At 29.2% G+C, this 72,089-nt stretch overlaps 1 protein-coding gene across 2 annotated transcripts; it reads left to right on the top strand.

The window, feature by feature from the left end:
- Positions 1-22,361: 22,361 nt before the first annotated feature.
- Positions 22,362-59,813, top strand: ebo (exportin ellipsoid body open). Of its 2 annotated transcripts, none has more exons than XM_016062290.4 (25): positions 22,362-22,596; positions 25,146-25,233; positions 26,058-26,170; positions 26,270-26,467; positions 26,589-26,748; positions 27,885-28,007; positions 29,823-30,043; positions 35,629-35,858; positions 37,483-37,609; positions 39,160-39,269; positions 40,367-40,475; positions 41,401-41,493; positions 43,938-44,173; positions 45,022-45,114; positions 45,197-45,347; positions 46,049-46,195; positions 47,523-47,712; positions 51,290-51,445; positions 51,839-51,953; positions 52,541-52,600; positions 53,078-53,189; positions 54,065-54,223; positions 55,105-55,203; positions 57,262-57,492; positions 57,850-59,813. In XM_016062290.4, the coding sequence occupies exons 1-25, from the start codon at positions 22,579-22,581 to the stop codon at positions 57,931-57,933; spliced, it is 3,423 nt and encodes a 1,140-aa protein (XP_015917776.2). In that variant the 5' UTR covers positions 22,362-22,578; the 3' UTR covers positions 57,934-59,813. The 2 variants fall into 2 exon arrangements, with proteins under 2 accessions (XP_015917776.2, XP_015917777.2); XM_016062291.4 differs by having other exon boundaries at positions 22,367-22,596; positions 29,823-30,031.
- Positions 59,814-72,089: the final 12,276 nt, after the last annotated feature.

The following is a 72,089-nucleotide window of genomic DNA, read 5'->3' as shown; positions in this document are numbered from 1 at the left end:
TTAGAAAAATAACTACGAAATATCGAAACTTGTAACTTTTTGATTTTAAACTATATAACGACTGTAAATATATAACGACTTTCCATTACGAAAATGTATTCGATGCTGTCAACAAAAATATCCGACATTTGAAAAAGCTTTTCATTTTTGTATGAGTGTTGTAACATGCTATTTCTTTAAGATCGAAGTTTTCTTTCCTTACACTGTCAGCAATTTTCAGAAAATGGTGACTCAGCTCTTGGAACCTATTGAATGATTTTTAAATCATAAAGAAACATATGTCAAACGTAAGTAGCTACCTTTCTGATTTAAAGATTTTTGACAACACTGAAAGTTTACATTTCTGCTAAAACAATATAAAAATCTTTTTATATGTTCTAGAAATATTTCTAAACTAAATTTTATGTATGACAAAAATATACAAGCCGTTCCATTGACAGATCCCTTATTTTATATATATATATATATATATATATATATATATATATATATATATATATATATATATATATATATATATATATATATATATATATATATATATATATATATATATATATATATATATATATATATATATGACTTTCACCGGCGAATGTCGACAAACACCAAATACGTAGGTGAAAGATCGAATATTTCATTACATTCTCGTACATTCGAACCCTCACCGGTGTATGTCAACAATCACATAGTCGCTTTGGTGAATGTCCGAAATATTTGTTATATGCAATTTTATATTAATTTATTCGTTGATATTATTATATTTATTTGATATATTTATATTTATTCTGTATTTTAATACTTACTGACGATAGATTAGAGGAAACATCAATGTTTGGAGTATCGGGCAAATATATACCGTGCAATGACACTTGACCTTAAAAAAACATCAGTGTAGGGTATACCGGGCAGTGGCACTTCACCTTAAAAAAGCATCAGTGTAGGGTATACCGAGCCACTTAAGGTTAAGTGCCATTGCCCGGTATACATTTGCTCGGCATACCCTACACTGATGTTTTTTTTAAGGTCAAGTGCCATTGCCCGGTATATATTTGCCCGATACTTGGTGTATACCGGGCAGTGGCACTTGACCTTAAAAAGACATCAGTGTAGGGTATACCGAGCAAATGCAAATGTATGGCCCGATACTCCAAACACTGATGTTTCTTCTGATCTATCGTCAGTAAGTATTAAAATATCGAATAAACGTAATTGTATCCACGAATAAATTCATATCAAATCGAATGTAATAAATATTTCGGACATTCACCAAAGCGACTATGTGATTGTTGACATTCACCGGTGAAAGTCAGGAATAAGGGTATTTAGCAAATATTTCGGACATACACCAAGCGACTACGTGAATGTTGACATTTTCGAGACTTCGGTCATTCACCGTAACATAAATATATATATATATATATATATATATATATATATATATATATATATATATATATATATATATATCCTTATATATATACCCTTATATATACACCCTTATATATATATAAGGGTATATATATGTTACGGTGAATGACCGAAGTAAGTAACAGTTTACAAAAATAGTTAAATCTGTTTTTGTTTTTTTTCATGTTCACAAGCTTCATTTCATGCGAGAATTCCTTTAAATCCTCTTTCATTAAAAAAAGTAAAATCAATGTTTTCAATTTACAGTATCACTTAAGGAATCATAATTAAAATGCACAAACTTTTAATGATTAGCTTTGAAGAAACTAATTTGAATAATTAACATCTTAGAAATTTTCTTTCAGAATTACTATTTTGATTAATTAATTATCAAGACAAGAAGAAATTAAGAAAAAAGCTTTTTGACGGTATCTAAATTACTCTCTTTTTAAAACTGATAAAACTGGAATTAAGTTACACCTTATTTGAAAATTAGAATAATTTGTAAATGATCAAGCAAGGTAGTTTTGAAATTAGAATTAGATTAGATATAGATATGAGTTTTAATTTTATTTAGATACCAAAAAATTACAATGTTAATTTTAAACTTCGATTATTCCTAAAAAAAAGTGATCCCAACTCTGATTAAACGTTTAAATGGAAAATACGAATCAAATTAATCTTAATTTTTATAATATGGCTGGGAATACATAAAAGGTATTAACTAAGTAATAGTTTCAATTTTTCTCTTTAACAGTAAAAATAAATTAAGTATCTTATTGGTGTTATCTTCCTAACGTCGAACTTAGTTTTTTTTTCACATTGCAGCTAAAAAAAATTTTGAGCTTATTTCTTCTCATTTGGACAGTTAATTGCAATAACTTCGATTAATGTCTGAGGGTTTGAGAAAGAATTTTTTCAAAATATGATTCTAATTACAGGGTTTATAGTGAGATAATGAAAGTCATATTTTTCATGCTTTTGTGTTCATTGAAGAATAATAAATGACAAGATTTACTCTTGTTAATCACTTGCGATCAAAATAAAAATGCATAAAACTTTGAACTGATATATGTAATAGTTTACGCTTTATATAATGTAATTTTTAAAACTGGTGTGATAGATAACACCGAGTAATTATCTTGTATTATTTATAGATTTGATATATTATGTTTTTAATTTATCAATATTCAATTTTTTTGAAATTTTTAACTAAATATTGATATTAATTTATCAATCTTTAATTTTTTTAATTTTTTTAATTATTTAATTTATTAGTGTTTCAGAAAAACACCTTCAATTACTTGAATTCCTGAATTACAGACAATCTGAGGGATAGACTTAAAATTACCAAATTTTCTTTCGTCAGGGATTGTCAAATTTTGCTATTTTCCAGGATGATTTTCTCAAGTGTTAGTGAAGTTATAATTGTAAGCAGAAATGCATTCTTATTGGCCCAGAGTTTTGGTGTTCTTGTTATGAATAAACTCTTGAGAAGTTTCTTTTTAACCTATGTTCTTAAAACAAAAAAAGAGCCATCTTTTACTCACAAATTGAAATTAAAATATAATTTTATCTTTATGAAGTTTTGTTACTCGTTACAACTTTTCAGATGCTATTATATAGAAGCCAAATCAGCATTCAATTATTTTCTACATTTGAAATGTTTAATTGTTCACGGAAATAATAGGTGCGACCAGGTTCGTATCCCAGCGATGGCTGCTCGATACGAATTCCGCATCCGACTCTCATCGACCACAGTGTTGACGTAAAATATCCTCAGTGGTAGACGGATCACGTGTTGGAGGCTAACCGTGGGAAGTTGTAATGGTTTCCCTCTCCATGTAGCACAAATACGGGTTAGTTCCATCAAAAAGTCCTCCACGAAGGCCTATTTCTCCCTATGCTTGATCCAGGAGTTTCCTTGTCTTCTTGATTGGGTTCAAAATTACAAGGCTATGGAGTAGAACATTACTACATTAGTAGTTGTAACATTGAACATTAGTAGTCGTAAACCAAAAATTGGGTCAGCTGTTCAACTACGGTTATAAAATAAAATAAAATTGTTAATGGAAGAGCCGTGGTGCCTCATGAGATAGGGCACTCACCTCCCAATGGGGTGCCCAGGCTGCAAAAAATATTCTCTGTTTTCATGGGTTAAAATCCCCTTGCCGTTAAGCTAACTGTAGGAGGTCATCGGGGTTCTCCTTTTTATGTAACACAAACACACGACTTAGTTCCACCAAAAAATCCTCCCTCGTCTTCAGGATTAGGTTTGTAATTACAAGGTTACGGAGTTGAACTTTGTTAGTCGTAAACGCTGGGTCGGCTGTTCAGCCCCTGTTACAAAATAAAATTTTTAATGGAAGACCGAATAAATATATAATAAATATAATTTTATAATTCCATTCAAAATAAAACTTTTAGTAAAAGTAGAGTAAAAGCACATTCCTTTCCAACTTCTCAACTCTAGCTTCAAATCAAAAATACTAGAATAAGTAAGGAAGAGGTTTGTTATTCAGTGTTTTATCAAAAAATGTTGAGCCAAACTAATAAAAAAGGGTTGTAAAATTTAAAATAATGTGGTGAAAAATAAAACTTAAAGGCTTGAAGCTCTTTCTTCTGTAGGTCGTGAGTCTGTCTTGGAAAAAAAATAGGTTAATGGAATTCCGTCTGAAAATTGTTTTTTGCCCTATAAGAATCTTTAAAAAATATTATTTTTCATGAACATTTTATTAAAAAGAGCTATAAAAATTATTTTTTTTCATGAGAACATAAATTTTCTGATATTACTGCGAAAACAACTATAAAAAACTGGTGTCTCCTTGAGTAATGAAAAGGGGGAATTGAATAAAATGCTGCATCAACGCGTTTTACGAGGATGCACTGGTTATCGAACAGAAGCACAAACTTGCCAACTTTCCCCTTATTTTTTGAGTGACATCCGATTTCTGGCTGCATATCTCGCTGTCGTAAATCGGGTCGTAAATTTCCTAAATTTCAGTCAATCTAGAGAACAAACTAAAATTTACCAAATTTTTCCCCTCGAAGAAACTTTTATTTTCTTAACCGCTGACTCCCAGTTTCAAGTCAAATCCTGACGGGAGCATTGCTGGAAATCCGATGAGGTTAGTCAACTGTTCTGTTTGTAGATATGTAAATCAATCCAAGAATTTAGGAACGTATCGTAAGTCATCATGCATTTATGCGGGTTGTTGTTGTTTCTATTGCCTACTCGTCACGCCAGCAATCTGCTTGGAAACCGAGCAAATTTAAGGCAGAGCTCTCTTGTTTTCCAGTCGCGCCTTCTATAGCCTAGAATATGAATTATGTTACACACACACACGTCGCAGCCCGTTTTACAGGGTACACCCATTCATATCTTCCTTCATTCATCCACAGATCGTAATTTTGACCTAAACCAGAGAACGACCAATCTCCAATTCAGTACCCCTGAGGAACTTGAGAGATTTTGTGACCACGACAGAATTAATGTGCACCAGTCACCATTTAATACACGTGGTTTCTTCCAACTCCCTTTCCCACGAACACGTGTCCAACGTCCAACCAACCAGGCTGTCCCGGCCCACATTTGCGCTTAATTTATTTGTATGTAATAAGAGGTACTGATCCAAGAGTTTCCTTCTCTTCTATATTGGGTTCAAAATTACAAGGCTACGGAGTTGAACATTGGAAGTCGTAAACTCAAATTTGGGTCAACTGTTCAACGTCGGTTATAAAATAAAATCTATGTAGTAGTGGTCCCAATCATTTTAAATTAAATATATAAATCTCATTCAGCATGATTAGGTAAGTTCAGATTTAAATTTACTATAAACATGACATCTACAGATCGTACTTCTGACCTAAACCAGAGAATGATCTCCAAATCAATACCCCCAGAGGAATTGATTTGTGATAAGAACTTAGAGGACTTTGTGACCACAAATTCAATGTCCTCATTTGTGTTTAATTTATTTATAAGTAGTAATGGATACTGATCCAAGAGTTCTCTTGTCTTCTAGATTGGGTTCAAATCTATAAGGTTACAGAATTGAACATTGGTAGTCGCAAACTCAAATTTGGGTCAACTGTTCAACGTCGGTTATAAAATAAAATATATGTAGTAGTGGTCATAATCATTTTAAATTTTATATAAAGATCTGATTCAGAAAGATTAAGTAAATTCAAATTTACAATAAGCATGTTTAGAAGCTTTAATTACTAAAAACTTTAAAACATATTTCATTCATTGTTTTTATAAATCATTTATACAAATATCCCAGTTTAGTCCTGTGCTTTAAATCCAGATAAGAAGTTTGTCAATTACCGTACTCAATTTATTGTCTGAGTAACTTCAATCATTAATGCCATTGAGACTACCAATAGACTTATAATCTTCGTATTTTTCTTTGGCGATATCTTTCAATAACTTGATATCTGTTCTTGAAATATGGGTCCAGAAGGCTTTGCTGCCATTTTCTTTCGCCAAAGTGTCTCCAGATAAACACATTCTTGGCGGACAGGGTCTAATAAAATTTGAAGTACATCAACACGTCGTAAAAGTTAAGCTGACAGGTTCAAGCACTTTGCGCCGGAAAATATGCTTTCCTTGATTAGATTACTGAATCCAGAAGGATCATTTGTTTAGAGATTTATTCATAACATGAAGTCACGAGACAATGCACTATGGAGTTAAAATATTAATATTCTATTCCTAAAACATAATAGAAAAAGAAATAAAAAAGCCGAAACTAGAACAAATCTGGTGTTTACCCCAATAAGTCACAAATTCATATTTTAATCGTTTCCGCATATCATAGTGATTAGAAGAAGGTCTTCTTTTTCAAAAAGGATTAAATAGCCTGAATTCATTATTAATATTTATCATGAACATTATCTTCTCAAAAAAGTTTTGTCCAGTTTAGTATTAATTATAAAATATAAATCTACCATAATATAAAAATATAATATAAAAGGATATTAATGTAAGGAAATTATACTTTCTTTTTTGATTAATCTTAAGTGGTAACTAAAAGTAAAAAAAAAAACATTATTTTCATCCACTAAAGCCCGAATTTTAATGTTGTAATGATATAGAAATTGCAGTTTTAAAACAGTAGAAATTAAATTAATGCTTAAGTAAACTAGATTTTTCTTGGAGATTTGCTTCCATATTTAAATGAAAAAAAGCTAAAACAACGCGTAAAAGCATGAATAAAGTCACATAAAGAAATGTATGATCGTTTCGTTATATCTTCTTCGTATTCAATGAAGCATTTTCTTCAGTATCGAAACACTGAATGTAAAAGAAAAACACAGAGATGTAGAAGAAATTACAAACAAATTAAAACAAGGGGGGAAAGGATTGACTTTAGTCAACAAAAGTTTAGTAGATCAAAAAAGATGTGATAAGAAAGTGTGTAGGTTGAGAACCAATAATGTTACAAGTTGTAGAAATAAGATTCCAAATATCTTTTTTTTCAAATGGCAGGCACTGAACTTTATTCTTCGCCTTAGAAGATGCCGGAATTGTTACTAATTTTACGTTACCCAGTGGGCACCTGTGAACCAAAGTCACGGAGACGAGCAACATTACCCACGCCACACTGCCACAAACCTGTTCATAGGGTGGGCCACATTCACACATCACACACAACAGAGGACAACACATAGAGAGAAACATCCATGCCCAGAGCGGGATTTGAACCAGCAGCCATTGGCTTCGCAGTCAGGAGCGCTAACCGCTCGGCTACCTGACCGGCTAGATTCGAAATATAAAAAAATAGATTTCCAAATAAAGAAAAATGCGATGCTAGAAATATCATTTATTGAATTTTTTTTTTCAAAATATGAAGCAATTTCCAAAAATATAGCTAATTATCTGACTAACTTCTTGACCCTTCTACTATTGGTGGTTTATGTACATGTTCAAATCATTTATAAGCAGTTGTTAGGCAAGATTTTAGACTAATTTATTTAACCAGAAATCAAATTATAAATCATAAGTCCTAGTAACTCAACATACATTATCTCTCAATAAATATTTGAGCACCCATGTACGTCTGCGGAATTGGAATTATAGTCTGGAGTGTTTCTCTTGTTATAGACTTAATGTATCCAAATCTTTAGTGGTATCTTTATTTTAAATTGGTATCTTTACTCCAAGTTCATGATCAGTTTTACACCGATTCCTAGGGCACTATTTTGGATGACAGTACGGCTATTTTGTGACTGTTTCGCGGATTGGACTCACATTACTTCCTGAAAAACAACTCTAGCTGCTATGTCACGAAGTCAATCATGGTATCGTATGATAAGAATGGAATTAACCGAATGGACTAACCGCTTCGGCCGGGATAGTCTGCTTGGCAGGGCGCTGGACTCGAATCCAGCTGGCCGATGGCTCCCCGTGTGTGTAGTAAATGTTGACTAGTGCACGTTAAATCTGTCGAATCACAAAGTCCTCCATGTCCCCATAGCAAATTATACGTCTGGGGTACTGAATTGGAGATTGATCGTTCTCGGCTTCAGGTCAGAATTATGATCTGTGGATGAATGAATGGATGGGTGTGACACATGGGTGTGGCAGAAGTCGAATTCTCGTCCATAGAAGGCACTACTGGAAAACAATAACAATCGCACCCCCCAGTGCCTTAATGGCCTACGACAACAGCAAAAACTAGTCTCTTCGACGCAACATCAAATCTTTGCTTATGGGCATTAATGGCCCGGCCGCTAAATTTAAACTTCCTTAACCGAATGGACTGACTTACACCCAAAATCTAGGACAGGAGGAAATCGAGAACTACTAGGTCAAATTCGATTACCGAATTAAAAGGAGAATCAACCATCACTAACCGTCAATAAGTATTTGAAAAACTGTGGTAGCAAAAAAATATTCGTATTGAATAGTTGGTAGAGCCTCCACAAGAGGCAGTTACAACCTTGAAGCTAGTGGTATTTTATTCCTATCGGTTCAGAAAAAATGTTAAAGCTCCTGACCCGATTTTAAGTTTTTTCTATTTCTAATGGGAGTTTTAAAGACAACTGTAAACATAAAAATACATAATAAAATTACAACAAGAAACAAAGGTAACAGTAACAAACCTGAAACTCCAGTAAGTCTATAAATCATTCATCTTGAGCCGAGTTCTCCAGTATTTCTCCCACAAGTGTCCCGAGTCCAGTGCAAGGCAATGACTCAAATGGTTCGCGTTCATTTCTTCACGAAAGTTGCACAATTGGCAGAAAGAACTTGAAAGAATATTAATGCAATATAAATGCTTGGAGAAACAATCGTGGCCTGTAGCGAAATGAAAAGTAGCAACAGATTTGTCCCTTGGCCATAGCGGAATATTTGTGAATTCCCCTATCTATTTTAAAAAGTTCCCTAATTTAGCAATCCAACTCATCCCATAGAGTTCATGTTTGGGCTCCATTTGGATTGCCCATTTTGGCCATCCCATTTGGATTACCTCGTAATCTCCATACTAGTAGTTCATGGGGAATCTCACTACTTGGCAGCTAGTTTTTGCGTCCTGGGGAAAACCTACAACGTCATTGAAGTACATGTCACCCGAAATAATATAATACGAGCAGACACTTAATTTTGGCCAAGGGTGTCAGTTCATGCCTGATGAAATGCCCTCAAATATTTCGCATGGTTGTTTAAATACTTATTAATAAATTGTGTAATTTCTAACCCGGAAGATGTAGCTACGACGAAATTTAAATTGTTGGTGAAATAATATTTTTTTCTTTTTAGTGTGTCATCAATTTACAAGAACAAGAACCGCTTTCTTTTTCTCACTATACATTATAAGAATGCATTCAAAAAATGGAGAATTAATCGCATTTATTAAAATCAATTATCCGGGTTAATTTTTTTAATCCATTATCCGAAGTTAGAGATCGAAAAGCATTTGTAACGATGTGAAAAATAATTTAAAGAAAAAAAGGAGTCGGACATTTGCATTTCATCCAAGTAAATAGTTTCAAAGTAACTACATAGGAGCCGTGACGGTTCCGGGATAGATCTTTTGGTTCCCAATGAGGTGACCCAGGTTTGAATCCCAGCAGGGGCTGGTTGATACGAATTCTGTTCTCGACTCACACCGACCACAGTGCTGACGCAAATCGTCCTCAGTGGTAGACGGATCATGGGTTAGAATCCTCTTGCCATCAAGCTATCCGTGGAAAGTTTTCACGGTTTTCCTCTCAATGTAACGCAAATGTGGATTAGTTCCATCAATAAGTCCTCCGTGAAGACTAGTTTGTCCCAATGCTTAATTCGGAAGTTCTCTTGGACTCTGGATTAGGTTAAAAAATACATGGTTAAAGAGATGAAAATGCAGTTCAGTCGTAATGCAGTGATAGTCGTAAACTCAGAATTGGATCAGTTGTTCAGCACCGGACATAAAATATGAAATAAAAGATAAAAATAAGTAGCTACTTAAGAGCTGTCGTGGTGGTCAAAAAAAGCAATATATATATATATATATATATATATATATATATATATATATATATATATATATATATATATATATATATATATATATATATATATATATATATATATATATATATATATATATATATATATATATATATATATATATATATATATATATATATATATATATATATATATATATATATATATATAATATATATTTCTCTACTGCTTTATAGTTTTTGCTTTATACTGTTTCTTCCTTTAATTTTATTTTATTTTCTGTTTTTACGCGTTATTTTTACCTATTGTGTACTATTTTATTTGTTGTAATTTTTGTAAAAAATTTTTTGAGTGCTCCTCACACTATTGTATTAATATATTTTGCTTTGGCTATATTGATACAATATCAGAAAGCACTCTTTTTTGCGGATATAATCGTGTGGGCTGATGAAAAGATTATATCTTTTTTTCCGGGTTTTTTTTTTTAATTTTATCCTTTTTTTTAATCAGTTGTATGTTACTTTTTAATTATTATTTTCCCCCTTTTATATATATATATATATACACAGTCCAGTCACATTAATGTGACCACTACCTACTTTCGACGTCAACGTGAAATAACCAATCACAGAAGGCAAGTGGCAGCACATTACAGTGGATTGTATATATAGGATGTCCTAAGGCATCTGAAAGCATTTCAAACGTTGGCGTAATGCAGAAACGTAGCGATTTATCCGTCGTCCAAAAGGGCATGATTATTGGCTTTCGGGCCAAGGGTGGAAGCATTTCGGAAACGGCTGATTTTGTGAACTGTTCGTGTGCCTCCGTGGTAAAAGTATACCGTGTATGGTAAAATGGCACTGTGCAAAGCAAGCGGCGTGGCACATGTGGTGCACCACGGGCCATAGATGACAGAGGCGAACGAAGGCTACGGAGATGCGTTCAGGTGAATAGACGTGCAACTGTTGAGCAACTGACCACCCAGATAAATCAAGAAACTACCAAGAGTGTATACTCAACCACTGTTCAGCGAACGTTGCTGCTCATGGGCCTCCGCAGCAGACGCCTGATTAATGCACCTATGCTGACTGCTGTTCATCAGCGATTAAGGCTGGAATTTGCACGCCAGTACCGCAACTGGACGCCCACAGAGTGGCATCAGGTGGCTTTTTCCGATGAATCACGTTTTATGCTCCATCGCACAGATGGACGTTGGCGTATACGGCGTGAAACGTCTGAAATCAAACATCCTGCAACAATTGTCGGAAGGCTGCAGGCTAGAGGAGGGAGCATTATGGTTTGGGGGATGTTTTCCTAGCATTCACTGGGTGCACTCATCATTGAGGAAGGCACGATGGATCAGCACAAATACGCATATGCCCTTGCGGACCATGTCCACCTCTACATGTGAATGATTTTTCCTCAGAATGATGGCAGCTACCAGCAGGACAATGCGAGGTGTCATACAGCTCGCAGTGTGTGTGCGTGGTTTGAAGAGCACCAGAATGAATTTACCGTACTCCCCTGGCCAGCAAACTCACCGGATTTAAACCCAATCGAGAATCTGTGGGACCACCTCAATCGGGTTGATCGCGCGCCATGGATCCTCAACCGCGTAATCTAGCGCAGCTGGCAACGACACTGGAGTCGGCATGGCTTAACATCTCAGTGAACACCTTCAGAAACCTAATTGACTCTCTTCCTGCACGTCTCGCAGCGGTTCGCTCTGCCAAAGGTGGTTATTCTGGATTTTGACAGGTGGTCCAATAATGTGACTGGACTGTATATATATATATATATATATATATATATATATATATATATATATATATATATATATATATATATATATATATATATATATATATATATATATCCTACTTTTATTTGTATCAATGTTAAATTCTAAAGCCATTTTCTTTATCTACTTGTGATAAATATTTTTATTTTAAATTTAAAAGTAACTTGGTTGAAGACACATAACGAGTGATCAATTAATCAACGACGAATTAATGAATATGTTTTTTTTATTTCCGGTTTATCAACTTTAAAAAAAATCAAATAAAACCCTTTTTACCGAATATTAATATTATTACGATATAATGCCGTACTGTCGTTTTTCTCAAACATAATATATCCCTAAAAACTAAAACGGAAACTTTTTCCTCGTGTTTCCTATTGTCTTTTATTCTGGAAGTCATCTTAACTTCATTGAACAAATTAAATTACTTTATCAAATCACGATTGCTTTTATAAGAATGATATATAGAGAAAAAAATAAAACAAGTTTCAATTTCCCTGAAGCTTCCTTTTTTGAATTAGGATCATTGAAAGAAATGTAGGAAAATATTTAAGAATGTAAACTAATTTTATATCACGTATGATAAGAGTCATGTAGCTTATTTCCTTTTTATTTGAGTTCTGATTAATTTATTAGAATCCTTTCAAACAACAAATAAAAACAAAAATCACATTATCTTTATTCACTAGTTCTTTAAATATCAATTTTAATCAAAACAGTATACCTATTACTATTACAAAAATTAACTCAATCGATTAAGAAACTAGGGAATCAAATATTATTTTGATTCCCTCGTTTATTAGATATCGATTTTAATGATAACAGCACGCACCAATTATTATTTTAAAAATTAGCTATATGGATATTTAAAGAACTAGCGAATCAACTATTATTTTAATGCACTAGTTCCTTAAATATCAATTTTAACCAAAACAGCATCGATTACTATATTGAAAATTAGCTCTATCTATGAAACAACCAATGATATAACAATTAATTTGTTATAGTGACATTTCGATAAATATATATATATATATATATATATATATATACTTCTTATTTGTATACTTCAGTAAATAACTTGAATTTTTAAAACATGTTAAAAGTTTTGAGTGAAAAAATAAAATGTTCCCTCATTAACACGCTGTAGACGAAGGAAGGCTTCATTGAGATTAGAGCCCTGCTATTTCGCATCAAATGAATGGTAATAGCAATGTGATCTGAATTGCGGATCAACCGCCTTTACTTCTCAGACAAGCTGATACCCACTGATCTGACGCTGGGTGGGGTTCCGCCACTAGTGGGATGGAAGTTCAGTGCTTCACAATGACAATTCAGTGCCTTAGCAACTGAGCCAAAGCGGTTCAGAATTTTTGAGTGTTTCCTTTTTAAATTTTATAAACTTTTGCATATAGTAATGTATAAAAAAAATTAGTAGCACACTTGAGGAAAAATGGTATTAGAATTAAGTTTAAATAAACTATTCAAGTTAAACTTTAGTATGACCATTTAATTGATGCCATTTTGTTTAATAGAAATCAAAATAATTTATTTTAAAATTCTATTATACTATTCCTCCAGTCAACGGTACTCCATTGCTATTTTTTTCAATAAACCATCTAATTCATCTAATTCTGGATTGTTATGTGATTTCATTGAATTTCGAAGTTAATTTGCCTGATTTATATTGTTTACAAGTTAAGTAAAGCTTCCTTTCCCCGATACTGTCATTACGATATTTATTCTTTTTATACAGATAACCGCAGCTTCCTTTTATACTATTTGTAAATTAAATAGTCGTCTCAGGCTAGCGCGATTTTCTCACTCTCCACATTTAACCTCTCTCGGTCACCATGGTTTCGACAAATCTTGCTTTTTCTCCATGTAGTATATTCCAACTTCTTAATAAAACGTACTGCCGTAAGGAGGTAGCAAGAGTTTCTAAATTCATGGTTATAGAGAGGGAAAAGTGTCGAGAATGGGAATAATACGTAACCTTCAAACACCTATTCGGTTCGCTAAGAGTATAGCCAAAGTAGAAGCCGTGATGATCAAACTAAAATATACTTATCATAATGAAATAATGGATGAAAAAGAGACATTGGATTTTTTTACCAAAACCATAGCAACCAATTTCACCAGTAAACAAACAGTTTATCTCATTCTTATATACACTCATGTCCATAAATTAAGGATAATTCAGAATCACACGGAAATCAAACTCTAAAATTAAAATTTCACCTGTAGAATTATCACACACATCCTGAAGCAGAGTATGCAAATTACAGGAAACCACTAGATGACGCTGGTAGTACGTCACAATGACGAACGTGTAAGAGAGGGGTATATCAGGAATGGTGGCAAAGAAGTAAAATTGTTCACAAGCGCTTTAAAAGACTTTCAGTGCAATAACCGCATAGTTATGGCACAAAGGAAGCATTTGGTTGATTTTTTACGTGGCAGAATCATCGGACGACTGGATCGTACCCAGCTGGTAGTATCCGAGGAACTTTGAATCACCCAGAGTGTCATCTCCAGGCTTTGGCAACGATTCCAAGATGATGGTAATGTGAGTAGACATTACAGCACAGGTCGCCCCCGAGTTACAACGCCGAATGAAGACCGGTATTTGGCAGTTCTGCCAAAAGAAACAGACAGAGCTCAGCATCAGACCTGTCTCGTCAGCTCTCTTCAGCTACCAGTACGACAGTTTCAAGGCAGACTGTGTACAGACGCTTAGGGCACATTGGTCTATATGCTCGTAGGCCTGTCAGATGTGTTCCACTTACCGCAACTCACTGTCGCCTACGATTAGCTTGGAGTAGAGAGCATGCATTGTGGACACCGCAACAGTGATCTTGCGACGAGTTCAGGTTTAGTTTGCAGTCTGATTCTCGCCGGACTTTCATATGGAGAGCGCCAGGTACCCGTTACCACCAAGACAACACCATTGAACGACACCGTTACGGTGGTGCAGGATGGCTCGTTTGGGGAGGAATTATTCTTAGTTCCAGAACTGACCTGCATGTTCAGGGTGTAGCGATGACAGGCCACATCTATAGGGATGTCATTCTGGAACAACATGTATGTTTGTTTCGGGGCGCCATGGGTGCTGAATTTCTGTTTATGGAGGACAACGCCCGTCCTCACCGTGCAAACATTGTAGACGATTGCCTTCAATCGGAAGATATCACCCGTATGGATTGGCCAGCATACTCACTGGACTTGAATCCAATAGAGCATGTGTGGGATATGCTTGGCCGACGAATTGCAGCCCGTCAACCCCCTCCCACCTGTCTACCGGACTTTCGGAGGGCATTGCTTGATGAGTGGTGTAATATTCCCCATGATCAGATTGATAATTTGATACTCAGCATGCCTAGACGTTGTACGGCCGGTATTGTATCGTCCGGGAGACATACTCCGTATTAACCATCATACTAACCATGTTATACTGTTTTTTGTAAATAGGTTCTTCTTTGAAATTTGCTCCAGAGAGTAAAAATCGCAATTTTTTTTAATTATGTCAAACATATAGCATCTTTTTTGCTCTTTACCTTTTGTTTAATACACAGACTTTACAAATAAGTCAAATTTGTTTGGCTTCTGTCTCTTTCTGTGCCTGAACTTCATTATCCTTAATTTATGGACATGAGTGTAAAATGATCAATTCTGCGTAAATATGCAGTGGAATGAGTTTTCGTTATTAAGAAAGCCTTTTCCAAATTCAATAATGTAATATTGGGACAGTATATTATTGAAATTAGAAAAAAAAAACCTAAGAGCTCTCTCGAAAAAACCAATTGAACTCGAATTAGATAAACAAAGATATTCGAACTAATGGGTGATTGACAAAACAGGAAATCCGGAATTATATTACTTGCTTGGGTTACATACGTGTAACATGTGGTTACATACGTGTTGTGTTACATGCGTGTTGCATCTTGAATTGTGTTACATGCCCCGTTTTCAGCATTGTATTGCATATTATGCTGAAAACGGAGCAATAGGAACGGAGTTTAGAATCCCAAATGACAACACCGCGAAGTATAAATTATAATTATTTTATACTTTTCATTAGTCTGATTCAGTATTAGTTAAAACTAAATTCTTAGTAAATCCAGTAAGTTCATATTTTATTTTTTATTTTATGTAATAAATTCTTTTTTTTAATTGGGTATTAATTTTTAGTAATCAACTTGTATTATTCATAATAATATTTCAAATTAGTAATTACTTAAGTAAAAATGAAAGGTTATTAATTTTTAGTAATCGACATGTTATTAATAATAATCAGACTAACCGGGATAATAATTCGGCAAGGAAATTCAGGATTGTTCTCCCCAACATGATGTTTTATCTAATCGGATATTATATTAATGACAACCAAATGAGCGGGCCTAAAAAAATTCGTTTTATAAAAGAATGGTTTATTGAATAACAAAATTGTTATTTTTCTGGTCAAAAATATTATTTTTCTGATTTTGATTGCCAGCTCACTAAGCTGTCCGTTGTCGCAGTCGGTTAAGGCGTCGCTCTCACCGCTGGTTAAGACTCAGGGGTAATGAGTTCAATCAACACCTCCTAGAAGTAGAAAGGCCTCAGCACGGATCAATTTAGTAGTCCGATGTGACGAAGTTAACTGCGCAGTAGACGAAAAAAAAAGAAAGATGTCATTACGTTAGGAGTACTAAGCTGCGCAGTGGTTGAAAATACAAAATATGTCATTACGTTTGGACTACTAAAGGATATTTATGGTAACCCGTGCTGAGGCCTGTTCTTTCTAGGAGGTGTTGGTTCAATCCTGGTGGCAGATAAAAATAAATTTAAGAAGCAACTAGGTGTATCTGTTGTAAAATTACACATTGAATTCATCGTGGCTGTTGGTTATGATGTGGAAGTTTGAAGAGAGGGGAACTAGGTCAGGCGCTGTCCACGTCGTCTGACGATAGTCAAATTATGAAACATTCCTACCATAGCAGTTAAAAGATTAAGTGCTTGGCAATAGTTGGAGGACGATGATGAATAGTCAACTCAGTAATACTTTTTAAAATAAGGAAACAAAAAAAATAAGGCAATGTGTATCTTTTTTTAAGATTTTTAAATCTTTCACTTTGCCTTAAGAACGTTTATTATGTACAATGTTTAAGCATTCAATATAATGACAAAGATCCTATACTTTTTAATATCAAATTACTAATTTGACAGAACTTAAGAAAATTTACAAGAATGACTGACTAATGCTGAGAAAAGTCGTTCAGACATGCATGTGCTTAGTAAAGAATAAAGTTGCGAGTTATCTGAAAAAAATCGTTTTCATAAAAAGTGGGACAAATTTCCTAAAACCTGGTCAACTATATCTAAAATGTCACCAGAGTTAATGACAGTGCCGTAAAATATTAGTAAGACTAACTTCCTTTGCTCTTTTATGGAATCTAAAACCCCGAAAGTTATAAATCACCTACTTTTAGAGTTTCTAATTAAGACTAATAACAAAATCGATACCAGAAACTTTAATTTGCAAATATATCTTCGAGCCTAGAATTACAAAATTTCTCGGCATTTAATAGGTATTCCTTTTGGTCTGAAATTACGAAGATTCTGAGCAATTAAGAAAATTTGTATAAGAATTACGAACTTTTTGTTAATTATCTTTTTCTTTTTAGTATATTTTATTTACAGGGAGTTCAAAATTAGACTGACGGTTTTTAAAACTTTATTCTAGAAAAGGATTAAAAACTTTACAAACAAATATATGGGACAAGACATGAAGTTTCCTCTCAATCTATTTTAGTTCGAAAAGTTTTCAACAGATGGCTCTGCATCTAGTAAACCTGTAAATCAAAGAAACACAAATGAAAATCTTCAATTTTTCGAATTCTTCCAATATATAAAAAACTTATCACGATATTTTTGAAATGTCCACTATCTGCGTCAGCCATAATCCTATTCCGTAATCGGAGTGTCAAGTTTTTTACATCAAAACACAACGAAGGAAATGATATAAGGAACTTAAAGCGCCATCTGTTAGAAAATTTTAACTGAATTAAGGAACACTGAGGGAAAAAATTATGATTTTGTCATACGAGTCTTATAACAAAGTTGTTTTTTAATCTTAACTGTTATTAATAGCCGCCAATATAACTTAAGACACCTCATGAAAAAAAAACTACATTATACTAACATAATTATAAAATATTATAACTGCAAGAGCTTTATTTTATTTATATTTTAGCACATTAAATAATATATAACACACATATGAAAGAGTTCATTCTTTGGCTAGTCGACATAAGTTTCTATGATGCGTTTTGCCAAAAATGTCGTCAAACATAAAAAATTATTAACACCATACTAGCGAAATTTAGCACTGAATTTTTATATCAACTCAACCGTTCATTGATCAAAAGACTGTTGAAGTTTAGCAAGTAAGTCTTGATGATACCTAAGAATAAAAGCTTTTAATCTAGATATTTATATAGATTTTTGGTCCTTAAGCAGCACATTAAATGTATAATTAAATTTGTATAAGTCACAAATCCCGTCCTTCAAGCAGTTAATTCGAAACATATATAAAGTTGCTATATTCAATCTCAATCTATTTTCAATCTCAATCTATTTTCAATCTCAATCTATTTTCAATCTCAATCTCAAAGCTCCATAATCTCAAGGCACAGTAGTGATCATTCCTGAAATACTCTTTCCTTCTGCTTAGGAACTGAGTTATTTATTCCAAATGAGTTTTAATATCTGTTACAAAGAAATCAACTCACTAAAAATGATTGCACTACCATATAAAAAATTATAAAACAAAGCTTTTAGAATGACCAGTTGCGCAAACAGCGGGCTGCTCTGTAAAAACAAAAGAAACAGACGCCTGTACAGCAAAAATTTCAACTAAAATAGTCTGAAGGCAGCAGAGAGAAATCTTTATATTTTCTAGTCAGTCGCGACATCTGTTGATGAACTTTTAAAGTACTTTTTAAAATGTACTTTCAAAATCAGCTCATTAAAGCAGGAAGCATCAGGTTGTACATTTCTATCTTCTTACTTTTTTCTTAAACAGATTTTTAAAATCATCTGTTATTTTAAGAACAACCAATATCTTTAAGAATATCTAACTTGAACCTTGTCTGGTAGACATGAATTTTATAAAATAGAGGCACCCTAGTGATCTTTCATCAGTTTTTATTTTGTTTTATGAATAACAGACTTAATTTTAAAAAACATGAGTTGATTCCATGCTTGACGCTATCTAGTCGATTCCATTTCTTATTTATTATTCAATCCATTCGAAAATTATCTGTAAACGTAGTGGTTTATCATTCTTCCCCTTCCCTGAAACGAAAATTTTTTTTTCTACGTCTAAAACCGTTGTATCTATAGACAGGGAGCCACAAAATCTATTTTATTTCCTAAAATATTCCGAAATGGCATCGATTGTATATACCTCTTATGTGTTATGCAAATTTAAATTTTTCCGAATTGCTACTAGCCTATATTGCGATCACTTAAAAAACAAAACTAAAAGATAAGGCATTTTATAGCATTTTCAAACATCATCTGTAGCTGAAAGTATTTTTATGGCTTGTCTGAGGATGCGAATCTGTTGTTATTTTAGAGAAATTGAAAACAAAACGAGAAAAAATTGTTTCCTACAATATGTTGAAGATATGCAGATAAATATTTTTCTTTTCTTTTTTTTTCCCTCTTCTCAATTCCCTTTAAGCTTAATATATTTTTTAATTTTGTGCTGTACTTACTTGTTTTGAAGTTTATTTCAGTTTATATTCAATTTAAATACTTTTATTTTAATTTTCTTTTCATGCATTTAAAAAAAAACTTACAACTTCAAGCAAGGTACTATTATAAAAGTCTATCTCGTAAAAAATAATAATTATAAAAATTATATATTTTTTGTCCCGTAGTGGACTGATCGTTAAGACACGGTTCCCAGCAGATCACCGAAGTCAAGCATCAATGGCTGCGGTCAGTGTGCGGGTGGGTGACCACTTAGATCAGCCTGCGTAGGAACCGAGGGTGTGCGGTTTTGGTCCTCGTTAAACTGTTCTACAGTAAAGTGCTCGACTTCGCGTGCAGGTCGTCGGGCTACCGAAGCGGGGGTGCCATCCCCTCCGCAGAGGATCAAAATTGTGATGGCATGTCTTCGGATCATCCTCAGGGATGTTTCCCAGACCGTCGCCAATAGCCCATTGTGCAGCTCTAGTGCGACGTAAATGAACAACAACTATATATTTCCTTCTTTTGAAGCAAACAGAAACTATATTTTCATCTGTAACTTTAACAAATTTCTCGTAGTTTTGGATAAATCAAAAAACAAAAAAACAAAAAGAAGTTCTTTGTAATATGACGCTTATAAAAATGGCGGCCTATCTGACAAATGTTTTTGTCATTCAAACCTCTTGGAACTTTTTTTTTTTTTAGTTTCTATTATGAATTAATTTAGTAGTAATCTAATAGCATGCTGTGCTCAGAATGTTTGGAAGTTTATTTCATTCTTTACCTTTTAAGAAACTGTTTCAGAGATGTCTAAATAAGATTAGAAGCTGGCATCTAACGTCATTTATCTGTCCACTAGCAATCTGTCTATGATTAATGAGTTACAGATGTCAAGCAATAGAAATAACTTAACGTTTTGATTGTGGTGTGAATATGAATAGCTTAACAGAAATTGTGCAAATGACAATTGATTGATTTATTCTGCTCAGTGATCTAGTTCAGCTTCTGACTTGGACATCTATTCATTAGATAGCTGTGCCTTCTGCTCGCTGCAACAACTGCTATGTAATTATGTTTTTGTTTTGCTTCGCAGCAAAATATAATACACCAAGCACTCAAAACAAAATTCATTACGCTGCATTCACTTGCATTGGTTTTAATTATATTGTGAAAACATTAAAATGAGCTGATTAAAAATTTTGTCAAGCCCTTAAACTCAAACAAAGAACTTTCATTTTAATAAAAAGCAAGCATTAGTATGGATGGGTGGTCTAATGTAAACAATAACAAGCGTCCTTAAAGCGGAAGAAATTTAGAAAATTTCCGGTGTATCCCTCCGCTTATGTTATGACTACGAGGTGATGTGTGAACAAGCCTAATATTCTATGCAGTTTTGTTATTGTAATTTGGGTTCAAATCTAAACATAATTGTACCATTCATAAGAGCTTTCAGAAATGTATTGATTCTCAGAGGTCGTAAGGCCAAAAAAATTTTTGGAAAGTTAATATCTCATTGTGAATAATTCCTAAGATTTGCCATGTTTTGTATTCCATCCCTTATTTGGCTACATTTGAATAAAATGTCGCCAAAAATAGCTTAAAAATATCTTTTTAAGTTAGCCCAATTAGAAAATATTCTAATGATTATAATATTAATATGATAATGCTGAAGTTTAAAGGCTGAAAGAAAGAACTCGGTACATGTGAAATACTGCAAAAAATATGATGCAATAATATGATGGCGCGCTTTTTCAATCTGTGGAGTAAAAATATATCGGAAGCAGTAACCCCGAAGTCTTGAAAGAGTAATTTTACCACTAGCGCCACCACCCTTAGCTTTACACGATCACCCATCCATATAGAACACTAATAATAACACATTTTACCTAGTGCTATCATTTAAGTTAAGATCAAAATTTACACTGGAGCACTAAATGGGGATTATCCTCTGTTTTCATTGTAAATTGTGCAGAAACATTGACACTTTTGATACTTATAGCAACACAAAAACAAATCAAATCAGAAAAAAATACGGTTTATAAAACCCTTAATCTGTTTAATTTTAATTAACAAGGACAAATTTTTTTTTCAAATATATCATGAAAAAACGTCGGTCTGCTTTATGAATCTTTCTTCATTTTTTTTATTTTGTTGAGTATTTTATTAACTTAACACAAGGTGGTAGTAATCAAATTAAAAATGAAGCCAAATAATTTTGTTATCAATTTATTTTGGAACGGAGCTACAATATGTAGGCTTATATTTTACTCGCCTGTGTTTATTTCACACTAAAAATATATATTGATGTGCTAAGGACTTATTTAGGGAACTCTTCCGCTGAACCTTCCAGGCATCTGCGGACTTGTCGGAATAGAAGGAGCGGGTTGGAATGAAGTTCTCCTGCTTTTGGTGCCAAATCACCTTGGCGTCAATAAAGTTTCATGGTCTTCTCTTTTTTTCGAGCTCGTGTTTTTTTCTCCCAACTTTCTAACGATTCTAATTACGGCTACTTTTACATATTTGTTTCACCTATTCATTCGCCAGAAGAAATGCACTCATTATTCGCACACTGTAACGTTCCTCATCTATGAAAAAGTGAACCCTTCCGCTGAAATTTCCAACGGGATGGAATGAAGCTTGGCCAAACAACCTTGGCTCTTTGTTTGCAAGGAATGAAGTTGCTTGTTTTTTGTGCCAAGGATGCTTCACCTTAAACTCATTTTAAGGACCATTCTCACTGCCTGTAAACTACATTAGAGGAAAATATTTACCCTGGATTCAGGCTCTCGCTCATGAGGGAGGAAAGTCGCAAACAGTGAGAATGGGCCTTTAGATATAACGCATATGAATAATCCGCTCACGCGGAAAATATTTCCGCAGTAGTAAAAAGGAAATGAACTGAAGAAAAATACAATTTCTGAAGTCTATTTTCTATTAAACGTTTTATTTCATTTGTATTGAAAAAACTCAACTAGTTTGACTTTCTAAACATAGATACGAGAAAAGTATAACTTTTTGAACGAAACCTGAAGCAAGCGTGTCAATCTAACAAATCGTTTCAACGGTATAAAAATCAACCCTGCCTAAAGTGTTTGTCATCTGCTTTGATTTTCGGTCAATTTTCGGTGTAGAATTTATATCAAGACTTGTCATGTTAATTCGATAAATGAAATTTTTTACAATGGTTAGTAATGTCTTATACTTGATTGTGGTATCTACGATTTCTGTTCTTTTAATCATACTCAGTATATTTGTATCTTACTGTCACTTGATTTTTCACACCCTGAGCTGTTCCTTACAATAATTCTAATTACAACTTCATAGCAAAAAGAAAGTAATTGGTACACACTCTAGTTTTTAGCTTTTAATTATGTATCATTACATTAGCTAATGTCAAGTTAATTATCAAATTGCTGTTTTTGTCCAAATGCTGCTACTTTTACTGAGATAATACCTGAGCCATTTCTGAATCTGGAAAGATTTTCATTTTGGTATCTGTGCAAAGATAAACTCTTAATTTTGGCTACAATCAGGCAGATGCATGCGAGAAACTAAACAAAAAATGTCAAAGTATGAGGTATACTTAAAATATGACACTCTTAGCCACCCTTTAATTTACTGTATGTATTAATTTTAAAATTATTCTTAGTATAGCTATCAGACATTTTCATTTTGTGATTTAGAAATTTCGGTTGGCGTGTACAGGTATCAGTATATAACAATCCCCTAGGAATATATTGTGTATTATTCTATATTAGTCATTAACTGGGTTTGGCTGGGAGTAGCTACAAGTTGGTCCCTTTCTGTAATGCGTTTTTTTAGTTTCCTGATGGCTGCTGCCCAGAAGTTGCCAAGATATGGCTCCAAAACAGTTGTCTTTCCTGCATTCTCAAAATGTCAAGGCAGATTTTTACAATACATAGATTATTTCGTGTAGATTAATTATTAAGCAACTTATGACCAAAAATGTATAGGTGTTGCCCTGCATTCCACTATTTTACATTGATAAATCATAGTTACCAATCTTGTCAGCAACAGCACAATTTATTTTGATAATATATTTAAAATTTACTGCACACTGACAACACTTAACAATTATAGTTAACCCTTTATGTATCAGATTCTTAAAAAAAATGCTCATCTTTTTAAGTTCGTCACTTTAAACACTAATTAATACAAAAAAATTACATATAATTAAAAATTTATTGAAAAAAAAAATAGTTGCATTTCGCTAACAATGTTAAAAATGGCCCAACAGTGATAGTTTCATTTATGCTCTTTGAAAAATGACATAAAGATTAAAAAATTTCAGTTTTAATAATAATCCTGAAACAAAAATGTGCTATTTTGTTAGCAACAAATTGAACTTCAATTCTAAAAATCGAGTAATGCTACAGGATTGCAGAAATTGTCCTTCAAAAGTGTTAGGAAAATTCTATATGTTTTTCTTTGTCTCTATTGCAAATATGTAATACAGTGACATAAGGGGTAAATTGTTGATTTTTTAATAATAAAAAAAAATGCTTAAACTGGTTATAATATTTTATTTATAATTTACAGGAAAATATATATTTGAATTATAATTTAAGGAAATTTATCTTGGAAGTGTGTACTCACATGCAATAGATATCTGTCATATTTGTTGCTTTAGAAGTAAAAATTAATATTTCAAAACTATAATATATTTGTATAATAATCGGTTAGGTAATGACCAAATTAGTTATAACACCTTTCTTGGAAGATGGCTATGGTTGAGGCTCAAAGAGCTTAAAATAGTTTTAAAAAAATTAAACTCTGTAAAAAAAGTTTGTTTTTCATTTCCCCCCCCCCCTATTTTTTAAGCTGAAGGTAGAGATAACCTCGACCTCTCCCCCCATCCTAAACAATACTTTTGTTGGATCTAGGTCTTGAAAGTCACAAGGAAATGGTGACAAGTATAACATAAAATTTAGTTTTTGACCAACTTTTTTATTGTTTTTTAGATGTTGAATTTAAATAATGTCATTCATTTTAAGGCGGCTCATATGCAAAGCTTAAAGTAATGGTGGTCGATGAGTCGAGAATTTCTAAAATTGGACTTAAATTAAATAAATAAACAGTGGTTTAACAAAATGTTTTATTTGATATAAAAAAAATTTAATGTTTTGTATAACCTCAAATTTAAGAACTTTTTTTTCTAATTTTGCTCAGACACTTTGTAAAGGAAGCATTATAGGCGTGGAAACTAAAAAGTCACTGACAATTTTGGTAACCACAGATTTAAGACATTTTTTTTTTTTCTTATTTTGCTAAGACACTTTGTAAATGAAGCATTGTAGGGGTTAGAATTAAGATGTCACTGACCAGTGACTAAAATATTTTGCCTGTCCATATGCATTTCCATTGGCATGTTTATGTGTCTCTTTTTTTTATGGAAAAAAAGAATGCAAAATATGTTAATTGCTCAAGATTATGAGGAAATATGTTATTCTGCAACAAAAACATGAAGCCTAAAATCAATTAACTAAAATAGCCTTTATAATCCCTTTACTGAACTAGGAGTTACTGGTACTGACTTCTGAAAATTATTTTATGGATGTCCCTTTCAAATTGTAGTCATTTTTAATCCTGTATTGCATGAGCATACTTCGTTTTAATTTCTTATCTTTTTTAAAAAAATAACTCTGATGTTCTTAAGCAAAGAATTATGTAGTCTTTTTGTTTTTATTAATTACTTGTATCTTAATTTTTCAGTCTTCTGAAGAGCTTTTAACGTCACTAGAAGTCCTTATTCATGAATTTTATAACATTTCTACAACAAATGAAAGGAAAAGACAAATAGGTACTATTCTAACATTTAAAAATGTATTATTGCAAAATATTTATTATTTGTATTTAATAAATTAATATTAATCTATAAACTAATAATAGTAACAATTAATAAAGTTGTTGCTAATATAGTTTTCTTTTACTGAGTTACCATTTTGTCAAAAATAATTTTTCTTTATTGTCCATGCAAGAGAAAATTTATCAATAACATAATATGCTGTTATATTTTTATGTAAATCGAATTTTAATTAAAGATTTATCAGCAAACAATTACCCTTATAAAGTGTATCTCTTGAAAAGGGACATTTGTTAAAATGTGCTTTTTTTAAATTTATTTAAAAACATGTACAGTACAGAACCCGTTATCCGGAAATCAGAAAACCAAAAAACCGGAATGAAATTCAATAAATTCTGCGGTCATTTTTTTTTTTTTTTAATGTTTTTTTCCTCATAAGATTTTAAGATTTTTCTTTCTTTTTTAAAAGATGTTTACCTTACCATCATTTTGGAAATAATCATTAGTGTATTACTTCATCGTTTTTTCTTCTTTTTAAGATTATTTCCAAATTTTTTTTTTTTTAGTTGGGTTTAACAATAAAAACGGCTTTTTGTAGCAATTCAGAAAACCGGAAAAATCACTTATCTGGAATAGTGATGGTCCCGATCGTTCCGGATAATCAGTTCCCTACTGTAGTATAACATAATAGTAATTCTGTATTAAACTAAACTCACCGTTTGGGTCATTGTTTATCTGAACATGTTTTGCTTTAAAGATTTGCTTGTTTTAATGAAGTAATTTTTCATAACTATAAACTTACTGATTTCTTTGGTTTGCAGAAGAAATTTTAGAAAATTTTAAAAATCAACCAGAATGTTGGAAACACTGCTTAAGTTTCTTGTCTAATACTTCCAATGAATTTGTGATGATGTATTGTTTGACTGTTTTGGAGGTATGCAACAAAGCTTCATATAATATGAATTCAACTTACAAGTATTTTAATTATAATTTTTATCTATATGTTTATTAATACAATAATTTTATATTTCAGTATGTTATAAATAAGTTGTGGATTAGGATGCCAGGACCAGATAAGGCAGAGTTAAGAACAAAACTCAATAGCTTTATGATTAACCATCACCTGAAAGTACCGAATTATATCACTAATAAATTAGGAAAATTGATTGTAGATATTGGTAGGCATGATTGGCCTCATTTCTATCCTGATTTTTATATGAATATTCATCAGGTAAGATTAAATCAACGTTATTTTATGCAATGTAATATTTTTAATGAAGAAAATTTTGATTGTTGTAGGTAATAAAATCAATATTGTTATTTGCCTCTTCAATATTTATTTTTACTTACAGCTTGCACAGTCAAGTGAAACTGCACCTCTAGGTTTAATGTTAATAATAACATCTTTTGAAGAATTTACAAGTCCTCGTGAAGATGTTGCTGTTACACGTAAAGCAGAATTACACAGATTGATGTTAGACCAAGTTCCTGTAGTATTAAATATTTTAGCAGGTTATTGCTTATCTTTAAATTTGTTTTTGTTTTTTTGTTTTTTTTCCTTATTTTCTTGTGACTGAAACCAAACCTCTATTTGATATATGTGTTTGATTTAATTATGTGTAATTGTTGTCTACACCATATTAAATCAGGGTGGCCACCCACCTGGAAAACCTGGAATTATCAGGGAATTTTTTTTATACTGGAAAAAACCTGGAAATATCAGGGAAATTTGGATAAAAACCTGGAAAAATCAGGGAATTTTAAAGAAAAGCTGGAAATTTTTTCTTTGATAATTTTTTTAATTTCACTAATTTAAATTATTTACTAATTTTCTTAATTTAAATTATTTCATCCATTATAGCCACTTTTTTTTAATGGAAATGTATCGCCAAACAGTTGAAATATCATAAACTTAGCGATACTTTGCTTGCATCAAAATTTGCTCTATTACGGCTCTGTTAAACTAGAATGCCACATAAAATTCTCCCACGGTTGCTAAAGGAATGCAGAAACCTTTGACCGCTATGGAAATGTACAATTTAGTAAAGATTCTGGTGGAGGTGGAAAAAGGGATTAGGATATTAGCTTCTGTTTTTAAATTCTGTCCTTGGACTTATTTTTAAAAAATGTTTTTTTAAGAACCAACTATATATTAATATTTCATTTTACTCTTTTGTAGATCAATATATGATCTTTGATTCAAAATTTTGTACCAAAACATTTGAAAAAGAAATAAAAAATCTTACCAAATTGTCAAAATAAATTATTTTTTTCAAGATATGTTAAAAAAAATAACATTTTGAATAAAATATTTTATAATGTAGACACTTTTCTAGTACACATCCTACACTTTATAAGAAAAAAGAAACAAAAACCTGGAAATTTTAAGATTTTTATCTGGAAAAATCAGGGAAATTTGAAATCTGATTTGAGTGGTCACCCTGTAAATTAAACTTATAAATCAATGAAATGAATAGAAAAATCATAAATTTTGCGGCCACTTTAATTAAAAATATAAAATTTAATTTGACAATTGCGCTACTAAAAAGTTTAAAAGCGTGCTATTTAAACTCCTTGAAGCAGCTGTTAAACAACAAAAGTGGTTAGTTTATAATTTTTTATACACAAAATATTATTCTTATTTTCAGGACATCTAGATGCAGTGTTAGAAAAGCACAGTCATTTGGTAACTGCTACACCACCTCCATCGCCAACTCACTACCAAAATAATAGTCATGAAAGTCTTTTCAGCACATCACCATTGCATACTGGTATGGTAACACTCTTTAATATTTACTGACCAAATAAAATTTATTATTGTGTAGATTTCTAAACCGTGTACTTATTTAAATTCTTATAATATTCTATCAGGTTATAAACAAAACTTTTTTGGAAATACAGTAAGAGACTCCTTTTCTATCAGTTACTCATTTCTTAAATAATTCTCTAATTTAAAAATTTTCTACTAAATGATTTAGTTGTATAGCGTTTGTATTTTGATTGAAAAGTTATTAATTTATTTAAATACTATATTTTCCATAAGTGAACTGTATGATCGCTAAAGGGAAAAGATTAGGCTAGTGAAATTTCTCAAAATTTTCAGGCATTTTTGAGCCATAAGTTTGATCAAGTATAGAAGTGTTCACATTTCAGTCATGAGACCTATTGCAATTTTTATCCTTATTGTTGAGTTATAATATTAGGGCGAGAAAAAATTAAAATAAACCATTCCTACAATGAAAGTTTTAAAGTTAGATTGTATCAATAGAAACATCATAAGCTGGGTAAATTATATTGCTGTGGTAGGAAAAAAAACTATTGAGTTTTCGGTCATTACAAACATTATGGTGAAAGATTACTATTTGTACAGTAGGCTCCTGACTATCCAATCTAATGTGGAGGAATAGGCAGAATAACAAAATAGTTGAATATGGTGAAGTTCTACCTCCTACCACCTCTTCCATAGAATTAAAAACAAATGTTACATATTTTAAGTAATTGATTAATACGAAAATACTCAATCTTTTTTATTTATTTATTTTTTAAATGAACTGCATAAATGGGAAAAGTTATGACCAGAAAGAGTCAATGTGTACTGATAAATGGTGCCATTCTTCAGTCTTGAGAACTGAAAACGATCTTGTAAAAAACTCAGTTGACTTAATTCCCTTAAACCTTTTCCAATTATTTTTATTAATTAAATTTATTTTTTCCCATAAAATTGTGCCAAACCTTTTCTGTTAAAAATGAAAATAAATAATTTTAATAAAAACATTATTTTTTATATTTATTGTGAAATGATCAAGTAGTGATGTCACATCACAATGAAAGAATGGAATTAATCGAACTTCAACATCTTCTTGTGTAATCAAAATATGTACTATTGTTAAATATAAATACGTCCTAACATTTTGAAATACTAACCAAAGTTAAATTACGATTATTTAAACAAAATACATAGAGTGCTAGGACAAATAAATAGTGGTCTGCTGAAAAATAAATGGAGAAATGATAGGCTTTAGAAAAAAGTTTGGTTTATATCAGCGATTAGTGTGAAAAGGTATTCAAAGCTATCTGCTGTTTTTATTTTGTTTGTTGTATAAAATAAGGAAAAATATTGTTTTATTTTTTTTAAGAAAAATAAAAAAAATCATTGGTTTAATTATATATATGAGCCATTATGATGGAAAGATATATTTTGGAGTAAGATAGCTATAAAATTCTAGTGAACAATGTTAGACTGTGTTAATTGGTAGAAAAAATAAGTTCGGTCTTTAAATTCTTTTAAGAGTGACACCCATACAGTCTATCTCTTTAACATTCTTGTTTCTTCCACCTTCCTCAATGAGTTTTAACGAAAAGCTGATTCCATTATTCCCTACTTTTACTAGGCTGGATAATATAGAGATCATAAGCCTGCTGTATATTTAAAAAATATTGTAACTAAGTTATGTTTTTTCTGATACCTAAATAAATGTTTCTGTTTATATGTGTCTGTCATGGATCTCCCTAATTTGATTTTTTTTAAAATTTCAATTATTCAGTCTTACTAATTATCAACTGTCTTTTTATTTGAACCCATTTAGGTAGCATATTGAGTGGAATGTTTAAGTCTACAAGCAAAAATCCATTCCAGTCCATGCCTCCGTTAGACGATGAATCTCACCAGCTCAGTGTATTAGCCTTGAAATGTCTTGCCCAGTTGTTGAGTTGGATACCGCTTTCTTCTTACATTACTTCATCACTGCTAACAACGGTTTTTCATTTTGCTAGTTTCGGCTGTCACCCTGAACCTGTAAGCATTGATGTATGTTTTTGGTTCCTCTTGGCGGACATGTTCTGGGATCTATCCTATATTTTTTTTTCACTCTCATAATTTAACACTTTCATTTTCTAGCTAAACTTTTCATGCATGTTTACTCTTGTATGCAATTGCATGGTCAAACATTGTCCTGAAACACTTTCACTAATTTAAAAAATTTATTAAATAAGCATGTGTGTTTATTAATTGTAAGATGTCACAAAAATAATGTCAGAACTTGACAGTTCGGAGATAGTTTATTAGTTATCAGTAAATTATTATTGTTGAAGCTATTTTTATATTGATTGTTTTTGCTTGTGTGTTGCTATTTGAATCTAAAAAGTATGTTAATATCTAATGTACGATAATTTTAAATATATTAAGGAAATTATACATTAGGGGAAATGCTTTAATTGCTTAAATGGGAATTTAAACATATCAGCATCATTCAGCTGCAATTCATTAATTATTTTATTTTTTGCATCCTTATTATTATAATAAAAGCTCAGAAGGGCAATTTTTACTTCTTGGATTTTTAACATTTACTGTAAAATAGAGATTATATTGGGCAACTACAAATTCTAAACAACTTTAATGTTACACGAATTCTTGATAAAAATTTGGTCAATTTACCCCTTAAAAGTAAAAGCTGTTTTTTTTATTTGTTTTTGAAATTGATAGTTTAAAGTAGCGGTGCGGTTCCCAAATGGTTTTCGGCGGAATCCCAGGATTCCGTGGAATAGTTAAGTTATAAATAGGTTCCAAGAGTTTTGGCATTTGTTTTAACCAGTAAACTTTAATTATAGTTAGATCTAATCAATAATTGATTATTTATTTGATATTTTGGTTGCCCTTGTGAAATTATTTCAAGTAAAATGTCATTGAAAAAGAAATGGGTGTTTTTTTTAATAAATATTATTTTTCTATTAGCAATATATTGATTAAATTATGAAAAGATCATGCATTTATAAAACTTTTGTTATTTCCCATTTGCAATTTTTTTTATTTACCTTATCCGTGAAGTTGAGGCTCCATCGAAAGAAGATTAATAATTACGAGTTCAATTTCCGAAAAATATTGGGAACATCTGATGTAAAATAAGATAAAGGTTTGACAGGCTTTTTTGTTCTAAAAACAAATGACCAAATAATATAAATTTTTTTTCCTAATGAGTTTTAAAGTATAAATGCAAAAGAAGTGGAACATTTAGTATAAATTAAAACTTTATTAAATGAGAAAATATAATACATGTTGCATTGATAAATGAGGAAAAAAATTGTAAACTTAACTATTGTAAACTTAAATTTTCTTACAAGTGATTTTTGCTCCTGTGGGCTTGAATAGGTTTTTTTGCCCTATTTCTATGAAAATATAATGGCATATACTTGAATTTGTTTATTGGTTTTATATGAGGTTTTTTAAAGTTTTGATTGATTAAATGACAACTTTTAGTAAAAATAATAAGGTAAAAAGGTGTTTTCATATCAATATTACTATTTTATCAAAAACTAAAGAGGAAAATTTAATTTACCCAACCTGTTCAACTGACAAATATATTCAAAAAAGAGTTTTAAGTTATGAACCATGCATCTGCAACTTACTATTCTATGTATACAGTAAAACCTGTTTGAGAATTTTGACAGAAAGGACAGATAAAACTTCTTAGACAGTAAAACTGTTTTAGCTGATAGGCTTAAGTTATAAATATGTATAAGATTAAATCTCATAAGTTCTTATTTTTCAAATAATAATATGTACACATAGAATTACTTCATAAAATTTAACTTAGATATTTTCAGACTGAAACATTGATAAAAAAATTAAAAAAAGTATATATTAAGACTAACTTTCCTAAATGTTTTTGATTTTTTCATGCAATTGCAGGATGTTCTTCTTCAAAAGTTACATCAATATGTTTAGAGTATTAGATTTTTACTGAAATTAAAATATATTTGATCATAGACAAACTTTACATTGGGATATACAGTCAATTCGCTATAACTCGAAGTACGATAACTCGATTATTACTATAACTCGATTTTTTTATGAGGTCCCGACCCTTTTATCTTCAATTTCATGTTAATTATTCTCGATTACTCGAATTTTACTCCCTTTAACTCGATTTTTTTTTTTTTATCTTTTAAAGCAAGAAAAAAAACCTAGAAGCTGATATCTTGCCCCTTCCTTTGCAACGCACACACAATGTCTTTCGCACTCTTCATGGAGAAGATAAAGCTGTCTCTCTTGAAGTATGTGAACAGTGGTTAAGTGAAACGTTACCAAATTTACTTCAAGGATACAGTTAAAATTATGTTTTCAATATTGATGAAATGGGTTTATTTTTTAAATGTCTTCCAAATAAGACTATGATGTTTAAGGATGAAAGCTGCTCAGGGGGTAAAATGAGCAAGGAACGTTTGACTGTCCTAGTTGGAGGAAATGCGTCTGGGACAGAGAAATTGACCTTACTTGTTATCGAAAAAAAAAGCGAAATCCCTGATGTTTCAAGAATGTTAAAACGTATCCTTTGGATTACAAGTCTAACAAAAAGTTTTGGATGACATCAGTTTTATTCGAAGACTATGTAAGAAAATTGGATCGGAAATTATTCGCTAAAAAAAGAAAAGTGATACTCTTATGGATAAATGCACAGCACATAGTGATCAACCTAATTTGAAAGCAGTAAACTTGCAGTTTCTCCCGCCAAACACAACAGCAAAGTTGCAGCCGATGGACCAGGGTATCATAAAGTGCTTCAAACAGTCTTATCGTAAATGGCTTGTCAGAAAAATGATTAATAAGCATTAATGAAATAATCCGACAATATTTTGAAAGTCCAAAACCGAAACTAACGGTAAGTCGAACTTCCGATATGGCGAAGTTTTTCGTCAGTCCTATCAGATTCGAGTTATCGCGAATTCACTGTATATTATGTTATTAATATTATAGAATTTACATTCGTGTGAAAATTAAAATTTTTATATAATTTACTATAATTGAAAAGTAAATCTTCGATATATATGATGCATACATCAAGCTGCCCACTTGAATTCATATTCAGCTTTTGAACAACTGCAGCAATAGTTATGAAAGGGGTTATCTAGATGAAGTAACTATGCACTACAAGATAAGAAGATCAACTACACAACCCTGTGGAAAATTAGATATTATTAGTTCTTAGATTAGTAAAAGATATTAGATATTAATTCTTAGAAAAGAATGTTTAAAACCTGCTTTTTACAAATTCCTACATATTATCATGACTAAGCAATCTTAGAAGGAAGAAAAAAAAAGCACTACTATTTATCTCAGAATTTGTTCATTTTCGATGTTCGAAGTGCAAGAGAAATTTATACTCCGAAAGTAAATGTATATTATGAAAAATAGTTTTTTGATAATGGTTTCATCACAGAAGGGATGTTTCCTAGACCAATGCCAATAGCCTTTTGTACAGCTCTAGTGTGACATAAATAAGTATTCATCACGAGGAATGAGATTGTAAACACACAAATGTGCTCTTTCTAAATCTTAATGTACACAAGTTATATATTTGCAATAAATTAATGGTGCTCTTCTACTTAGTCTATTGAACTTTTTCCTTCTTTCTTGCTGCTTTGAAGGAAGGTATAATTACTCCACAGTTTACCTATCACCAGGTGACTCACTAAATAGTGCAGCAAAAGTTGAAGAGGTTTTGCTACAAGCTTAAGTGGGTATTGACATTGTGTGTTAAAAGTAAAATTTGCATGTGTCAATACTAGAGAAATAAATGTGACTTGGAGAAAAGAAAAATTTTATCAGTGTCAACTGAGTTCAATACACAGTTTTAGCTACACAAAAAAAATTTTATTAAAACTTAACTTTCATTCAGAATCAAAAATCTAACTAAAAAGCTTTAGCAAAAAGAAATGTGCAGTTAATTATTTCGTAACTTTTTTTGCTAATAAGATAGACAAACATAAAGATAATTTAACAAGTTTAAAAGAGTAATCTTGTAACTGTGATGTAACTTCACAGTCAGAACTCTTTTTTTTTTCCCCTTTGCATTTTGGGTTTACTTTTTAACAAAAAGCACTCAAAGAACTGCAGGCAAAGAAAAACCTGTAACGCAAAACTTTTCATTGTGTATTCCGTATTTCTTTTTTTATTATTATTATTAAATTGCAGACTCTAATTAATTGAATTAAAACTGAGATTTTAAATGAAATTTCTGAAAATCTGAGTTTTTGAATCATTAAATGATTCAATAGCAAAATTTCAAAAAATGCAATTTGTGAGATGTCAAAACATTTAAGTCACCTGAACTATTTATTTTTACCTCTTTTTAGTTTGTTATTGATATTGATGGTGAAAAAAAAAAGATAACTTTCATCAATGTTTTCTATATTTTTACTTACTTATCATTGTTTTCTGCAATTGCGGGTTTTCAAGTGCATGAAAAATATTTCAAGTAGGAGACAAAATTAGATTCAAAATGCAAAAAGGAAATTGATTGATTTAATATTGTAACGAATATTAAATGTCATCATTAAAACTATAAGAAATCATTAAATATTTTTATCTTGGAAAAATTAAATAATAAAATACATGGCCAAACCATTTATTTGTAATATTCAATTCAACCAAAAATATTTGATTAACAAAAGCAAACCTTACTCTTTTGCAAGAGTTATCTTAATTGAATGGACCAAATACTTTTCATAAGTTAGGCGTGTAATGTGTCAAATAAGTTTGATGTAATAATAGGACTATAATTTGATTATGAGTTCACAGAAATGATTTTAGAAGAGAGACAAAGGAAATGTGTGCTAAATTTATGGTGTTACTTTTTTTTTTCTTAAAAAAACATTAATGAAGTTTTGTTTTACTATATGAAATATGCCAATTGGAAATACACATTTTAATTCTATCTTGGAAAGTTGATTAGTTGAACCTCCTAATATTTAAATAATGTTTTTTGTGGGATTGTTAAGACTATCTTTAAAATATTACTTAATTTTTCTGTTATTTTATGTTAAAATTATTTTTCCCTTTTTTTTTCAGTTGGTATGAAAAAAAAATTCTTTTTGGTTTTTAGGGACGACAAGTTCTAGCAACAAGTTCTGACCATTTCGCACATTTGACTTACCTCTACATTTTCATTTAATTTTCTTTAATAATAATACCGAAGTTAAACTGAATTCATATTAATATACACCTATATCTACTAATATTCCTCTTTCTATGCTGTTGTAGATTGATTCGGTGGCGAATGGGTGCATTGAATAAAGAAACCAGTTTGTTATCAAATATCGATACCAAGCAATTTCAATAATAGTTAAGTAAAACAAAAAATATGATGGTATGATTTTTTAGGGCTTTCTAAAAAGCCATTCATTCCGATCCATTGCCTGTCACACAAGTGATTCAGAATTATTATGAGTGATTACAATGCATTCTGTTGATCAGACAGAAATTCATAACATAGACATATATATCTACTAATTTTCCTCTTTCTATGCATGTGTCTGAATGCTAGTAAAATCCGTACATAAGGGGAGGAAATTAGAAACAAACTGAATCTTAAAATTTATTTTGCTTTTTAATTTTAGGTTATGCATGTCGGAATGCAACAATACCAGCCTCTAAGGAAAAATACAGATCTTGGCATTCAAGCAATGGGATGCATTAATGAAATTATGTCTAAACAGTGTATACCTGCAGATTATGAAGGGTTCTTGCTTCAAGTATTCCAAGACACTTTTCATTTACTGCAAAATCTTACCAAGGATAACTCAAAAAGTGCTTCTAACAGAAATACTTTAGCCGATATTGATGATGTGTAATAACTTTTTTCTTTCTTATTTTATAGTTTAAAATTTGAAGGGGGTTGCATAATAGCTTTTTTTTATTTTATTTAAGTACAGCTATGTAAAAGAATATGTATAAATATATTTTATATGTCATGGCTCTCAGAAAATTGTGAACATAAATATTTGCTGACTTTTTACAAAATAAAATCCTTCGAGTTGGAACAACGGTAAAAAACTGCAAAAATATTAAAAAATTGCAAAGAAGTTTTAATGTACAAACGTGCTTTGGTTGTGTTCATTTTATGATAAAGCCAAACTTTATTTAATTTTCGTGCAATAGATACATTTTTATCTTTTTTTAAATTATTTTTTAGTACCAAGTATGAGTTACAACTAAAAATAAAAAAAAACTAGATTTTACAAACAGATAATGTTTTGATTATGTTTTTTTTTTTTTTTTTTAATTATATCAGGTTTGAGTTTTAACTTTGAAAATGATAAAAAGAACTGTAAAAATGTTATAAAGTTTTAATGTACGAATATGCCTAAGTAATATTCTTTTATGATGAGGCAATACTTTCTTTAATTTTAGTGCAATAGATACATATTTATCTCTTTTTTTTATTCAATTATTTTTTTAGAACCAAGTTTGAGTTGTAACTAAAAATAAAAGAACTAGATTTTACAAATAGATAATTTTCAGATTACTTTTTATATCGGGTTTGAGTTTTCACTAGAAAAAGGATTAAGGGGATATTTTCAGATAAACAAAAAATTGTGCACACCAGTCTATACTATGCATGTTTGTGTTAGTGTAATATAAGTAATATAATATACATGGCTGACCATTCATTCTATATTGAAAATTTGTCACCATTTATGTTTAGAAACATTTATAATTGTGCACAACTAAACCATGTGAAAATTTGATTGGAAATAATAATGCATTTTTATATGTACTGAAACATTATGCTAAGATGTTTGAATCACACAATGTTTCTAAAATTGGTAATATTACCCTAATTTTAGAAGCAGTGCCTGCAATTATTGCATTGGAAGTTAAAATCAATATCTTTTTATGATAACTCTGTTGAGGTATTTATATCTTCTGTTTTATTAGAAACAATCTTATTCTCTGTTTTGAAAGTCATTGCTGTTATTCATTTTTAAAAAAAAAAAAAAAAAAAAAAAAAAAAAAAAAACATCTAAATATTCTTAATAAGATGTTGCACACTATTAACTGTTTCTAAGCAGATTTTAAATAATATCAGAGACTGTAGTTATTAAAGGTTAACCAAAGATAATGCATATTTCAGAATTGTTGCAAAAATCTTTCTCATCGTATTTTACATAGTAGTACATTTAAGCTTGCAATAAGATCATTTGTCTATGCTATCAGGCTATCATCAAACAGGCCTGCTGACCAGGAACGATCCACTAATTTAAAAATGATGGTAAATAATAAAAACACAACAAGGGAAATTTATAAAGATTTCATAAAATTCCCCGTTAATTAACTACTATTTTTTACTCTTTTCTAGGCCTGCAATTTAAGACATTTTATCTCTCCCTTTTTGCTATACATTACACATAAATTAAGTTTAAATAAAATTGTTTTTCTGCCAATTTATTTTGATTTTTTTTTTCTAATAGATACATTGAGAAGTTCACATATTTTCTTCAACTCTTTGTAACTAATCATCTAAAAAGATTTGAAAGCAGTGCTCAGTTTCCAATTTTAGAATTTCTCGCGCTCCTCTTCAAGTATACTTTTCAACAGGTAAGTAAATTATTACATTTTGTTTCTTAAAAAAAACATTTATGATGACTGTAAATCTAGTTCAACTATGTTCTTGCCTTTTTCAAAGTCACAGAACAATTGTAATTTTATTAGATTTTTGTGGAATACTGTCTTTAAATAAAAATGTAATTTTTTTAAAAAATAAAATTAGATATATTTCATAGTAAAATTTGGGTTTTTTTTAGTACAATAGTTACATAGAATGCTTTATTCTCGTTAAATAGTATGATTTTTTTATTAGAAATCAGGAAATTTTTATTTCGATTTGTAAATAACCCCATCTCTTTTATTGTTTTTTAAAATTTTATTAGAACTTATTTTTAACGTATGAGCAAACTCATTTATTATTTACAGGGGTCTGTCCAGACATTTTGTGAAAGGTCCGTTTATCGTTAAATTGTGAAAAAATTACATTCTTTCAACCAGGGTCCGCTTTTATGAATTTGTGCAAATAGAGTCCGGTTATTGCAAAAAACTCTTTCAAGGAGTTTTTAAATTGTAAATAGATACAAGATTATGCTCGGCACTGTAAAATTATAATTAAAAAAATTTAATTTTCAAAAATAAACAACAATTGCTGCTTCTAAATTAGAGATGCAACATACAAATATTTGGTATTTAGCCTATACTCCTGAACGCAGAATATTCATTTCGGACGAATAATGGAAGAATCGTCTGCCGAAGACATAACTTAATTTGTTCACATCCATCTTTCTTGTTTCCTGCCCTGGGAAGGGTTTATTCGATCAACAAAATTATAATGAAGATAAGTAAATTTGAGAAGGGTCCGATTAAAAGAAAAATCATTCTGTGAAGGGTCCGTTTTTATGAAAAGATATTTTGTGAAGGATCCGTTAACGGACCCAAATTTCTTCTAAACAGACCCCTGATTTAGCAGTCAGATTTTAAACACTCTTGCCAAAACTTATATAACTTAGTTGCTAAATGTTTATAAGTTATATATATTAATGTTTTTTTTTTATTGTTTGAAAATTCAGTTGTTAAATTTCAGTTAAATGTTTCATTATCTCAGCATCCATTTTGTGATTAAATGTGGCTTTTTAATCATTACACTTAACAAATTTTTGGAAAGAGAATCAGTTTTATCTTTATATTATATATTTACATATGAATAATTCAAACTAATTAAAATTCTCTAAAGGTTAACGTTTTAAATAGTTCACAAAAAAATCAAGTATCTTATTCTTAATTTACAGAACAATTGTAGTAGAAATTGAGTATATTTCTCAGGCTGTGACTCCTAAGAAATTAACTTCGTCTATATCTCTTGTTGCAGGTCCTTTTTTATGCTTGTTGAATAACATTAACAGATTTTGTATCAATACTACTTAATTATATATATATTTTTTTAACACTTGATTCTTACTATGCTACTTAATTTTATGTTTAATTTCTAAACTATTGTTTAATAAAATATTTTAATTACAATTTTTTATATATTTATTTACCATAATAATTTTTTTTTCCTGTGTATCATGTCTCTCACATGTTACTTTATTTGATTACAGCCTTCCCACGATGGTTTTTATGCTTGTTTAGAAATCTGGAACACATTTTTAGACTATTTAAATTTCAAGTTAAAAAATGAAGAGAACAATTATGACGTGACTTTCAATAAGTAAGTTTTTCATTTTGAAGATTTTCAATTGATTATTATTGTTATAATAGTTTTAATTTGAATATTATTCATATTTCATTATAAAAATGTCTTTTGTATTAAAATTTTATTTTCTCTTACTAACTCATTTGCTTGAAGAGTTTAATAATAATTATTTGTATGAGTTTAAATTTGCTTTTTAAAATATTAAACAGTTTATTAAACAAATAAAATTCAGTTCATATCACAAAAAAAAATTTGTTTTAGTTCTTCCTCCATTTTAATACTGTTTAACTTAACAGTTTTAGTATTCACTAAGTACTCTCATGTTATTGCCAATTTTAACAACATTCTGTGTGTAACATTTTTTCTATTTTTAATATATGACCTGAATTAATCAAAACTCTTCAATCTGAAAACTTAAATAACAAAAATACATTTTTTTTCTTCTCTTTTTTACTGAATATGTCTTTTATTTACTGAGTTATTACAACTATTTTCTGAGGCATTGCATATCAGATACTAACACTAAAGAAAAAATGACTATAAAAAAATATGCTATTGTCACTTATTTCAAAGCAGTTGCAACTCGGAAAGTGATTTAGCTCACAGTGTTATTATTTTTTTCATTGAATCATCTGTAGCTCATTTGAACAACAAATATATTGTGATTCCACTGGATAGGTGTGGTCAGAAAAAAAAATGAAACTGCATTTTAGCAAAAAATGAACTATTACATGCATGTCAATCTGTGTTTAATATATATATATATATATATATATATATAATAAATTCAAATATTGTGTGATATTTTATCATCTTTTTCAGAGAAGGTGGGAAGAAAGTCTCCTGCTTATTTTTCACAATAATATAAACTACTGAAGTTGTAATAGTTTTTTTTTTTATTTCTTAAACTACTCAGGCTTTAATCGACCACCTTAAACTGTGTAAAATATAAAGATAAAGTAGATTGCTTCCTTTTGGACATGCATTCAATGATCACAATTCTTATGGTTCTTGATTTAAATTGTTTAGAATTCCTAAAATTGTTAAATAATTATGTGAATTGTAATTGTAACTAATTGTGACTTAATTATTTGCAATGATTTTCTTTCTAGGTATAGAGAAGCCTTATTAGCTTTAGTTCAAGAAATTTTAAGGAAGTTACAATTTCGCTTTAATCAGTCAAGCTTAGAGGAACTGGACGATGAAGATTTGGATGATGATGTATATATGTTTTCCTTATATCACACTAAATAAACTAAAGAACTTTAACGGGTATAAACATTTTAAAAACTGTCAGTTGGTATACAATTGCTATCATGAGAATGTTTGCTTGAATTTGACCCAAGTGGTTGTAATATTTCAAATAGTATTTAGCTTGGGAGGTGAGTGTGGTATGTGTTTAGTTAGCTGAGTTTTACTCCGAACTTACAACATTCAAACTAGATATATAGTTCCGGACAACATTCAAACTAGATATATAGTTCCGGAACCCTTGATTATTTACTACCATGTCTAATATGAGTTCCAAAATAAAATTGTTTATACTAAAATTTATTTTATTTTGATAAAATGTTTAAAAATATTTATTGTACCTGTTTGTGTATTTCTTTTCTTTAAAATCATCCCGTTTAGTTCAACAGAGTTTATATATATATACAGAAATATTTATTTGTTTTTGTTTTTTTTTTTTTTTTTTTGTAGTATATAGTTTCTATGAACAATATGAAATGTAAAAGCATGATTTCAATATTTTTCTAACCAGAAAACACTTTTAAAAATAATACTGATAAAAGACTATGACTTGATTAATAAATTGTGGTAGCAAAAATAATTATAAATTGAGGTAATAAAAATACTGCAAGTTACATTAAATTAATTTAATAATAATGTAGAAAATCTCTTTTTAGAACTTAATTTAAAAATAGCAATGGGAATTAGTATCATTCTATATTGCCACTATGTTTTAATGAATGTAATACAATCATGTAATCCAGAATAACTATATTTTTCCTTGAAGCCACGTTAAAATCAATTTAAATCTGTATTTTAAGTTTAACTACTTATTTAATAATTTTTTATAAAGACTGGTTTGATCTATGTTATGGAACATCGCACTATTATCTAATATTTCCATTTTGTTTTTTAGTCCTTTACTGAGTGGCAATCTTTTTTGTGCCAATGTCTTGAAATTGCATCCAAAGTGTCTGATTTGATGCCAAATGAAATTTTTAATTTAGTTGTAAGTACTTTTTGACAGTATCTTATTCTTCTTTTATGTGCAAACGGGAAACAATGTTTATTAATTGTAAAATAATTTTTTACTAATAAATAGAATTTTAGAAGATAGCAATAGTCCCTGTCAAAGAATTGCACCAGTTTGTTAGACCCATGGAATGTGCACATTGTGCACTACACATCCTTAATGCTTTCAAACAAATATACAAAATCTGTTTGGTTTAACTATTAGCCATAAAAAAAAAAATTTAAATAAGTAGCATTACATCTCTTGATCTATACATAAGTATTCTTTTTAATATATTTCTGGAAAATTTTTCAACTTTTTATAAGTTAAGGCATTATATCCTTATGAATTTTGGTCTGTAACTGGGATGATAAATCTTGAACAACAAAATTTCCTATTAGGTTCAAGTGAGCTCGGATTTAAGGTCTCCTGGCTTAGGTCACAAAATGTAGATATGAACTATTGTCTACTGTGTGCAGAAAGTCGCCATGTTTTGCAGAAAATTTTCAGTTTTGAAAAATATTTTGATTCCATTTTATAGAAACCCGCTAATCTCATTTTCACACTTTTTTAAATTCTCTTTTGATTTTTGGAATAGTGTCATTATTTTAATGTAACAAATAATGTTTTTTGTTGCTACTTAAATATCGTTTCCTTGTTGCAAAAATGTTTTATGTGCAGAAAGCTTTTGGTTTTATACTCTGCCTTTAACCAGCTTACAAACGTTTCAGTTTTTGTTGATAACTTTTGCTTCTTATGCTATTCTAATTCAGTGTTATTCTTTGTTCTTTTCTTTTTTTTTAATTTCATTATGTAATGACTTTCTGCTGATTAAAAGAATCAAAATACTTACTATCAGATTTATGGTAATTCTTAAAGCTTTTACTTTTTGTCTTTCTAACTTTGCATTGTTGAGTCAATATCATTTTTTTTTCTCTTTGTACTTATTTCACGCTCTATGGTGACTTTCATTTGATGTGTATATAATATACTAGGGTGTTAAACCCCTGTTCGCTGCTGTTCACCAACCCTGATGATTCCTTCACAATAATTGTTTCTTAGCAGAAAACAGTTTTTCTGCTAAAATTAAAATTATTCATTTAACATATATGAACTAACATATACTAAAAGGAATTCTGTTTGCTTACTCTTGTGCCTCCACTCCCTATGTCCAAATATTATTATCTATTCTTCTTCTTTGTCAGCACAACAGCCCCTTGCAGGCCTTCGCTGCCTCAACAGCTGACAAACACCAGCACCGCCTATAAATGGCAACTCCCTTCCAATTTCTAATCTTTAGAGTTTTCAAATCATTTTCGATGTTGTTGAGCCATCTAGTATGGGGTCTGCCTCTAGGACGTGACCCCTCGGGGCTCTTAAAGGTGACCATTCTCATGGTGCTGTTTTCAGGGCTTCTCCATAGGTGTCCCAGCCATCTCTTATTAACTATTAGTATTATAAATATTTATATCTATTGATGTGACATTCATATTGCTATAACATTATATTGTTTAAACAAATTTGTTGAGTTCACAACCTTAATTTGATATTTTCACTTCATCACGTATCTCATTGTGCCGGAAGCTGCAGTCTAAATCATTTAACAGATCTCTTTAACTGTAATTTATAACAGTATATTAATGTTATTTGCAGAAAGGGAATAATTGTAAAACAGTTAATAAGATTAGACCACCTTAATAAATTTTATAATAATAATAAATAAATAACTAAAACAAATCTCTTAATTTTAAACTCTTGAATGAAAAGCGTAATAATAGCAGTACAGGAAAATAACTTTAAATTAGGGATACAAAAACATTTATAGAAGAACAATACCTTCATGACTTTTATTAATTTTATGCCGATGACAACCAAAACAATATGAAAATGAATGAGGAAAAACTGGATCCTACCACTTGATTTTACAATAAAAATGAGCAGACTACAATGGAAAACTGCGACACAATCATTAGATTTTTATGTATAGTAAAATATATAAATACTTAACACTCTTGATAATTCACAAAACTGCTTTCATATACTCTTTTTATTTCCTATCCTGCATTAAGTAAACCATGCAGCTCTTTGCCAATGAGTTTTTTGCTGATATTTATGAGACATTTAGTTTCAAAACTAGTTTTATTCATTTTCTGAAACTTCATTGGTGTAATAAATGATCTCTCACTCTACATATGAAATTAAGAACATATATTTGGAAAGAACTGAAATTCTTTACCTTTCATCAACTTTAATATAACTGTTTTATATTAATTTGATTTTGTTACAATATAAGAATTCACTAGTGCTTTTTAGATTGATTTAGTAAGAAAAAAATTTGGAAATGTAATGATTAGAATATATAAATACTCTATGTGAAGTGTTGTATTAATTTCAGTGAAATTATTATTATTTTCAAATTTAATTTGCATATTTTTTAACAGTATTCAATATTTGAAGAGAATTTGCGAATTTACTTGGAGCTTGAAAGATTTGTTAAAACTGATGCCAATCACTCGCCAATTGAGCTTAGCATCTGTGCTGAAAATGAATGTCGTAGATTGCATTGCAGTCTCAGAGATTTGTCTTCAATGCTACAAGCTTTAGGACGTTTAGTTGTGAATTTCTGTGGTGACAATTTTGTAAATCGAAAGTTAGAGGCACAAAAAATCTTAGAAAAGTAAGTCTATTGTTTAAGTTTTACCAGAAAATGCTGTTTACATATTTTATGTTGACAAATATATTAAGTCTAGTTTTCATGTTTAACTGTGTATCATAGTTTTCTATTGTTGTTATGCATATTAATTTTGTTGTGAAGCCTATGTATATTTATTCTACTGTATATGTTTCACTATGTTATCCTACATGAAGGATACTTGTTATAAACAGGGTGCATAGCGTTTTTAAAAAATGCTTAAATGGACTTATTTTCGTTTTTTAAAAGCTCTTAAAGGTGCTTTTTTTCATTGGGTGTTTTTAAAAAGTGCTTAATTTTCCCTTTTTCAATATGAGATTTTTCCTTTACCATGTTGATTTTCGCTACAAATTATGCTTAAAGACACAGTTCACATTGTTCTATTCTGCTTTTTCATAATAAATTCAGCCCCAATTTATTTCAGAGTATTGTCAGTCTGTAGCTTATGAAAACGCCATGTGTTTTACATGTTTCAAAATTTTATGAATTTTGACAATTGTCAAAAACAATGCCAAAAGTTTTTTTTTTGACATGACGGTTAAAATAAGATAAAACCGTCAATTGTCAAAAGCTTTTCAACCCTGCCTAATTATGATATTTTTTTAAAGTGCTTACAAATGTTTTTTGAGTTCTTGAAAAGTGCTTATTTTTTGTTGAATAATTTGGCTACGCTCCCTGATACACTGATACTTCATTACTTTTGGAAAGTGTAACTTTTTAACCTTACCTGTTTTTTTTATTTGGTATCTATCTCCCCTTCAATTTAAATAAAGTTTTCAGGGAAAATAGAAATGTTTTTTTAATTAATTTATAATTTTTTAATACTATTTTAGATTATGCCATGCTGCTACTTACAGTAATCGTCTTAAATTTTATGAAATGAAAACAGAAGCTCCATCTGTTTTAAAAGGAGACTTTATTGAAGTGTTAGTATTTTTTCTTTCTTTTCTCTGAAGCTTATTAAAATTTTCTTTTCCAAAATTAATTTAATTAACTTATGTATTGCAGTCATGCTCAAATTTTAGCTACATTGAAGGCTTTTTGTTACTGGTTAACAGAATACAGCAAAGAAAACATTCACGTACCAGAAGAAAATTCCGATGGTGGATCTATTGAAAAAGTGTTTGCTAATATTGCAATTGTAAATATAAAAAAAGAGGTAAAATGTTCACTTTTAAATATTCCTTCCGAAGCTATAACCAAAATTTTCTTCATTTTAGAAATATTTCAGGAAAATTATAAGTAATCTAAAAGATAAACTGAAACTAAATAAAGTATAAAAACTAAACCATGAATTTTTTTTTTTTTGTTTTTGTAAATTCTCTTGTTCCTCAAGTTTTAACTATGAATGTTATGAACAGACCTTACACTTGATGGGCTGTATAGTTTTACATTAAATGCTATAACCAGATTTATTTTTTCTATTTATCTAAGTTTTTATAAGTTAAAAAAAAGTTTTGCATTGCAATATTTTTATTTGATTGATGTAGCAGTAATTTTGTTTATGTCTTGAAAAGTATAATTTTTCCACTTTTTTACATCACATAACATTTACATCTTATGATTGGATTGTTATTAATTGTTTTAAACAATATAATTTTAAAAATATTTTGATGCAATACTGTAAATATAACTGTATTGTAATGTTTTCCTAATATTGAAAAAAATTCCATTTTTCTCAAAAATATTATACAATTCATTTTGGTCTATAATTTTATTGATACTATTAGTTTGATTAAAAATTATCTTATAACTAGTCTTTATATCAGCAGTACCTGTTATAATTTTTTGAAAGGAGTTATTTCTGTTTTACTGCAAAAGGATTTAAAAATGGCCTCTTAATGCATACTTTTCTTTCAGGTGCCAGAAAAAGTTACACATAGCGCTGCTCACTTATTAATTTCACTTACTTATACTGTGAGACCAGCTCTTTTATTTCAGTTTATTCCCGTGCAAGAATTATTTTCTTTGGTTGCCAAATTAGCGCTCAGAACTTTGCCAATAGAAGTAAGATATTTTTAAATGTGTTTCTTGTAAACAATTTAACACTTTATATTTATTAAATCTGTTTGAAGTTTTAATAGGTCAATCTAATATAAGGTATAATATCTGAATAACATGTGCTAATCCTATTTAGATATTAGACCTGAAATTTAAAAAGTAACCAGGTTAATAAATTAATTGAAGACAAAAAAATAAAGTGTGAAAGGCTATTTTTATAACATTTGTACCAGCTAATAAACGATGTATTAAAGTTATAACTCAGAGACCCATTTGACTCAGAGCCCCATTTTAAACAAAAGCAACTCTTAAAATGTATTCATATCTTTTAAGGAAAAAAACACATAATTGTGTATTGTTCTTTTTCCACTGAATATATGAGCGAGTTCGCATATTAATAAGAATATGCTCTTGTATGATGTTTATTAATATCTAATAGTAAATATTGTTTAAATTACATTTATTTAATGAGAAAAGAACTATCTATTAATGCCCAATTAATAATTTTTTAGTAATATTTTGTATATTTATATTAGAAAATTTGAAATCAACTGAAAAATCGCTAAATAAATTAGAAGCTCAGTGTCAAACTGTCAAAATCTGTATGTAAAATTCAATGATAAAAATTTAAATTTGACAATTGTATTTACTTAGATACTGTAAGTAATTAATACTAACTTTAAAAAACTTTTTTTTTCCTTTTTATCTGAGAATGGTGACAAACAACTTTTGTACTACATTAATTAAAGGAAGTGGTCCTCATTATCAGCTGAACTCTTCATATAGGCTGTCGTTTATAAAATGTATATAAAACTTACTTATAATTAATTCATGTAGATTAAAAGATTCATTATAACAACTGAATAATATGTCCTGCCATTGCTAGAATTCAAAAATCTGCACTATCTACTGACCATGTGTTGTGTGTGCCCATTAATAAAATATAAATGGAATAGAATACTGAAAAGTAATGTATGTCAAAGAAAAATAATTTTAAAAAAGCAATTTTAAGTTCATGTACTTGTGATACATTTTTAAAACATCCAGACTGGAAACTGTGGACACTAATAGATTAAAGTTCCTGTCCTTATAGTTGCAATGGATCCCTATTTTACATGGTTAAGAATAATTTCATATTCTTTTAAAACATGGTTACAGTTTTGGGCATATAGAACTCTCCAGTACATTTCCTATAAGAATGAACGTTCTCATAAAACTTAAGCATTTGAAATGTACGTATAATATATCCTTAAAAAAACCTTGATACTTATTTAAATATTGCCTATTTCTTGAATAATGTGTGTAAATATGTATTATTTTTTTTTAATTTCAGACTCAACTAGTAGTTTACAGATCTATGTCTAACCTTTTAATTTTACCCTGGCCAAAAATGCAGGACTCTCAGCAGCTCTGGCCTGCTCGATCTACACAGCATGATGCTTTTTTAATATCACTTAGTGAGCCACTAAAATCTGCCTGTACTAACCCAGCTTTCCTAGAAGATAAATCTCTTCAAGAAAGAGGTAACATTTATTTTTCTATGTTTGCTGTATAAAGCCTGATTATTTATACATGCAGTTGTTTTATGGTAGATGTTTTCTAGTACTATGTTATAAAATGTGTTTGTCATCAATGTGCTATAATGAAAGAAATATTTTGCATGATGTAATGCCTAATACTTTTAAAATACTGTTTTTCTTTCAGTAAAATAATTTAACACATTCAAAGAGTATTTTGTGTTATGAATATTTAACCGTTCCCTTTTTTTTTAAACAATTGCATAAAAACTTAATTTAAATTCTGTGACTTTTTTCTAAATTATTATCTGATGTTTACATATACAACTCAAACAATAACTGTTAAAAATAAGAAGGATCATATTTTATTATGTGAATCTATATTATTAATTTATGTGAAGTTTGAACAGTGACTTATCTTTTTAGTTTCAATTACATTTTTCATATGATATTACCTGCTTTAACCTAATTGTGTAAAGGATTTAAAATTTGTGAAATTATTTAATGTGATCTTCAAGCTGATCAGTTTTTCTATGGAACTTAATGCTTACTATGAATAATGCAGAGTTCTTCTTAAGAAAAAAAAAGGGCAGAGCACTTCCTCTCAGAAAAGGGCACTAACACCGTAGAAATTTATTAAAATGTATAATATTATGTAATAACTGAATTTTATCTTCAATTTTAAATTACCTACTATTTTATGTGTATGTTTAAAAGTAATTCTCTCGCATTATCAAAATAAGAGAAAAATTTGTAATTTATAAAAATAATTAAAGGGATGGTAAAAGACAAATCTGTGCATAATTTTTTTTTTTTTTTTTTCAAAAAAAGTAAACTAAAAAAAGATTAATTGATAAACAATTTGAAAGCTTCTTTCTATATTTCAAACTGAAAATTATGAGAAAATTAACATTGAAAGGTGCATTTTTTTTTAAAAAAAAAGAAGTTCTTATTTAAAAAATAATTTTGATTTTATAATCACTTAAAAGAATTTATTAACGAAGTAAATATTTGTAATAGTAATCAGAATCAAACCTAGAAATGCAGATAATTTTTCCTGAGTGTAATTATTATTTAATACAGTGAATGAATCTTTTTAAGATGAATAAAAAGACAGTGTTTTTAAGAGATTGTGGCTTATTTTTATAAAAAGGAAAAAGGTGCATTTATTGGGATCAAAGGACAAGCAGGGCAGGCTGCCCTTCCAAAAATGCTTAGTCAGAACGCTGAATGATATTTGAATGCTTCTTTTGTTAGTTTGTTTTTTAGTTTCTTATTTAAGAATTTTACAAATCGTTTGTTCTTGTTTTAAAAATATATAGATAGATAGATAGATTTTTTAAAGATTTGCAGTACAATTGAATTAAACTTTAAATATGTGATGAAGAAAGAAACTTTTTTCATTAGAGTTATAATGTATTGTTATCATTTTTACTTTCATTTAATATTAAAGAAGCAGAGTCAGTATTCACTGCCACATGTTAGACTCTTACTATTGATATACAATGTCTTTTTACTGAATATAAAATAATAAAAATATCCTCTGTTTCCTCAATATTAACCGCTTCCTTGGTTATAAAGTTATCTCAAATTTTATATATTGCAATTAGTAATTATCTCTAGAAAACATGGAATAGCAGTGCTTGTTATATTGATTTGTTTTATCCAGTTTTAAAACACCAAAAGGAAATAATTCTGTCTTTATTGGCAGTTTGCCACATTTTGTTTGAGAGCTATCATTTCATTTGGTAACAGGACTGGGTTTTTTTTTTTTTTTACTCAGTTATATGTGTGATAGCTAAATTGAAATAAAAAATTATGTTAATAATGAATTAGATTAAAGAAGAGATAAAAATTATTAGTGTATACGAAGATAATGCAAATAATTTGTCCTGTAAGTAGCTTTATAAGAGATTATATTCGGCCGTCAAAACTACCCTAGCCCCTTAGCTAACTCAGGTCACTAAACTAAATATCAAACTAAATGTTGTTGTTTTTTTCACTTGTAAAAAAAATAAAGACATGTGAAATTTTAGATAAAGACATTAGACAAGCATCACATTAGCTACTGCAGTCAGTGATAGTATATTCTAAGTGAAGAAATATACTTCAGCTCTATCTTGCTTAAAGAATAGTGGTTGCTAAAGTGAGATGAAACATTTAGAAGCATATTATTCTTCATTTTATATCTATTAGACAAGCATCACATTAGCTACTTCAGTCACTGATAGTATATTCTAAGTAAAGAAATAAACTTCAGCTTATCTTGCTTAAAGAATAGTGGTTGCTAAAAAGAGATGCAACATTTAGAAGCATATTACTGTACATTTCTAGTAGTTTGTAATATTTTTTGAATAAATGTTTCCGTATTGGGCACAGCATCATAAAAGTTTAAAATAATTTTATTATCCTTTGTTGCAGTTTCTTTTATTTAATAATTTAAAGTCTTTTTCTTTTTACACTAAAAGATTGGCAGTGGAACTGATTTCATAATTATTTTATCACTTCACTGTATTAGTAAAGAAAATCATACTTGAGCAATTTAGTATAGTGTCATTTTTGGGTAAAACAATTGATAACAATAAAATATTTTTTTTAAAAAAGCGATGTGCAGGAATTTAGCCATCCTAAGTTAGTGGGTGACATATCTAACTTAGCCCTTTTTTAAGGTTTTAGGTTTTTTAGTACTTATGTTATAGTTTTACAATACAGTTATACAGTACAAGAATGTTTTCATGTTTACTCAAATCTGTTTACCAAAATTTACATTGACTTGAAACTATTATTTGTGAACATATGGTCATCGTTCTTAAGATAGTGCTATTGTATTTAATTGTTTAGAAATTAGTGTTTTTATCTTGTGATGTATCAATATGTTTTATATTGACACCCATGATGTTTAGTATGTATTTCATTGTATGAAATGTAATTTTCTCGCTGATAAATCTTTTTATTCTATTATAAAAATATAAAAATCAAAAATGATAAGTCCCACACTAAACAATAAAGTAAAAAATACAGCACATGTAAAAATGGGGAATTTTGTCTGACATTTTTCTGAGCAACTGAATCAATTTTCATACTTATTTCTTCTTACAACTTATTTCTTCTGAATACTCTAGAAATACTAAAGAGATTTTTGTTTAGAACATTTTTTTAAGGGAGGAATCAATTGCTTATAAATCATGGTGTTAAATAGTTGAAGTATTTAATAAGAAAAAAGTTTTTTATAGATAGGTTTAGTTCTAACAGATGCTGGGAAAATGCATTTAAAGTTTTGTATAGATTGCTATCTTAATGCGGAAAAATCATTTTAGATGACAAACCACCCTACTTAAATCAGTTAAGTTTAGTCTCAGGCAAGTATAACAGAAAAGAAACTATTCTTACAAATAATGTATTTTCATTTGAATTTGACTCTGCTTAAGGGCATATTTCCATTGTGATAGTATAATTGTTTGATGCTTTTTTCCTGGCTTTGCATATGTCGCAATAAATTAAGCTAAGTTATATTCTTTTTTAATGACTACTTATTATTTTTAAAACATTCTTAAAATATTAATTAAAACACTTTCTGTTCTAGCGAAACCAGATGTTATATGGGTGATTAAAGTTATATGTGGCTTAATAGAAAATTTGTCTGATGCTCCCACTAGAACAAAACAAATATTTTCGAAATCCATTTTGCCTTTAATTCCATTTATAGAATCCTTGTTCCATCTTTATCTTCAGCATTCAGGTGAGCCTCGCCTTCTTTCTTATATTAAATGCTATGTGTTATATAATAATACATATTTGTTCATATGTCTGATATAATGTTTTCATTTTGAAATTTCATGTTTTGATTTGTGTGGCTATGCTTTGGATATTTCCTTTTCATGTTAAATTGAACGTAATATTTAAGTTTAATAACAGAAAATTAAACTATACTTGGTGGATTGCTTTAAATGGTTTTCAACATTTTGATGTTCGACTCTCTAGATAAAATTATTCGTTTTCATTTTAAATTTCTGATAATTGAAATCTTGAATATCTAAATTCGCTTCCTTAGAAAAAAGTTTCTTTCAATTTACTATAAGTCACTTTGTTGCTTGTGTCATTTTTTTAATGAAATTATACTTTTCTTTTTCAGACATCACCGAAAACATTTTGGAGTTTTATTTGTGTCTTTTCTCAGTTTTTAGAGTGCAAATTGGATTGCCATTTGTTGAAAAAACTATTCAGACCTTATTAACCCTTTTTTCATCGTAAGTATGCGGATTTTACGCAAAGCATTCATGATTGTTTTAAATTCATGTTATATTGAATCACTTGTAAAATTATATTGCAAAAAATTTATTTTATAACACTTATAAGATTCTCATCTAGCTTTGGCTGCCAATCTCAAATTTTATCGTAATTAAATATTTTTATCTAAGAGCTTTTCAACTTGGAAAGGCAATTTACGTATTTCTGGTGCTTAACTGAAGAAATTTAAAACTTAAGAAACCAAACGTATGCAGTTTTTATAAATATCCAATATATAATTCTTATGACCACAAAATTATACATTTTTAACCAGCACATTAGTGAACTAAAACTTTGATTTTTGAATATTTATAAAAAGTTAGTATTTTATATAAAACAATAAATCTTAAGTTCTGAAAGCCTCTGAGAATTTTGATTCTGAATTTTCTTAAGACTTTCTCATAGAATATTTTAGAAACCAAATGATGTGTTGTAAGAAAGCCAAAAATTCACATTAAAATTTCATATCTTTATATTTTTCTTACATTTCAAATTTAAATGCATATAATCTGCTCTTTGTTTAAAATAATTTATTATCTGTACTTAGAAACCAGCTGATGCACTTTACATTGAATGAATCATCATCTGGTTGCAAAGTAATTGAAAAGTAAGTGCTCTTATAACTATTGTTTATTATTTTGAAATATTTATTTATGTCATAAAAATTAGAAGGCAAAGGCAGCATATTAAAACTTTTGGAAATATTCAGAAAAAAGCTTTGTCTGGCAGAGGATTGATAATGGTTTGATATGTCAATAAAATAATATACACAATCATAAAAATACCATAAGATTCACACTTGTCCTGTTATGTTTTGCTTATCCCTCCTTCTAACATGCATATATATATATATATATATATATATTAGATTTTCAAAATCCTAATCTTTAAAAAGTTCTTAATTAAGCTCTTAAAAAATATTTTCTTGAAATGTTTCTTTAATGATCCTTAATTTTTCTAATGAACTTTCAGAATTTGAAAATTTGCCTTCATATGAAAAAAACTTTAGATTGTATGCTTTTTTTAATTGCATAGTTGTGAAAAATTTACGAACATTTATTTAATGCCTATGTATAATTTCTAGACTTCTACAGTTGCTGCAGCAAATTGTACAGGAACCTAATTCTCAATTCAAAGCATTCCTTCCTAGCACAATTAACCTTTGTTTATCCCAAATATATCCATTAATAGCAGAAGTAAGTAAAATCTCCAAAATTTATTATTTTTTATTTGTGTTAATCGTTGTGCTTTCTTACACTATTTCTGGGATGTATATTAAAAATTCTAAACCAATGTATTAAAAAATGGTGTGTATTTCTACCTTGAGTTTTATTTGAATTGAGCTCGTAATGTATTGCTTTTATTATATCATGTTCCTAGCAACAAAATAACCTGGGCCCTCATTGGACCCAATATTTATGAATCTTGGAAAAATATACTCAATAAGTATAAAAAGAATAAGAATTTAAAGGGCCATTATTTTCTGATATTGGCCATTATTATTCCAGTTCAAAAGATATTTTACAACTAATATCAGCCCTATATAGAGTTGTCATATACACCCAATATTTTATAGTCATTATTCAGCCAATATTGGCTGTATATAGGCCCTATATGAGATTGTTGCAAGTGTTATAATTTGTTAAAACTTTGATAGTTAAATTCTTGTTATTCTTGATAGTTTTTTTTTTCTCTTGTATTTAATATTCTATTTATTTTTCTTGTGCATCCTGTTTTCAAGTAAACTTAATGTTACTGAGAAGACAGTTTCTATCTTATCTTTCGAAGAATCGACTAATAAAGTGCACCTCCAATACAAATATTTTCATTATTTAGGCTCTTAACCCGTTGATGGTTTTGCACCAAAAAAGTCCTGTAATCTTTTCTGCTTAGCAAAACGTTTTTCCATGTCGTTAGAAAGGGTAATAGTGTGTTGGGGAAAAACATTCTCCAAATTTTACCCATTTGCTAAGCTGCCAGTGGATTAAATGCTTATTTTCTTAAATTAAAACCAAACTTACAATATTTCTGAAACTTGTTGAGTTAAGCATTCATCAATTACATTTTCCAGAGACCATCATCTGAAGTAAAACCACCACTGTTTGAATTACTTCACAAGATCCTTCTTCATAACTGCCGTTATTTTTTTAAAGTGAATGTTATCAGTAGTCTTGGGGAATCAGGAAATGAAAAAATAGAAAATGAACAGCATTTCACAAAAATAATGGAGGTAAGATTATGCTATTTGTGTTACTATCTTTTACATTCACTTAAATTTTATTGTAATTTTCTAAAACTTATGAGAATATTCTCTGTGTTTTATATTTTCTTATAAAGAATTTCCATCCCATTAGTTTTCAAGGGCTGCAATGAATTTAGTTTTTATATCCTTAGTGTAAGAAAAACATGAATTTGTCTAATTGAAAAACAAAGTAATTATGTATATTGTACATGTATAATATTTTCAACGTAAAAAAATTTAAAAATCATCACCTTTCTTTTTCTAATTGAATTATAGCAGATTTTTATCTTCCTCTGTAAAAAAATTTTTTTTACTATGTTTTAATTTTAAATTAATATTCTGAACTATTTTTGATTTCAACTTGGTTTTGTCTTTAAAAAAAAAAAAATATTTTTAATGTTTCTAAATATTTACTTTTTTTGACACCTACATTTTTTAATTTTAGTCTTTAAATTTGAGAATTTTTTTCTCATAAAAGCAGTTATAAAATTTCTTACGCTAATCAAGTATATTTTTCCAACTAAGCAGTTTTAATAAAGCTGATTTAAAATTAGTTAGATTACAAAAACTAGTTTATTTAAAATAATTCTGCAATATAGCTTTGGTATTAAAAAATTCTTTGATCTGTTAACTGTTTACATTTTAATTATTATTATTTTAGTTTTTATGTTTTTTAATATTTGCTATGATTGTCTGAGTTATAGTTGCAATGTCTTAAAGTTTTTAATAATTAAGTCTTTATTTTGTTTGTTTTATAAAAATGTTTAAAATAAAGTTTCATGTATAATTTTAAACATAAAGATTTCATTTTATTCTTGAAAACTTGTTTTAATAAAATTACTTTACTAATGTTGATTATTTTTTCTTAGGCTTATGGTCAATCATTTTTGCAACCAGATATAAACCTTTTCAAGCAGAATTTAATATCTTTGGAAACCTTAAATAATAAATGGAAGTTATATTACAAGGTAAAATTTGTCTTTCAATTTCATCTTTTTATATCATTTTTTAAAATAAAGAAATTATTAAATTGAATGAAAGATATATATGATTAATTTTTTTTTTTAAACTGATGCTGAAATGCTAATTGTTTTAGACTCATTGTCTCAAATGAACTTATTTCTTAATTTGTTAATCTTAATTATTTATTATTATTTGATCTTAATTATTTGTTAATCTTAATTATTAATCTTAATTATTTATTTCTTAATTTGTATTTATTATAAACTTCACAAGGTGAATAAAAAAAGTCATAAAATTCTTATAAGACCCTCATAAAGACTTTAGAGCGTGACCATTTCTCTAATTAACCTTTAATTTACTGTATTTACTATGAAACTGTATAAGAGAAAAAAGTTGTTTTAATTCTAAGTCATTAAAATATTATCACCTTGCATGAGGGCAATTTTTACAATAAATGTATTACAGCTGTTATATTAATTTTAAAAATAATAGTAGGCCAGCTTTCATAAAAGTTAAAGCAAACTTGTCACTGTAATTTCAACTTTAATATATATATATATATATATATATATATATATATATATATATATATATATATATATATATATATATATATATATATATATATATATATATATATATATATATATATATATATATATATATATATTGTATATATATATACTATATATATATATATTTAAATATATATATATATATTATTAAATATATATATATAATGATTTTAGTACTGATTACATATATACTGAATCATTTATGTTTGTGGTAATCAGGAATGGATGATTTCTTTGAAAAACAGTGAAAACAAAGTGGTTTTGCTATCACTTTTTAAACTTTTGTATGGATTGCAGATAATTTAACAACTTATTTTTACGTGACACACTTGCAATGTTTGAGTACACTATATTTTTGCTACTACTGGCAAAAATATTTACTAAAACTGTGGAAAACCACCTTTTGTAAAATTCTTATTAAAACTGCACGAATTACCATAATACCAATTGTTCGTATTATCAAAGTTTATTGAACCACATCTGCATATGGCGATTTCTTATGGCTCCTTTAAACAAATTTACCATTAACGTTTTCTCCATTAACTTAGCATTTTAACGCACGGCTTAATTTTCTTATTCTAATGCACATACCAATATTAATTGAAAATTGATATCAATAATATAGGTGAATATAATAAAATCCTCAAGACGAGTATCTTTTCTCCATAAACTTTGCTTTTTTAGTAGATTGGTTGTTTTTTTATTTCAATTAATATATGTTATCAACATTGTCATCAATAATAGTATGGCCATTTTTTTTTTTACATTTCTTCTAAGCAAATTAGTAACACTTTTCCATTAATTTTGCCTTTTGAATACATAACTGATTTTTTTTTCAAATTTTAATTACTGTTAATTTTTAATTATTTACTTTCTTTTATAGAAACGCATTTTAAAAGAATTACTATAAACAAAATAAGCATGTGGTATCGACAACTTAATTTGCTGACATACTCCACGAATATAGCTTATGTTATGTTGTTCATTGAATTTATCTGATATAAATAAAAAATAATTAAATATTCTGTATAATAAACTTTTCTGATGAAATAGAGCTATAAGCTTGAAAATATCACTGATGCTGTCTTTAGAAGTTTTTAGGAAGCTGAATCGCTTATAGTAAAATTTAAAACGATGACTAACGCTTAACAAATCAGAAAACTCCATTTTGTTTTTCGTTGATCCCGCTCGAGCAGTTCGCCGCAAAATGTTCTAATATTGACAGTGACATTCCTTGTGCTTCCTGCTATCTAATGGCCAAATTTCATCGCTTTTGGTTGTGTGGTTTAGGAGTCAGTAAAGGACACACGGATATTTTTTTATAGAGAGAGAAGAAATATTATTTATCTTTTTACATTCTAAATTTTTATCTCTTAAACTTTTTATATTTATTTTTGTAATTCTCGTTGAAAATATTAAGAACAATTAATATTTAAATATTTTTTATACATTCCGAAAATAATCTGATCAATTTTCATTTTATTTTAGGGTTACTTTAAAAGTATTATGCTGTTTCAATTCATTAGTGTTTTCTTGCAAACCTTAATCTATAAAACACATAATTTACTGAGGGATGAAATAGTTAGCACAATTTATAGCATGGCACTTGTTGACATCCAATCATTCTACTCCACTTTCTTGCCTCAATTTCTTCAAAGTATGGAAAACTTAGACTCCAATCAAAAGACAACATTGTTGAGGAACTTCAAACATGAAACAGTAAGTAAAAGTTCAATCAGTTTGACATTGTTTAAATATATGATAATACGTGTGTGTTAGATATGTATGGAAAGTAAAAAGACAACAATTGTTGAAGAACTTCAAACATGAAACAGTAAGTAAAAGTTCAATCAGTTTGACATTGTTTAAATATATGATAATACATAAAAAGTTTTAACCAACTGGAAATTGATTTACACAAACATCAGGTTGTCCACAGTTTCACCTATCTTGGTTCTATAGCTACTTCTTATAATAGCATATTTAAAGATGCTTAATAATAATTGTTAAAGATGCTTAATTTAATACATATTTAATTAATTTTTCTGTATTTTTATTGATTATCTTTTCTTTCAGGATTCTCATACCTTTGGGGAAAATATACAAAGATTTGTGAGTGACATTAGATACTACTGTCTTTGTTCTGAAACATCAATTTGAAATGTTGTAAATTATATTCTTTGTTGCTCTTTCATTTCATTTGTGATATTTTTTTTCATTGATTGTGATATCATTTTCATTTGCCTTCACCAAGATATGAAGAAAAACTTTATTTTGTAACAATGACAAAGCTTCTAGAAAATGTCCAGTTATAATGTTTTAGAACATGGAAAAAATTCTGTTAAATTTGATACATTTTCATGATATGTGATATTTAATATAATATTTTATAGTACTAAGAAATGTATTAAAATTTTAAAAATAAATCTTCATACGTATTTATTAAATGCATTTATATTGGCAGTAATTTGTTTCATGTTGCTCAAAAGAAACAAAAATATATATTTTTTATTTAAATATAAAGCTTCCTTTTTTTTAATTATTACAAAAATTAGTTTTTTTTTTTTTTTTTTAAAGAACATTTTGAACAATACTACCCAGTAATAATACAATATTTTAGCTCATTTTAAAATGACCTTACACTGTTTATTTAATTCAAGTAAAGTGAAATTCCTTACTTCTATTTGTGTTTTGTTTATTGTATATACTATTAAATTCAAGGAATTTGTACTGATTAAATTAATTAATCGGTAATCAAATCAGTAGTTATATTATACTATTAAAATCAAGGAATTAATAAATTTTATAATTGTACCCCCTTAAGACTTTTTGGATTGTTTTAAGTATTGAATTCTAAGATATGCATGAAACATAAGTCAATGCGTTATAGGTTTCACAATTTTGAAATTAGTTATTATATTCTTTTCATGACATTTGACAATTGATTTTGCATAATCCCTCATTTATTTTTACAAATAATTATTAAATTCTATTAAAACTTGTATTTAAGTTAGGCTTCAAGAATATGTTATTTCTATATTAAGGTATTATTCTATCTAGTTTCTAATATTATTATTTTTTTTTTTTTTTTTTTTAATTTTGACTGGAATTCTAATAAGATTTCTATTTACATTTAAGTGTATAAACAATTTTATTCATACAAACAGAATTCTAATCTATTTGAGAGTGTTTTTCAAATCATGAAGTATTTGATTTTAACCTGCCTAATATTCAACAAATGAGTCTTGAAGAAATTATATGTATTAAGAAAATTATGTGGTATTAAGAAAATATAAGTTGTTGTTTTTTTTTTTTTTTTTTGTGATATGTTGATTACCTACTCATGTTCCTTCCCTTTTATATATATTTATGTAAGTTCAAAATGTAGAGAAAACAGAAAAATTACAGAACAATGTTGTTTTTCTTAATTTTCTCCGTTTTCTCTTTCTTTTTGTATTTTTTTTATTATTATTGTGCTATATATATTTTTTAAGAAAGTCTAGAAATTGGGGGAAATATTAAATATATTTTGCAATTTCATTTTTTCTAAGCATAGTAATTTATCAGAAAATGTTATTAAATTTTGTGTTACTGTCTGTCAGCTTCTCAGTATCCATCAAATTAACATAAATTAAATGTTAAGTTCAATTTAAATGACTAATATTCTCTTTTGTTGGTATTGTTTAACTACATGTTTGTTTTCACATACTTTCTACAATAATTTCATACACTACTCTACAATAATGGAAGAGACTTTAAGTTTTTGACATGTTTTTTTAAATTTCTCAAGAAATATAAGAGGATTGTTTTATAACGTTGGAGATGTGTGGATCAGACGATTTATCTTGGGTATCGCTCAATTTTAAAGCTTTACAAAGCTCTAAAAGACTGGCAATAAATTACGAACGAAAACAAGTATTTTTGAACACCCTATGCCTGAAAATAAAGCAACAAGCTTATAACTTGCATAGATTTCTTTGGTTGTTATTTTCAATAATTGCATGAAATTTCTGAAACTTCGCTTAAATATTCATGAAGATATGGATATTTTTATAAACTTATTTTTTTCCTATAACTTTAAAAATATTCATCAAAATTAAAAAAAAATTTTAGAACATTTTTCAAAAAGCACCTAATAAAAAATAAAAAAAAAATGAGGCGTTTTCACAAGATTTATTTTGTACTATTAAAAATGATGTCTGCATTGTGGGGATCATCTCCCATAAAAGTTTGTTTTCTTTCACATTTTATTTTTTTTCTCATACCTTCACATTGGATGTTTGGACGATTGTTGTAAATTACTTTCATTTGTTATTATATTTTATTTTATGATAAAAAATTAAATTCAGGGAAAAACCCTTATCATTTAGAGCTTTCTTTCAAAAAGTACAAAAATTACTTAGAAATTTTCCAGAAATATTTTTATTTTATTTCGTTTGTTATTTTTTGCCGGCCTCTTCAAGCTCTGAAAGCTTTAAAATTTGTTGTTAAGTATGAAAAATCGCATGATCTAAAGTTATAAAAAAAAAATAAAAAAAATTTCATTATTTTAGAAGCATTTATTTTAAAGAAATTTTAAAAAATTTTTGAAAACTGAAAGTATCTCTTTTTTTCCCAATTTCCAATTTATTTTTTTTTTTTTTTCAAATATTTAATTATATGATTTTAAAAAAAACTGTTATGTTCATTGTATATACAACATGTTCTTTGTTATTAATGCATTTTCAATTATTTATTTTGAAATAGTATTACTCAAACATTTCAACTCTTAGTGGAATTATTCAGTTATTCATGTTAAGTTTTTCTTTTGAATTGCATGATACGATTAGTAAATTCTTTGTAATGAAAGCAGAGCTTAAAAGATTATTATCTAAGGGTGCCAATTCAAACACTACATTTGTAATAGTATTGAATTGTAATGTTGTATGTTTAGGGACCAACCAGCATTTTCAAAGTTCCTTTCATGTATTTATTTTGCTGTATATAGTGTAAATATTATTGTATGTTGTACAGTTTTCTTTTTTACAAATTTAAATAAATAATTTTGTACTAAACTTGCTGCTTGATTTCCTTAAGGTTACGAATTTAAAAAAAAAAAAGATTTATGTTTTTGAAATAGATTAATTTGTAAGTAATTTTGAATTTAAAAATATACTTTAAAATTTGCCTGTTTTAAAGGTATTTTAAACTTCATTTTCTTATATACAATTAGGGATGCATAAATATCTTTCATTAAAAAATATGTCTCATATATTGAAATAAGCTTTAGGATATAATTACACAGGATTTTTGTTTTTTGAATTTATTTCCTATTAAGTATTAGACTTTTTTGCTAATTTTTTTCATATTGAAATATGTATTGACTTGTATTTTCCTTAAAATTTAAACTAAAAAATCAATTTTGAATTTCAAAGTTTACAAAATTCAAAAGAGTATAGAAATTGAATAAGTTCCAGTATACTTAAATTTCTAAAAAATAATTTCAGTTTTTACATTTATGTTAAAGTAATTATTACAAAGTTAACTCGATTTAAAATGTAATCTTAAATTCCAGCTACATAATTATATTAAAAGACCATTTTATACATTACTCAAAGGTATACCATTAAATTTTACTTTTAAAATTTATTTGCAGATAGCGCTAAATATTTTGTTTTTATTTATATAAAAAAATCTTCCAAGTATGACTTTATTCACATTTATTGTTAGTCTGTTTATTTGTACTATAATACTCATATATATGATAATTCTAAAATCATAAGACAAACTTGAAGAGAAGGTAGGGCAAATCATAACCATTAAGAATGGCATCATACAGCTTTAATAGTGCTTCCCTATTATAAACTGTTTCTATGTGTCCTTTAAACAGGCACTTTTATTTATCTAAAATATCTTAATTTTATATTTTCTAATAATTATTGACAAAAAAAGTGTATTTAAATAGGTTCAGTAGTAGAATTTTTTAATTCTAATTTAACGATTTGGTTACTAACTTGACAAATCATTAAATTACAGCTCTGTGTCTATTTGAATGTAATTCTCAACAATATTTATTAGAAAACATAAGAATTTAGATAAATTAGTAACTAACTATGTTCGATGGCACGTGTAAGAAACAGCTTATAATAGGGAAACCCCCTAGCTACTTACAATGGCTGCCATGGGTTCCTTTGCGATTCTTAATCCTTATGATGTGCCCTATCTCCTCTCTAAGCTCGTCCTGTGATGATCCCTATTCGGATACTTATTTTATATCACTTTAAGCATTTCACATATATTTAAGAATTTAATAAAATTAAAGACAAATTTATACCTTGCAAATTTTTTTTGTAAAAAAAGGCAATTTTTCCAACTTAATTATACAAAAAATGCATTAGGATAGTTCATAATTCCCTGTTTGGTTTATGAAAGCTATAATTATAGGGGGGAAAGCTGTTTTAAAGATGAAATGAAACCTTCACTTAGCACAAAAATCTCTTCTTTTTTTTCGCACATCTTACTGATATTTTTATGTATGAACTCAAATCCAGTTTTAAATCTAACTTGTCAGTGCTTTTCTAACTCTTATTGTCATAAACTTTTGTACCTCATTATAATTTAGGACAATTCATGTGTCTCACTGATGGCTTTTATTAGGTTGTGTGCTGCTATGTACTGAACTGTAGCTTATGTTGTTAAAAACCTCATTTCCAAATTAATGTCTACTCTATGATTGACAACATAAATTGTAATTGTCAGGTCACAACTTAAAACAGTATTTTTTTTTAGCATGAAGATTTGAAATGCTGATGAAACATTTAGTTTTTCTGGCTGTAAAATATATTAATATTATTTCTTCATATACGTTATTGGTCAGAGTTTATAAAAATTTTAAAATGTCGTTAAAATCATTGATATAAGTTTAAAGTTGATAGATAATTTACCTTATAATCAAATTGAGACTTTTTGAGCACTTTATATTAAGCACTAGAGATCGTAATATTATTGTGGCTATCTGTGCTCTAAGGTTGATGACCAAGCTATCAACCTGACCATGTGAAGAAAACTAACATGCTATTTTAAACTTTTCTGTGTCAGTATAGGCATATTATTGATTTGAACAATAAAATTTGATTATTTGTCTCTAAATAAATTTGCACCTGATAACTTGCAATTTTTAACCTTTCTTAGTTAGCATATGCTTTGATTTGAACTTACACATTGAATTTTTTGTCTGCATTGAACAAGTCTGCACCTGAAAATGAGAATCATTACTTGACCTTTTATCTGGTGCAACAAATGTACCAGAAAACATGCTTTAAAATCTGCTATGTGAAAAAAAATTAACAAGTTATTTCAAACTTTTCTTAGCATATTATTGACTTGAACTTGATTGAATTTCTTATCTGCATTAAACAAATTTGCACCTGAAAATGAGAATCATTACTTAATCAGTCTATGCAAAGTTTTGATTTGAACTAAATGAATTCTTTTGAAAGTGTATTTATTGAAACTGCAATAATACAACTAACTGTTATAATATTTTATACAACAAATATTTTTTTTATGCATATCGCAGTGCTAGTTAATTGCTTTACATGAAAATTTTTAGTTAATTGCTTTACATGAAATAGAAAAAAACAAAATTGTTGCTAAAAATATTAAATTGAAAAAAGATATTAATACTTTATGGGTATACTATATAGAAACAACAACACCTTAAATAATCCATTAAATTCAAAATAATAACAAAAAGTTAATCAGTATCTGAATAATCGTTGAAAAAAAGTATGTTTGAGATATTTGAAGGCAAAGTTTATTTTTTACCACGTTTAAAAACTCTTGGAACTACTCTGAATAGTCCCCTTCCTCTGGGAGGCCCTCTGTAAAACTCACGTGGTCGAATTTCTTCCTCAGATATCTTTGTTGCGATTTTAGACGTCAACACAGGATTCTTATTGGTTAGATGTCTCCATTCATCAGAGCCTAATACATCCGTTTTGTTAGATTTTATGTATTTGTAAGAAGCTTCTAACAATGAATTGTTAAAATGATTATCAGCAAAGCCTAAGACATCACAAATGTTATGGATGCTCAAGGACTTTTCCAAAAGTGAAATACACTTATTTGTCAGCGATTCAATCCGATATTTTTCTGCTGTGACACATAACTTAGCTATCTCCATTGCAGCAACATTAGTGACTTTTCCAGAATACATGTACTGAACCAACAAAAGCAATGTGTCATGATCTGTGTCTGTATTATCCACTTTTATCTCCTTGATTTTTGTATTGAATTGAAGCATTTTCGCAAAAACGGGGGATCTTGCTGCAATAATGAATTTATGGCAACTAATCTCATCCCTGCCTACTTTTAGTGTGATATCATTGAAGCAATCTCCATCATAATAATCACCATCAACACAAGGACGATTCTTCACTTTGAAAATATCAAAAAAATCACTGCTTAGATGGTTCAAATGAGCAATTTTTGAAGACTGTCCTTTGAGCAATTTCTTAGTTTCAAGAGTTTCATTCGATTTCTTGCCTTCCGTTATTTCAAGTTCTAATCTTAAATTTAACTTATTGTCGGGGAGGTACTTTTCTTTATTCGAAATCAAATCCGCATTATTAAGAAGAGCAGGAAAAATCCAATTCTCTTTTGATATCACTCCAACTTTCTTTGTTAAGTCATCAGACTCAAAGCAATGCTCATAATCAGAAAACCATGTCAAATCTCCTGCTTTGTCAACAACACACAACTTACTGCGAAGATATACAATTTTATTTTCGGGGAATGAAACAATTTTAAAACTTATCTGTAAATCATTGGCAGGTAATCGAGTAAGAGTTACGATGAATCGGCCAAGCTCTAAGTCAACAATTTTTGAAACAGAACTTTTCATGAATGTGAAATCACAGATTTGCCAGTTAAAAACCTCCTTAAAAGATATAACTTTTGTGCAGACCGTTGAATGAAAGGGAACTGGCAGTAATTCAGATTGCAAATGAACAAGATTATATTCTTTGGCTACCTTGCATAACTCAAGTAGCTTATCATCAAACGGTTCGTTAATCTGCCCTGTATACAGATATGCTAACAAAATTTTCAGCACAGGTAAAGATATATTTTGTATATTAATGACTGACTTACATTGCTCTCCATCTTGAATTTGTAGTTTCTCCGCCAATTTCGGAGCTCGAATACAGAGAAGTGCTCTATGAACTGGTAATTTATCATTGCCCACAGACAACGTTAAATCAGTGAATAACTGCTTTCTGTAAAATTCACGTAGATCTTTCGATAACTCTTCATAGTCGTTCACAATGTCATCATATTCCCCTTCGCCTTCATCATTAAACAGAATGCAGCGTAAAATTAAGTCATTCTGTAAAGGTAGTTTGGATCTTTCTAATTCTATGGCGTTCGTAAAATCACAATGGAACACTCCGCTACACCTTCCTTTAACTTTCTTTGAACTGTGAACCAAACCATTATTTGTAAGCAGCGAAATTTCTATCGTAACTGGACAATCTTTGGCATAATCCCTGCATATTGGTAAACATTTCAAGAAATTTCCACCACGCCCAGTTTTTGGATAGAGCTCCAAATACCACTCTGTATTTCCAAACAAGTAAAAAATAAAACGTGGGCTTTCCAAGCATTTATTATCTATAACGACATTCCCAATTTTTGGAAGATTGGAGTTAAAATTTTCAATTCTCCAAATAAATTCGTATTTCCTACCGCCTTCTTCCATTGCGAATCTATTAGTAATAAAATACACAGGTGAATAATGAAAGTCTAAACCAGACGATTTCGCAACGCAACTTGATAAATTTAGAAATGAAACTAAAGTCAGCTGATTGAAACTGATAATAGTCGAATGCTTAGGGAGTAACTTTATTTACTTCTTTATTTGCGAATTTTATTTGTTTGCAGAGGCGTGTCTATGGTAATCAGCGATGGCAAATCTCTAACTGGCTCCCTTCCTAAAACATTAATATTTTCTTTCTTTTTATGCAATATGAAATAAAAGCATTGTTACTGAGTATTGAGTATTTAACTCTTTTGGCAATATTGCAAAAAGATTGCATTATATATATATATATATATATATATATATATATATATATATATATATATATATATATATATATATATATATATATATATATATATATATATTAAGAAATAGATAGATATTATAAATATAACAAAAGAAAATTCTATTTTTAATTGTAATGCGTTCACGTGTATTCGAAATCTTAATTGGTTAGAAATAAAAAGGCCTATTTTATCATATTTATAGAAGATTCTATTACGTTTTTTCAACTGTCACAAAAAATTCTAACAATTTGTTTAATTAAGCTCAATTATATTTTAAAGTTTTACAAATATAATTTAGTAACAAAAATACGCACACACAAAGAATGTAGCTTTGTGAGTTAAAGAACTATAACATAACTGGATGATTACCCAATATTTTCAAAATAAAAACTGAAGGAAATTAAAATTTTATTAAAAAATTAGATTTAAAAGTTGTTTTTAAGGAAAAGGAGAAATATAAATCATTGGAATATGTGAGGAAAAGAGGGCTTTTTGCATCTTTATGAAAATATATAAGAATGCGTATGCTTCATAACTAAACAGGCTTAATTTTTCAATACATAAAAGCTTATTGTTGTTTTTATTTTCTTAAAATAGAGATAATTATTTAATTTTAAAAAAAATATTGTTATTGTCACTTTATTGATAACTTTTTTTTTGAGTTACTAAACTGCTGTACGATTATAAACTACATATTTATAACCTTAATATTATTTTGTTACCCTTTTACTTTGATTATAATAAATAAATATAATCAATAAATTAAGGACACTTTATGAGCCCTTTTAAAAATCGTACAATTTTTTTCAAGTAATATGATGTGAATTGACATCAATGTAACGTAAGTGATATATATTGTAAAAAGATTTATAAAATTGCAAATATAGTATTTATTTAATCTATTTTTTAAAAAAAAAGGAAAATAAATGGCAATCTGAAATAAAAGAAAAGATATAGGAGAAAGATAAAAAGTATTTGTGGCCGAGAAATATGGAAGCGTGTTCCATAACTCGAAGACAGTTTGATAAATATTAAATAAATATAATTTGAAAATTCAAAACAAACATGTCCTTAAAAATTAAAAAAATTATTTTTTTTTTCAATTTGTGAGTAGAAAGATTATTGAAATTAGCAATTAAAGCATTAAAATATAATAAAAATTGTGAGTGAATAATATTTCTGTGACTTCGAGTTAAAAAAAAAAAAAAAACAATACCATTAACTGACGATGTGTTCCATTCAAAGAAAAGAAGAAAAAAAATCGAACTTATACAATTGGTTAAACTCAAAATTTATCTGATAATGAATAGAAAGAAAAACATTTGTGGGTAGTTAGCAACTATTTGCTGAACGTAATGAATGTTACGTAATATGCACAAAATTATTTACTTATCTCAATTATTTTTCAGGAAATTTAAAAATTATTTCCCCAATAACATTTGACATTTTAACATTCGTTGTTTTTTTTATTACCTATTAATTTTAATAATAATGCATTAACGAGTATTTAATTATACAATTTTATACACATTACATTACATTATATACATTAATTATACATATTTTTGTATAATTTATATAATTATTAATACAAAAAAAATCAATGTGCATTTTAAATGTTTTGTCATAAAACAGTAATAATAAAAACTAAAAAATATTATAAATTCTAATTTATAACATTGAAAGGGGGGAGAGCAAATGTCCCTCTCGATCTATATATACAGATATGCCAACTTGTTCTGCTTAATAGGAAACTTTTTTCTAGTGGTAGTAAAATTTATGTTTTAATGTTTGATTCTTGGTTTATGTAAATTTGATATAAAATTATTTTTTCAGCCACTACGTATGCATAATTCGAAATTTCGTGTGAAACACTATTTCATTCCAGTTATCTAGTGGTAAGCATTTTAAATTTTACCAAAATTATCTAAAATTTTGCAAGTTTTGGTTTTTAACTCTCTACAGGAACCGATCAAGACAAATTCAGGCCCAAAGCCTACCAAATTCTCCGGACCCCTTACAAAATATTTTGAAATTAAATCACTGGACTTTGCGTAATACACTCCTCAAAAGTGAAATTGCAACACCAAGAAATAATGCACGTAGCGTCATGCAAATTTCAGGAGCGATAGTAGTGAGATGGATATGCAAATGATTAAATTTGCGCACGCATCTGATCACGTGGTACGCATATTCGGGCTATAAAGGCCAGCAACTTTCCCTTCTCATAAACGGCATCTGAGGTTTTGCGTAGCATTTGCGACTTTCGAAAAAGCATAGAAAATGCATCTGAGACGTCGGCGAGCTCAATACCATCAGTTATACCGCGCAATAGCAACTCGTGTTGGGCGCAACGTGAGTACCATCCAACGTTGTGTCACACGATGGATTCAGGAAGATCTACGTGCACGCCGAAAAGGAAGAGGTGCGCACAGGTGCACGTCAGAACGCATTGACCGGCGTATTCGCCAGTTGACTATTCGAGACCCTTTCTCCACGGCACGTGCCATCCGAAGCCCGTTGCCTTCAGGAGCAGGTGGATCTGTGTCCACCCAAACCATACGCAACAGATTGCATGAAGTACAGTTACCTGCACAGGTACCAGCAACAGGGGTACCGTTGACCGCTTTACACAGGGCTAGACGCCTGGCGTGGTATCATCGTCATCGTACCTGGACCATCCAATGGCATCGGTTATTGTTCACGGATGAATCTCGTTTCTGTCTGTGGAGAAATAACGGCCGTCGACGGGTATGGCGGCGACCCGGAGAACGCAACGAACCAGCCCATTACGCTGAGCGTCACAACGGTCCTACACCGGGCATCATGGTTTAGGGTGGCATAATGTTTGATCGCAGAACGCCCATGGTACATATTCACGGCAGTTTGACAGCGGACCGCTACGTCACACTAGTTGTGTATCCCGTTGTTCTACCCTTGTTGCAGGGTGCACCCAACACGGTATTCCAGCAAAACAATGCCAGGCCGCATGTCTCACGGCGAACTCTTAATAGCCTGACTGGATTTGACATCCTTCCCTGGCCGGCAGCCTCTCCAGATCTGAATCCCATAGAACACCTATGGGATCTCATTGGACGTGGCATGAACAGAGGACCAATGGCGCAAACCATCGATAATCTGCGCACAGCAGTGGATGTGGCTTGGCAAAGGTTACCTCAGGCAACCATCAATGGAGTCATTGATAGCATGCCTCGCCGGATTGAGACCTGTATAGCTGCCCGAGGTGGCCACATTAGATATTGAATAAATTGCTTTATAATGATTTTATTAGTCTGTTTTTTTAATCATTTGCATATCCACTGGGGCGGCGCCAGTAGGGGGTCAGGGGGGGCTGGAGCACCCCCGTCGGGCATGGCCAGCCCCCCCCCCATCGGGAAAAATTTAAAGTCTCGTCGAGAAAATAGTCTGGTCACATTTTTTTTTCTGAAAAATGTCAAAAATTCATTTACAAATGCCTAATAAAAATTTTTGTAGTTGACTTTTTATTTATTTATTTTTAAGAATTAGTAACAAAATTTAGTAAAATATATTGTAAATTCTATGTAATTGTAGTTTCACTGCACTACTCCTAACTTTGCTCATACATTGTTAAACTAGAACTAGAGTCCGGATGCGATTAGACATGGTTGAAATTGAAGACTTTTCGAAGACCCATAGAAATCCTTTTCCCTCAAACACATCTTGATTTTCTTGGAAACTAAACTGCTATTCTTTTTTCTCGAGAACTGAGGAGGGGATAGATAATCACCCCTCTTTACTGGGAGAATAACTGACAAAAGCCTGAGAGACAGAGAGAGAGAGGCAGGTCCTCTTTACGAATTCTTTTTTATGTAACATGTTTATTAATGGTTTATGGGATCACATAATTGCTTTGTGAAATTTTCAAGCAAAATGAAAGTAAAAGAATAAAATAAAATAAAAAAATCAGTTTTAATTTTTTCATTTCTTTAATACTTTTAAATGAGGAAAATCATTTACTTATTCGGATTCAAGGTTTATATTTTAATCAACGCATTAAATAAGCAGTCGGAAAAAAAAGAAAAACAAACATTAACAAAATATTTGTAATTTATTTTAATTTTTTTGGCAGATTTAATTTATTATTTTTTTTTTATCATTTTCTTAGTAGTAAAAAGATTGTTGATTGATTCAGAGAAACAATTAAACTGTCCGTATTCAATATCTTAAAATATATATTAATCAACATAATAGATTCTCATTGACTTATTTTATGTACAGTGTATGAAATGGAAAAAGGGAACACCTTGATTAACTTTTGATTTAATCGTATATTCACGTATAAAGAGTCAATACCATATTTTTACGAAAAAGAGCACTAAAGCGCATTTTGTTCAGGATAAACATGCAAGTTTGTCAAAAGTTTAGTTTTAGGTTTTTAATTTTTAAAATGCGGAAACAGCCGCAATCTGGAAGATGATAGTGTCCAAAGTTATGGCAAAAAGAAAGATGGAAAGTTTGGGTCCTTTAATTTTAACTTCATACTTCGATTATTGCGCATTATCTCGAGAACTTCTTGAGTGTATTGAAAAATGTATACATTAAATTACAAAAAAAAGGAGAAAAAAAAATTATGCACAAATTTTTAAGCAAAAATAATTTTAAATAATTATTTGTTATTTTTTACTAGTTTATTAAATAATAATAAAATATATTGAATTGCATGTTCTACATATTTTTACATCCTTTTAATTTCAAAACACAAACTTTCAGAGCAATCAATCGATTAGTTTCTGAGTTCAAATTTTAAAAACGTCGGTTTGTTTAAATTTCATTTATCTTTAATTATTCAATCAATTTTATTCAAATTTTGTATTTTACAATTTAAAATTACCTTCCACAAAATAATATAAAAATTTGTATATCTTGCTATTTTATTTTATTCTATCCGTCGTTGAACAGCTGACCTAATTTTCGGGTTTACGACTACGAAAGTTTAACTCCGTAGCCTTGTAATTTTGAACCAGAGCCATTTTTAAGGATGGGCTCATTGGGCCCTGGCCCAGGGCCCCGAGTTCTGATGGGGCCCCCGAAAAGTCTAAAATCTCATTGCATTAATTTTTTTTTTTTTTTTAAATTCTAACTTATTTATTATTTATAATTCAAGAGGGCCACCAGATCCCACTTTTTTCTTCTTTTTTTAAAGTTTTATTCAGAGATTTATTCAGATTATTTTTTCTTTTTTACATAGTTGGATGCTTTTCAAAATCTAATTGAAGTGCTTACAAACATAAAATAATTGTTATTCTTCACTTTTCTAACCAAAAGAGCAATAAAACGCTTTTTCTACTGATGAAAATATCCCCACTTTCGTAGCTACCCACAGAGTTGTTAAATAGCCTCCTCACTTTACACTGTGAGAATATGTTTTTAGCTTCTTGATATTGCCTCTAGGGGCTCTTTTCTCCTAACTTCGGAAATATCAGATATCCACAGAAACACCCTTTTGTTTGATTTCTGGTCATAAATTTCTAAGAAGAAAACATTTCTAGGGCTGTAGATAGGGGGAGGGTCTTGTTAGAATCTGTCTTGAGATTTCCATACTGTCCTTAAATTGGGACTCGTTCAATTCGAATTTTTCTCTCTTACAAAATTTAGAAGATATTTTTTCTAATTTATTATAAAAACTTTTCTTTCCTTTAATCATCCTAAATGTTTCAACTAGCATAATTGTTTACTTTATTTAATTATTGTAGTTGATTTAATTCTGTTATTTTTCAAATCAATCGTAAGAGAATGAAATAGGAATTTCTATATCAACTTTTTGTAGGATATTAAGAAGACATAAATCTTTCATATGGAGGTAAGCAAATGTTTCTATTAAATCAATTTTGGTAAATCAATCAAAACGTGAAAGATTTGAGCAGTTTTTTATATATACATTGAGATTTTTTTGTTTTGTTTATTTATTTAAATGGCGGGCCACTATTCAATTCCCTCTTTGACTGGCCTGTTTGCCAAAACTCTTGATTTGGTCTGTTCCGGATAAAATTGATATAACAAATGTAATTTAATTTTAATTTTACTTACTGCTAATAGACAGAAACAACATATGATTTTGTTTAATAAAGCATTGAAATCAAATGATCATCAGCTAAAAAAATGTTACAACATGAGAAAAAAATTGTCTAAAACTCCTGTATGATCAAATTTTCCATGTTTCCCCTAAATATGAAATATGTTTAATT

This window comes from Parasteatoda tepidariorum, chromosome 10 (assembly GCF_982258835.1).
Source record: "Parasteatoda tepidariorum strain Cologne lab strain chromosome 10, Ptep-v5.0, whole genome shotgun sequence".
NCBI lineage: Eukaryota > Metazoa > Arthropoda > Arachnida > Araneae > Theridiidae > Parasteatoda > Parasteatoda tepidariorum.
The sequence above is the reverse complement of the archived record's forward strand: the minus strand, read 5'-3'. Positions and strand labels throughout refer to the sequence as shown.

Bases quoted from the DNA above. Each gene is read 5' to 3' on its own strand.
- ebo (XM_016062290.4), top strand. The intron at 28,008-29,822 runs GTATGGTAACAC...GAACCCATTTAG, and splicing joins CACATCACCATTGCATACTG to GTAGCATATTGAGTGGAATG. The intron at 39,270-40,366 runs GTAAGTTTTTCA...TTTTCTTTCTAG, and splicing joins TATGACGTGACTTTCAATAA to GTATAGAGAAGCCTTATTAG.